Source organism: Muscardinus avellanarius (genome assembly GCF_963383645.1).
Source record: "Muscardinus avellanarius genome assembly, chromosome: 8".
NCBI lineage: Eukaryota > Metazoa > Chordata > Mammalia > Rodentia > Gliridae > Muscardinus > Muscardinus avellanarius.
The window spans coordinates 3,477,753-3,547,768 of record NC_137794.1 but is presented as its reverse complement, the minus strand read 5'-3'; the positions used below and the strand labels follow the sequence as shown (position 1 = coordinate 3,547,768).

The following is a 70,016-nucleotide window of genomic DNA, read 5'->3' as shown; positions in this document are numbered from 1 at the left end:
GGCTCCAGTGCTGTTTTTGCTTCTCCCTACCACCAAGTCACCTATAATGTCCAGGTGAACTTTGGTACCCATTGCTTTGGGGAAGGGTGAGCTGTGAGCCCTGCCCTCCAGAAACGGCCTCGGATCCAAACCTGGCCGGTCATTGTGCCCTCTCCCCCAGTAAACTAGAATACAGATTTGGTTTTCGTGCCCAGGACCCCTATCCTCTTCTGCTAATGTGCTGATTTCTTTTGGGCAATCCCCACACCCTCAGTAAAAGTTGCTTGGATTAGAGATGCCTCTAAGCCCCTATCTCCAGGGAGAGATGTGATTTAGGCCTGGCTACCCAAGCACCAAACCAAATGTCCTGGCCACGGTAACTGGTTCCGGAAGGATGTATGAGCAACCCAGCCAACCAGAGCCAACGCCAGGGTTTTCCCGGAGCCACAGAGGAGGATGGCTTTCCATGCTGGCCCTGCTCAACAGGTGTTGGGGGCTAGGAGCTCCCAGGCGCGCTGCCTGGGGCGATCAGATCTAAGGAGGAATTCCAGAGGAGCGCAGGGATCTAGTCTTGATGACATTATCTGGGCTCTGCCAAGAACCAATTCACCCTGAACTTTTCAGCGACAGAAGCCAATAAATTACTTTTGTTGTTGTTGTTGTTGTTCTTAAGCAAGTCTGAGCTCAGTTCCTGTCCTTTGAAACAAAGATCCATCGAAGCCTGCCCCTGCTGTTAATCATTGTTAACGGCTATGTCTCCTTCTTGCCTTTGTCTTCTCTGCTTATATAGACATACTGGACATTTTTTAAATAGAAATTGACACCACCGGCCGCTCCTTCCTTTAAGATCTACTCTTTTGCTTATGTTTGTGAGAGTTCCCTCTCATTCTTCCTGCTGCCCCTCTGGTGTTCTGTCCATCTCATTTCCCTTTGCTGGCTCACCTTTGTGTGAAAGAAATAGACACCAACTCTAGAACTTACACACCGAAGACAGGAGGGAGCCGGGGAGTGAGGGAGGGAAGGAGGGAGGAAAGAGGGAAAAGAAGAAAGAGAGAGAAAGAATGAAGGAAAGAAAAAAGAAAGGAAGAAAGGAACAAAGAAAGAAAGAGAAAGCAAGCAGGCAGGAAGGAAGGAAGGGAGGAAAGAGAGAGAAAAGAAGAAAGAAAGAATGAAGGAAGGAAAGAAAAAAGAAAGGAAGAAAGGAACAAAGACAGACAGAAAGAAAGAAAGAAAGAAAGAAAGCAAGCAAGCAGGAAGGAAGGGAGGAAGTTGAATAAAAAAGAAAGGAAAATAATTTATTGGAAAAATATTGAGAAACTAGCTCAGAGAATCAACTGGGAGGCTGGGGTAACTGACTTGGAAATGGGACAGAAATCACTTGGCTGAATTCCACAGCGCCTTCCATCCCAGGGCCAGGATGCTCAAGATGCCGGCCCCGGGAAAGAGGCTGGCCTGCTGTGGTCAGGTCACACCGCTGCCCCTGGGCTGCCCTGGAGGAGCGTGTCTCTCCCGACCCTCCCGACTCTGGCATGGGAGAGCAGCTCATGTGACTTTGCAGTCCATGAGATGGAGGAGAGGAAGTGCCCCGAGAGGGCAACCGAGGCCAGGAGCCCACAGAATACAGGTGGACAAGCCGGGCCTGGTGCTACACGCTTGTTATCCCAGTACTCCGGAGGCTGAGACAGGAGGATCGCAGGTTTGCAGCCAGCCCCAGCTACTTAGTGAGGTTCTCCAAACCTTAGTGAGACCCTGTTTCAAAATAAAGACTAAAAAAATAGGGCTGGGGGTGTAGCTCAGAGGTAGAATGTCCCTGGGTTCCACCCCCAGTACCACAAAAAAAAAAAAGGAAGGGGTAAGCCCTCCTCTGTCCCCTTTTTTCTTCCCCACTGACCGGACTGTAGGTTGAATGCATGGAGCTGGGAAGGTGATTCTGCGCCATGACGTAGAAACTTAAGTATTTGAGGATAGTAAAGTGACACCATCAGGTGGTGGGGCCTGGGTCCCTGACTAGTAGCTCTGGGCTTCACTTTTGTGGCAGGAATTGCATGTGTGTCTTGTCTGGGTTCTTGGGTGTTTGCAGCAGAACTGAGCCCTACCTCACTGATCTCTCTGAGCCTCAGCTTTGGTGTTGTCTTTGCCAGATGGAGTCTCACTGTGCTCTCCGGGCTGACCTGAAACTCCTGGGCTCAAAAGCTCCTCCTGCCTCAGACTGTGGAGAAGTTGGGACTGTAGGTGCCGCGCATGCCTGGCTGAGCCCCAGCCTTCCTGTCCCCTTCTCTGGGAAGTCTTCCCCTGGGTCGCACAGACTGGGACCAACTCCCGTGGCAGCTCAGCAGAGCACAGCATCCTGTACTTTCCTCTGGGACTTTCTGCATTTATATCAAGGTCATTTTTATGTTTAGTGTTTTTCTATTTAAACCAATGTCCAAGCAGGCAGGAACTGAATCTGTCGGGTTTTCTTTTTTCTTTCCTTTCCTTTTTTTTTTTTTTAAGTTTATTATCCTAAGTACTAGAGCCTGAACCCAGGGGCGTTCCACTATTGAGGTACATCCCTAGCCCTATTTTTTTTTTTGCTTTGTTTTGTTTTGTTGTGGTACTGGGTATTGAACCCAGAGGCATTCTATCTTCAAGATACAGCCCCAGCCTTATTTTATTTTTTATTTTGAAACAGGGTCTTGCTAAATTGATGAGAGTCTCACCACTTGCTGAGATTGCCCCTGAACCTTTGATCTTCCTGTCTCAGCCTCCCAAGTACTGGGATTTTAGGCATGCACCACCATGCCTGGTGTGTGTGTGTGTGTGTGTGTGTGTGTGTGTGTGTGTGTGTGTTACTGCATTATACCCCCAGCCTGATTTTATTTCTTATTTGGAAACAAGGTCTCACTAGGTTGATGGGAGTCTCACTACTTGTTGAGGCTGTCTTCAAACCTTTGATCCTCCAGTCACAACCTCCCAAGTACCGGGATTATAGGCATGCACCACCCCGCCCGGCCATGCCTGGCTTTATGTTGAGACAGGGTCTCACTAAGTTGCCCAGGCTGGCCTCGAACTTGTGATCCTCCTCTGTCAACCTCCTGAGTAGCAGGGATTACAGGTGTGTGCCACCACACCTGGCTTCATCGGTCTTTTCACTGCTGCCTCTTCAGGGCCTGGGTATAGTGGTCATTCAACAGATCTAGTTGGTGAGAGAGAATTAATACATTGACTTCACACAATGGGAGATTTCTGTCCTCGTCTCCCAGGCCAAGCCCCTGCAGTTGCTATCCAAATCAGATGGACCCCACCAGATCCCACCGCAAGCACACCGGCTTCTCCATCAGAGCCTCACCATGTCTCCGACTTCCACGTGGAAATCTGCACCCCACCTCTGTCCCAGACTCTGTGGCTTTCTGCTCCTCCTTTTCTTGAAATTCTGGAATGGTGGAGCCAGGCGTGGTGGCGCATGCCTGTGATCCCAGTACTTGGCATGCTGAGACAAGATGATTGCAGGTTCGAGGACAGACTCTGCCAAGTAGTGAGACTCATCAACGTAGTGAGACCCTGTTTCCAAATAAGAAATAAAATAGGGCTGGGGGTATAGCTCAGAGGTGGAACGCCCCTGGGTTCAAACACACACACACACACACACACACACACACTCCAGAATTATCCACTCAGTACAGTCAAGTCAGCTACAATAGGTCCCAGAATTTGAGCTCAGCAAACAGACTGTCATCCTGCTGGAGGAGAGGGTGCCGATCCTCCTCCCACCCAGGGAGCCACGGCAGCCATAGGTCGGGTGGCCCCTCCCCAGGCTTGCCTCCCCAGCTCTCGCTAGGGGCAGCTTGGGGCCTGCCCCAGGCCTCCTCTGACCTCTGCACGGAGGTCTAGACCCTCACCCTCCTCTGTCCTCCACCGCTGATGACCCCCCAAAGCGCTGAAGCATGCCGGGGAAGATGGAGGCCAGCTGGGTCGAGCTGCCAGCTGCGAGCACCTTAGGGCTGGAGTCAAGCTTTGCCCAAGCCGTGTCTCCCATGCCCAGCACGTGCCTGCCAGAGGAGGCTCAATGTCCACGGGCGAAAGACCGTCACAAGACAGTGTAAGGTGCTCACTGCCCGCTGGGAGTCCTGCGAGGCTGGAGGGAGAATGATATGTGGGGACAGCAGATCTGGCCCTCCTGACACCACCTTTGAGGGGCGGAGGCCCTGTCAGAAGAGGCCAGGGGAGTCCAAGTGTGCTGGGAACCAGATTCCAGCAGAACCATTCCTGCCCAGCCCTTGCACCTGGGGGAGACTGTGGTGGGTGGCCACGTTTAGTTATTGTCTCTGGACGGCACCATAGTGGCTCCTCTTTTTTTTTTTTTTTTTTTTTTTTTGGTACTGGGGATGGAACCCTGGGGCATTGTACCTCCAAGCTACACCCCCAGTCCTATTTTTTAGTCTTATTTATTTATTTATTTGCAGTGCCAGGGATAAAACCCAGGGGCATTCTACCTCTGAGCAATACCCCCAGCCCTATTTTTTTATTCTTTCTAATTTTGAAACAGGGTCTCGGTCAGTTGCCAAGGGCCTCCTTAGCAGCCAAGGATGTCCACGAACCACGATTCTCTGATCTCAGCCTTCCGAATGCTGGGATTACAAGCTTTCCAGCCCTATTATTTTGAAACAGGGTCTCAGTTGCAGAGGGCCTCACTAAGTAGCTGAGGCTGGCCATGAACTGTGATCCTCCTGTCTCAGCCTCCCAAATGCTGGGATTTGGGATTACAAGCTTGCGCCACCATGCCCTGCTTTTTTTTTTTTTTTTTTTTTTAAACAGGGTCTCACTGAGCTGCAAAGGGCCTCACTGAATAGCTGAGGCTGTTTCCAAACAGCAATCCTCCAGCCTCTGCCTCCTGAATGCTGGGATTACAAGCGTGAGCCACCACGCCCAGTTTATAGCAACTCCTCTAGATAACACCACAAAGAGGTGGCTGAGCTGGGCATGGTGTCTGACTCCTGTAATCCCAGTCCTTGGGAGACTGAAATAGGAGAATTGCAGGTTCAAGGCCAGTCTCAGCAATTTAGTGAGCCTCTCAGCAAGTTAGTGAGACCTCATTTCAAACTAAAAAATGATGTGGAAAGCTGGGCGTGTTAGCGCATTCTTGTAATCCCAACATTTGGGAGGCTGAGACAGGAGGATCCTGGCAGTTCTCGGACAGCCCCAGCTATTTAGTAAGGCCCTTTGCAACCCAGTGAGACCCTCTTTCAAAATAAAGAATTAAAAATAGGGCTGGGAGGGGGGTTTAGTTCGGAGGTAGAATGCCCCTGGGTTCCATCCTCAGTACCACAAAAAAATAAAAATTAAAAATGATATGGAAGTGTAGCTCAGAGGTAGAATTCTCCTGGGCTTAGCCTCCAGTACCAAAAGAAGAGGCAGCCAGCTGCCTGCGGGGACCACACAGGAGCTATCCGTAGCGCAGGAGTCTTCCCAAGCCCCCACAGCTACCCCAGCCATTCCCAGGCAGCTCCCGGGGAGGCGCCAAACACCTGAGTAGAGCAGTTCCGGGCGGGGGAGGCTCAATTCCAGATGTCGGGCTGGAAAGGCCTTCAAGACCTAGGGGCTCAGCTCAGTGTCTGCACAGGGCAGATGAGAAAACTGAGGCCAGAGAGGACAGAGCGGGCCCTCGGCCACAGACAAACCAGAGAAACAGGCCCCTGGCACCCGGCTCCCATTCCACGGCTCTTTGCCACACCAGGGAGGATCCCTAGGGAGGAAGAAAAAGGGGCTGCAGGTTTAGAATGGGGACTCGCAACCTCAGAGGGGGAAACCCACCGCCATTTCGTCTTGCAGTCAAGAACACAAGCCCGCTCTCCATTTCCACCCACAGCATAACCTTTAGCAAATATCCCGGTCTGTCTGCATCTGTTTCCTACACTGTAAACTACAGACACCGGGAATGACACTGACTGGTAACGGTGCTGGGGGCCTGAATGAGTGGAAACACAGAAAGTGCTTGGAGGGGCCTGACTCTGAAGCTGGTCTTCAGTGAACACCGCCAGCCACGGCTGTAACTCACGGAAGCTCTCCCGCATCCGTGAGGAGCCAGCAGGCCGCCTTCCCCCAAGAGTGATCTGCAGTGGCCAGGACGCTTCCCCAGGGTGTGGGTAGAAGCCCCGGCCCCCTGCCCAGGCTCCCAGTGACCCCACCCTCCCATCTCCTGTCTCCAGACTCAGTGGGCGCCCAGCTCCTCCAGCCGCCAGCCTGTCGGCCAGACTCTCATGCTTGATGCAGAGATAAGCCCATCCCTGATAGCCTTGTTCCTGCTTCCCAGCCGCAAGTGGTCCTAAGGGGTGGGATTAGCCCTGGCGGGCATTCAGGCGGCCCGGAGGTTTGGAAGGATAGGGAGAGGCTGGAGGCAGCTTGGGTTGCAGGGAAGGGGTGAGGGCTTCTGGAACATTCTGCCACACACCTCTCTCACATGTGAACAGTGGAGAGAGCCGGATCTGATAACCAAGGTCCTCCCTAACTCTGGGTCAGAGCGCCTGGTCCCTGGGCTGATCTGGAGAGAGAAGCCCAGAGGGCTCAGCAGAGAGCCCAGGGGCAGGCGGGAATGGGGTGCACTCCCTTCACCCCACTGGCATTGTAGAGTCAGGCAGGGGGGAGGCCTTCCCCCCGCCCCTCCCAGCCAGGGCGGGCCGCTGTTCCGTCCCAGCACTCCCAGTACAGCCATTCCCATTACCTCACTGTGTGACCAGGCCAGGCAGGTGGCCAGGAGCCAGGGACCCACCAACATCCACATCCCCCAGAGACCACCACGAGCCAGGCATGGCCAGGATGTGTTGCTCGAATAACCTCCACCCACTCGCACGCACACCCGCAAGACAGCCTGTCCCGGGAGTGTGCGCTCTAGCCAGGCAGGCCCTCTGCCTCCTGACAGGGCTGCCTGGCCTTCAGCCCTCGCTCCTCCACTGCCTGGCTCCCCAGCCCCCACTAACATCTGCTCAGCTGCCCCGCACGGGAACTCTTTCCTGGGCAACCTACCTGCTGCCAACCTCGCCATAATTTCCCGGTGGTATTGGGGGGCGGGGTTCCGTAGAGGAGTTGTGATGGACCTGTTCTAGAAGCTTGGGTGGTGGTTCTGGTGGTAATGGTGAAGGCGATTGTAGCAGCGGTTGTAGTCGTGGGGATGAGGTGAACAGAGGTGTCTCCTTTCTCTCTAAGCGCAAACAGACCATCAGGGATGACCCTGAGGACAGAAGGAACATCGCGTTGAGCGGATTGTCCAGGACAGCTGGGTGCAGTGATGCACGCCCATAAGCCCAGTACTTGGGAGGCTGAGACAGGAAGATCGCAGGTCCGGAGCCAGCCTCAGCAACTAAATGAGACCCTGTTTCAAATTTTAAAAGAGGCCTAGGAGTGTAGCTCAGAGGTAGAATGTCCATGGGTTCAGTCCCCAGTACAAAGACCGGGGGGTTGGGGCGGGGATTGTTCGGGCCTCCCCAGAGCAATATGGGTAACGACCCCTTCCCCAGTTCCCCAGCAAGGCCTAAGATGTTCCCCTCCAGGACTTCAGGAGACCATCCTGCCAACTCAAAGAGAGTACCAGCTGGCCAAGAGCCCACTGCGGCAGCCCCTGGAGGGAGGTGGACAGAGGCCAGGCTCAGGAGACAGAGGAGCCACAGTGGGGTCCCAGCTCAGTGAAGTAAACGTAGGTTTGTACTTCACTCTAAAATGAGAATCATAATTCTTACTGGTGGGGTTACTGTGTAAATGTCCTTAAAAGGGCTTGGCACAGAATCGTCTACGAGTGATAGATGGTTTTCATGCCGTGTTCCAAGACTTGCTTATCAAGCCCCACCTCCCCACTCCCCGCCGCACCCTCTTTGCCCCATGTCTCCCTACACTCTGGAGACTGTAACCCAATCACCACGTGTGGCTTGAGAGGACAGAAAGGCATCTGTCACGGCTTCGGAGACCAAGGTCCGAAGCCAAGGTGTCGGCAGGGCCAGGCTCTGCCAGCTCGGGCGGCTCCAGTCTCAGCCTGACTTCTCGTGGTCCTCACTGGCCTCCCCGTGTCTCTGCGAGCTCCTTTCTGTTTCTGGCAAGGATGCCCTCGCTGGGTTTAGGACTGACCCTCACGCAATCTGACCTGCAGTCAATCCTTACCTCCCTCCCATCTGCAAAGACCCTCTTTCCAAATAAGGCCATAATCTCAGGTTCCCGGTGGACGTAAATTTTGAAGGGACACTATTCAACCTACTACCTCCCCCAGCACAACCTCTGCACGAGCCACCGGCCTCCCACCTGGGGCCGCCGTGGCCCCCAGCCAAGCTGCTCTGGGGCCCCCACCCCCTGCAGCGCCCTAGCCCCACAGGGCCATGCCAGTGCCCACATGCGTGCCCAGATTCCCTATTCGCTTGGCGCCGAGAAAGGGGGATTCTAGGCTTCAGCTGGAGCCCACAGGGGCCTCTCTCTGCTCGGAAATGCTTCTTCCTCTCCCCCTGGCAGCTGTTTGGCTTGGCAGGGGTCCAGCTGGCAGGCTCAGCAGCCAAGGAGCCCTGGGGGGCAGGGGGAGGGAATGGCCAGGAGCAGGCAGCTCCCTCCTTGGCCCGGGCCCTGGGAGCGGGGCCAGTGGCGGGCCTCCTGCTGGCCGGCTCAAGCCCCCTCCCCCAGGCTCTCCTCCTCCTGTCCTCTCCCACAAAGGGGAATTCACAAGACCCTCCGCCATCCGCCCAGCCCAGGAGAAGACGTGCCAGAGAGGAGCAGCAGCTGGCAGAGCGCAGAACACACACCACACCAACCGGAGGAGCTGTCGGTGGCCCTGCGGATCCAGACCCGCTCATCCTGGCTCTGGATCCCCTTTGAGGGCACCCTAGGACACCCTGGGCTCCTTCCAATATCTGGATACCCCGTCCTCTGCTTCTCCCATGGTCCTGAACTCTCCTGTCCCTAATGTCCCCTCTAAAGTTTTCTCCTAGGTCAGGCGCAGTGGCACACGCCTGTAATCCCAGCATTCGGGAGGCTGAGACAGGAGTATCATGGTTCGAGGCCAGCCTCAGCTACTTTTCTTGTGTGTGTGTGTGTGTCTGGGGATGGCCAGAGCCATTTGACCTCCGAGCTACACCCCCTGCCCAAATTTTTATTCTTTATTTTGAAACAGTGTCTCACTGAGTTGCAGAGGGCCTCACTAAGTAACCGAGGCTATCGGCGAACCGCGATCCTCCTTCCAGTGTCAGCCTCCCAAATGCTGGGATGACAAGCGTGTGCCACCACGCCTGGCTTAGCCTCAGCTACTTAGTAAGGCCTTTGGCCTGCGCTGAAGTCAGACCCCTCCACTTAACACCTGTGCCCCCTGCACGGGGGGACTCGCATCTCTGAGTCTCAACATCATCTTATACATATGAGGAGACTTAGCCGGCCTTTGTGGCACACGCTTGTAACCCCAGTCAGGAGGCTGGGGCAGAAAGATGGCAAGGTCAAGGCCAGATGGGCGACGTAGTGAGAGCCCCTCTCAAAACAAAATAGCTGGTCGGGCATGGTGGCACACACCTGTAGTCTCAGTACTCGGAAGGCTGAGACGAGGATTGCAGATAGCCAGGCATGGTGTCGCACACTTGTAATCCCAGCATTTGGGAGGCTGAGACAGAGGGCTCACGGTTCAAGGTTACAGCCTCGGCTACTTAGTGAGGCCCTTTGCAGCTCAGTGAGACCCTGGTTCAAAATAAAGAATAAAAAATAGGGATGGGGAGTAAGTCAGAGGTAGAATGCCCCTGGATTCAATATCTAGTAAAATAAATAAATAGATAAATAAATAAGAAAGATCTGGGAGCTGGATATGGTGGCACACACCTGTAATCCCAGTATTTGGGAGACTGAAACATAAGGATCACAAATTGAGGCCAGCCTTGCAATTTAGCGAGAGCCTCAGAAACTTAGCAAGACCCTGTTTCAAATTAAGAAAATATAAAGGGTTAGGGGTACACTCTGAGGTAGAACCCATGGGTTCAATCCCCAGTACCAATAAATAAAATAAAATAGCTGGGGATTATAGTTCAGTGGTTGAGTGCTTGCCTAGCATGTGTGAGGCTCTGGATTTGCTCCTCGGCACTGCAAAAACAAATACAAAAACCTTATAGCTAACTTCCAGAGTTGCAAGGCCATTAGTCATACTGTCTCTAAAACAAGGTAGGTATCCTCTAAATGATAACTTTCCCCAAAGCACCGCAGTTAGTGCTTTGCATAGAGCATCTCACTCAATCATAACAATAACCTTATGCAACACAAACCATTTCCCAGCTAAGGGAGATAAGTAGTTTGAGTCCCAGGGCTGGGAAGTGGATGAGCAGGGATTTGTCTCCCAGCACCAAAATCCCAGACCCTGCCCTCTAAGCCACCCTACTCTGTATTAGTATTGGGACTGATTGTCCACATTGTTAGGGGATGTTTGGGCTGAGCCAGGGGTGTGGGGGGCTCTCCCAGGGGCCCCTGCAGGTGCTGTACGGAGGTCTCCCTCACCCCACACACAGGCATTTGAATGCAGTTTGCCAATGGGGTCAATGCCTTGGCAATTCTGAAGTCCCGGATGCTAGGATCAGCCCAGCCCAACCCCCAGCCCCCAGCCACAGGAGGAGACCCTAGAAACCCAGGCTCCAGAGGCGTCTGTGCCTTGGCACATCTGGAAGCTGTTAGCTTCCTCTGCTCCCCTCCTGGAGCCAGCTGTTCGCAGTGGCTCATTCTCAGTCAGTGGCTGCCTGTGGGGACAGGGTGGGGGTTCCTCACCACCAAGCCAGCGGGATGGGAGGGAGGCGCGCAGGCAGCAGAGGGTTAACCTGAGTAGCCATGGCCATCATCCAGAAGAACTGGCCTCCTCCCCCAGCCGCAGATCGCCATGGGGTTACTATGGGCTGAGTAACAAGAAGCAGAGAGGGGGAGGCAGCAGGGGGAGACCAAGGGGCAGAGACGGAGAGGCTGTTTCTGCAAAGGGTCATCTGATAACGTCCGTCCTCCTGCTGCCCGGGGGTCACGGTGACCCCGCGGCGTGGCAGCAAGGAGGGCAGCCTTTGTAGTTGAGCTGAGCTGGGTCAGGATCCCAACTCCATCACTGTTGGTCTGGGACCTCGAGCAAGGTCCTCAGCCTCTCTGTGTGCTGGGAGAACAGTACCTCCCTGGCGAGGCGGCCAAGAGGTTTCCAGGAGATGTGATCCAGCCCCCCACCAGCATTCTCTTCCTCTTCTCTAAGAGCAGCAGGAAGCTGTGAGAGGAATCCCCGGCTCCACCCCCCGGCCCACCTTCTGGGTCCCAGTCTCCAGATCCTGTGTGCAGCACCCCATCACACTCTGAACCCACCTTCCCGGCCCTGCCCTGCCCAGAGCATGGCCTGCCTTCCTCTCTGCCCAGCTCTGCACTCCTCACTTTATTTATTTATTTATTTATTTTTTGGTACAGCTGATGGAACCCAGGGGCGTTCTACCACCAAACTACACCTACAGCCCTATTTTTATTCTTTATTTTGAAACAGGATCTCATTGAGTTGCACAGGGCCTCACTAAGTAGCTGAGGCTGGCCGCGAACCTGTGGTCCTCCTGTCTCAGCCTCCCAAGCGCTGGGATTACAAGCGTGCGCCATCACGCCCGGCTTCACTCCTCACTTTTAAACTTGCTGAAGCCACCTCCATCCCAACACCCACAGCTCCCACTAGCTCCCCTAGCCCCAAATCTCCCTCCACCCCTTCTTGCTTGTGACCCCGGGGAGGTGCTTGGATACCTCTGAACTCAGTCATCCTGCAGGGTAAAGGCTACCACTACTGCAAAGGGGCCTCCTCCTGAGTGTCACATGCAATCTTCACCAACATTCTGGGCGAGGTTTAGTGAATATTGTATAGCTGTGGAGGGCGGGACAGATGCTAACACTCGTTAGACCTGGAATGTCCCCTAAGAAGATATGGCTTTAAAAATGAGGACTGAGGCTGGGCATGGTAGCACACGCTTGTAATCCCAGTACTTGCGTTGGGAGGCTGAGACAGGAGGATCCAGGTCCGTGGCCAGCCTCAGCTACTTAGGCCTTTTCAACTTAGTGAGACCCTGTTTTAAAATAAAGAATTAAAATAGAGAGCTGGGGGTGTAGCTCGGAGGAACCCCTGGATTCTATCCCAGCACTGCGAGAGAGAAAGAGAGAAAGAGAGAGAGAGAGAAATAGAGAGAGAGAGAGAGAGAGAGAGAGAGAGAGAGAGAGAGAGAGAGAGAGAGGAGACTGAGCCTGGCGTGGTGGCACACGCCTGTAGTCCCAGTATTTGGGAGGCTAAGACAGGAGGATTGCAGGTTCACAGACACCTTCAACAGTTTAGTGAGATCTTCCTCCAAGCTATACCTCCCAACCCTATTTTTTTTTTAAACAGGGTCTCACTAGGTTGATGAGAGTCTATTTGCTGAGGCTGTCCTCAAACTTGTGATTCTCCTGGCTCAGCCTCCCAAGGACTGGCATTACAAGTGTGCACCACCATACCTGGCTAATTCTTTTATTTTAATAACTGCATTTGCCAAGTGCCTACTTTGAGCCTGGAACCGTGCCTTCTCAGTGCTTCATGACTACTGTCTCTTTCAACAGCCCCCAACATGCGTAACAGTATGTCAGTTTTACCAATGAGGAAACCAAGCTTCAGAACAACACCCTCCATACACCACATGGTCCCATTCCGCAGGAACAGCTCTCGGGCGCCGGGAAGGCCCAGCAGCCCGCTGAGGCAGACAGGGGACACTGGGGCCCCCCCGCATCAAAGCAGCGCAGACCTGAGTATCATCTCCACCTGCATGCCCATCGGACGCCCCGAACTCAACAGGCCAACGTCAGACCTCTGGTCTTTCCCTCTGAAAGCGCTTCGCCGCAGCCCTCCGGTCTCCACTCGAGTGACTCCATCTGCCTACAGCTTTGGTCAGAAACCTCGGCACCGCCTTTGACACCGCTTGCCTTCAGTCCACAGGAAATCTTGCCGCCGCCGCCACCGTAACATACTTTCTACCACCTCCCCAGCTGGCGCCGCAAGGACAAGGGGGAGCTAAGGGCGATGCGGGGCAGCAAGGCCAGTGCCACCCACACTCAAGGTTCACCTTGAGAACGCCTCAGCGCACGTCTCCCGGGACCCACACCTCAGCCTGGACATCACTCCTTCCTCTCCCTTTCCTCTTTCCCTCCTTTCTTTCTTCTGGAACATACACTGGGCATCTGCTCCATTCCTCACCCAGGCAGGCGGGGGCCGCAGGGCAGCCCTGGGGCCCCAGGAGCCAGGGGATTGAGAACTGCACTCTCCATAGCAAGACAGAGCTGTTGGCGCAGGAGCAAAGGCAGCAGAGGCCTCTAGAGCTCGGGTTCAGGGAGCTCTCGCAGAGAAAGCAATCTGAGCACCATCCCTTGGGGGACAAAAAAGAACTTTCAGATTTTCAAAAGTAGAAAAGAGGAAAGAAAATAGAAGGGAGTGGGAGGGGACAGGCTACGTGAGTAACTCAATACACATTTATGCATGTATGCCTCTACCATCTTGCACCCCATGTAGATGTATGACTATAGCCGGGCGTGGTGGCGCACGCGTGTAATCCCAGCACTCGGGAGGCTGAGACCAGAGGATCGCGGTTCGCGGACAGCCTCAGCTACTTAGTGAGGCCCTCTGCAACTCAGTGAGACCTGGTTTCAAAATAAAGAATAAAAAATAGGGCTGGGGGTGTAGTTTGGAGGTAGAATGCCCGTGGGTTCCATCCCCAGTACTGAAAAATAAAATAAAATAGAAGGGGGAAAAACTCCCCAAGGGCTTGTAAGAATGAACTGAGACGATATATATGAAAACCTCTGGCATCATACCTCATAGACACTTTTTTAAATGTTTATTGAGTCTGAGAAATTGAAGCGGTGGGTGTGAAGCGCTCTTTCAAGTGGCTTAGTCATGGAAGGAGGAACGCAGATTGCACAAGGGCAGAGTGCAGAGCAGGGTCAGGGCGCAGTTTCTAAGCTGAGCGAGACCTGTGGGCGGGCGTTTGTGAGCCGAGGAGGGTGGGCGCTGCCAAAAAAGGGGCTGAAGCTCGGCGTGGTGGCGCACGCTTGTCATCCCAGCATTCGGGAGGCTGAGACAGGAGGATCATGGGTTCGAAGACAGCCTCAGCTATCTAGTGAGGCCCTTTGCAACTCAGTGAGATCCTGTTTCAAAATAAACAATTAAAAAATAGGGCTGGGGATGTAGCTTGGAGGTAGAATGCCCCTGGGTTCTATTCCCAATACCGCAAAGGAAGGAAGGAAGGAAGGAAGGAAGGAAGGAAGGAAGGATAAAAATAGGGCTCGGGGTGTAGCTCAGAAATAGAATGCCCCTGGGTTCCATCCCCAGTATTAAAAAAAAAAAAAAAGAACAGAAGCCCATCTTACCCATTGTTACAGCCCCGTCTCACAGGCTTCCATCTGCACGTGCCAGCCTCCCCAGAGGATGCAGCACCCAACCCGGGCCTCCAACTTACTCCTGCCTGGCCTCCTGCAGTGCCTGGCACAGTAGGGTCTGCCCAGAGGACTCCAGCACGTGTTTACCAGATGGAATTGGCTTGATGAGACAACAGTGTGGACGTGGAGAGACAGGCCTGAGCGTAGAACATGGGCCAGATCTGGGGTAGAAAAGGAGAGGAGCACAGCTGCCTCCTCCCCAGCCGCCCCTGGCCCCTCCCCAGGCACGGCTCCAAGCACCTGCCTTCCTGCCTTTTTTTTTTTTTTTTTTTTTTTTGAGTACTGGGGATGGAACCCAGGGACATTCTGCCTTCGAGCTATATCCCCGGCCTATTTTTTACTCTTTATTTTGAAACATGGTCTCATTGAGTTGCTGAGAGCCTCACTAAGTAGCTGAGGCTGGCTGTGAACCTGTGATCCTCCTGTCTCAGCCTCCCAAGTACCGGGATTACAAGCGTGCGCCACCACGCCCGGCCTTCACGCACCTCTCTTGGGTTAGCTCATGAAGCATGACCACCCTTCCAGGGAAGTTCTGTTCTTGTCCCTGTTGTGCAGATGGCACGGAGTCACTAAGGTGCTCACTCGCCCCATCACACTAACAGCGGCAGGGCTGGGGTTTGTCCCCAGTCTGAACCCAGAGCACATGCTTCCAACAACTGTACACACGTGTCCACAAAATAAAGTATACACCATCCAGAGTGAGGGAGGGGCACAGCCCAGCCAGAACCTGGGCTAAGAAAGGGCCTCACAGTCTGCCTCTACAAAGCTTTATCAGGCAAAGGACGGACCATACTCAGCCCAGGCCGGCTTGGAGGCTGGGTCTGGAGGAGACCACCTTCCCAGGACTTCACCACCTGAGCCGAGATCCCTGAAAGCAGAAGTCTATGTCCCAGGCCCCTCTTGGGCACAGCCTGGAGCAGTCACTGAGACCTGTGGTTAAAAACTAGAAGAGCCGGGCGTGGTGGTGCACGCTTGTAATCCCAGCATTTGGGAGGCTGAGACAGGAGGATTGCGGTTCGAGGACAGCCTCAGCTACATAGTAAGGCCCTTTGCAACTTAGTGAGACCCTGTTTCAAAAGAAAGAATAAAAAATAGGGCTGGAGGTGGTGCCCAGAGATAGAATGCCACAGGGAAGACCACGGGAGGCGGGCAGGAGGCCCGGGGCCACTCGGCTCCCACAAGGACCTGGACTGTCGTGGGAGGTGACAGGAGGCAGGGTAAGCGCGGGAACAGCATGGAGCCTAGACAGAACACTCTGGAAGGGAAGGATCAAGCGTGAACTCCAGGCCCTGTCAGTCACCTCGTGGTCTGCAGGCTCCTCCCGCCCTCCACCCTGTGCTGGCCCCTGCGGAGGGGCCTCCTGTTCACCCCACGATCTGTGATCTGCGCGAGTTCGCACAGGTATATTGGGGGGCCGGAGAAGAGGCTCTTCGTGGTGGAGCTGCTCTCCAGAACAGCGATTCTGGGCCAGTCCCAGTCCTCTGGAAGTCCTGATCCTAGCCACCACCGGTACCAAGCGAATCCACTCCTCTTGAGGACACGGTGCAGCCTAGGGTACTTCTTAAATCTTCTCAGACAACTCCAGCGTGTAGCTGAGCCTGCCACCCAGTCCCCTGGGCCAGATCCTTTAGGGATCAGATAGAAATGCTGAGACCCAGCTGGGCGTGGGGCGCACGCTCGTCATCCCAGCATTTGGGAGGCTGAGACCAGAGGATCTGGGTTCAAGAACAGCCTCGGCTACTTAGTGAAGCCCTTTGCATTTCAGTGAGACCCTGTTTCCAAATAAAGAATTAAAAATAGGGCTGGGGGTATAGCTCAGAGGTAGAATGCCCCTGGGTTCTATTCCCAGTACCACACAAAAAAGGAAAGAAAGAAAGAAAGAAAGAAAGAAAGAAAGAAAGAAAGAAAGAAAGAAAGAAGAAAAACAGGGCTGGGGATAGTAGCTCAGAGGTAAAATGCCCCTGGATTACATCCCCAGTGCCCAAAAAAATAAATAAATGAAGAAAGAAAGGAAGGAAGAAGAAAGAGGGAAAGAAAGAAAGAAAGAAAGAAAGAAAGAAAGAAAGAAAGAAAGAGAGAAAGAAAGAGAGAAAGAAAAGATAGATTAGAGCTGGGATGTAACTTGGAGGTAGAATGGCCCTGGGTTCCATTCCATTCCCAGTACCACAAAAAAAGAAAGAAAGAAGAAAGAAAGAAAGAAAGAAAGAAGGAAGGAAGGAAATGCTGAGACCCAGAGAGTGGCCCAGCAAGGCGGTGGTGCACCCCAGCGCCTCCCCTGCTGCCTGCCCACCCATCCTCCTTTGCCGTGGCCTGGCCTGGCCAACTGCTGGTCACAGGAGGACCCTAGAGTTCTTGGCTCTAAGGCTGGCTTGGAGGGAGGTGAGGTGAGGCTGTCAGTCCATCGCAGAAAGGAGGTTAGATGCCCTAGAGCAAAGCCCAGCCTGGAAATTCTCCTCATCCCAACACCTCTCCGTGTGTTTGAGTGTGTGTGTGTGTGTGTGTGTGTGTGTGTGTGTGTGTGTGTGTGTGGTACTGGGGATGGAACCCAGGGGCTTTCTACCTCCAGGCGACACTCTCAGACCTATTTCATATTTTATTTGGAAGCAGGGCCACACCAAGCTGCTCTAGGAGGCTGGAAAGCCAGGTGGGTGGGGCTCGCACTACACACAGCAAAGAGCTGGGACTGACCTGGAGCAAGATTCCCCGACCCCACCCCAGGGGCCCGGGACGCTGCTCCTCTGCCCTCCCCACCCTCGGCTGACGCACAGACCTTTGTCCTCCACCTCAATTTTCTCATTCCTGGGGGAGATGACGGAAGCCGCACAGCCTGCGGGCTGTCAGCAGCTTCTTTTCATTCTGGGGTCTGGCTGGTCTCAGTAAGTCTCTCCAGGGACCTCTAAGGCCTAGTGTCCTATGTGTGGGACACCAGAATCTGGAGGCCAGGATAGTGGTGCAGGGCTATAATCCTAGTACTTGGGGAGCTGAGACAGGAGGATCCCAGGTTTGAGGCCAGCCTCGGTAACATAGTGACACCCTGTTACCAAAATAATAAATAAAAAGGACAAGGGGGATAGCTCAGAGGTGAAATGCTCTTAGGTTTGATCCCCAATACAAAAACAAAACTCTGCAAGTATCTCAGGGATTCTGAGTGTTTAAATTTAGGACATTCAGTGTTCAAATGGTACCGTTGGAGAGGCTCATGAGGCATCTATTCTTTTACCATCTTTTTCCTCTACCTCCTAACCCAGCATGTCTTAATCCTAGTCATGTATGGAATTGCCCAGGGAACATTTTTAAAATGCTGAGAGCTGGGCGCGGTAGCACATGCTTGTAATCCCACTACTTGGCAGGCTAAGACAGGAGGATCACAGGTTTGACGACAGCCTCGGCAATTTAGCGAGGCCCTCCACAACTTAGCGAGACCCTGTTTCAAAATAAAAAAGAAATAGGGCTGGGGAGCCAGCGTGGTGGTACACACCTGTAATCCCAGTACTTGGGAGGCTGAGGCGGGAGAATAGGTTTGAGGACAGCCTCAGCCAGTAGTGAGACTCTCATCAACCTAGTGACCCTGTCTCAGATAAATAATAATAAAAGGCTGGGGGTGGAGCTTGGAGGTCGAATGCCCCTGGGTTCCATCTTAAGTACCACAAAAAAAGAAGGGGCAAAAAGAAAAAAACAGGGCTGGGGGTATAGCTCACAGATAGAACACTCCTGGGTTCAATCCCCAATAACACACATGCGCACACACACAAAGAGTTCAGACGGGGGTGGAGATTAACTCAGTGGTAGAGCACCTGCCTAACATATGAGAGGCGCTGGGCTCAATCCCTCAACACCGCAATATATATATATGTACCTATATATGTTTTAAAAAGTTCAGATGGTGATTTTTATGTGCACATATTTTACCACAATAAAAAATGCAGAGAAAAAAAAATCCCCAAATAAATAAAAGCCACAATTAGCTGTACAGCTGAGCTCCTCAAGTATGGCCACATGACCTTGCCTTCAGGTTTCCTTCGGAGACAGAGACAGGGGGACAGATGCAGAATGAATGAACTCGGGATTTATACTGATGATAAACAGGAAATCGTAGATGGCCCAAATATTTACACGGTACGCAGGCTTCAGGATAGGAGGGCAGAAGAGGGGCCGGGGACGCAGGGACGATGTAAATGTTAGTAGAAGCTGAGGCGGAAGCCAGGCAAACGTGAGCTTCCAGCACCCAGGGAAAGCGGGGTGACTAGAGGAGGGGACACCCCAGCCAGGCACAGGGAGCACGTGCCAGGGGCCTGGCCACCTCCTTCCTGCCTTCTACAGGAGACCCTTGTTTACCCTGTGAGGCTGAAAGAGAATATAATCAAATTATGGCTGGTTATTGGGAAGGACTGTCTCCCGTGGGGAAGGCAGCAGGGCGGCTGAGAAGGAAACCGACTCTTCCAGGACACTGTTTGTTTGCTCCTTCCCCGGCTCCCTCTGTCCCCAAGCCCTTTCCTCCCTTTCTGGCTTCCCCTGCCATGACATCTCCTTTGCAGAAACTCGGCTGGGGGAGCAGAGCTGCCGCTTCTCCGTGTCAGTTAGTGAATGTGGGTAGGACAACCAGGACCCCCCATCTGCAGGAGCTCCCCTTGCTGGTTACGACAGGATCCCCGAATAACGATCTCCCCAGCCCCCTACTCCACGTCCCAGCCGGACAGCAAATTCAATCTCTCTATGACCAGAAGTCAGGTCACTTGTTGGTTTTTTTTTTTTTTTTTTTTTTTTTTTTTGTGTGTGTGTGTGTGTGCGTGTGTGTGTGGCATTGAAGATTGAACCCAGGAACAATCTACCTCTAAGCTACACCCCCAGTCTTATTTTATTTTATTATTATGTGGTACTGGGGATGGAACCCAGGGGCATTTTATCCCAAGTTACACCCCTAGCCCTATTTTTTATTCTTTATTTTGAAACAGGGTCTCACTGAGTTGCAAAGGGCCTCACTAAGTAGCTGAGACGGTCCAGAACTGCGAGCCTCCTGTCTCAGCCTCCCGATTGCTCGGATTACCAGTGTGCGCCACCACACCTGGCTCCTATTATATTTTTCTTTGGAAACAGGGTCTCTCTAGGTTGATGAGAGCCTCCTACCTGTGCCACCACACCCGGCTACTTGATTGTTCACATCTTGGTCTTTAACTTGATGGGTCTTTTGCAGGAAATCACCTATTCTTTCTGGAGCTGGGAATGGAGTCCTGTCAGAAGGAAGACCTCCCTCTGCCTACCCCAGGTCTGTCTACCGTGAGACGGGGCCGGGGGGGGGGGGTCCACTCATCCAGGGCCCTCAAGTCTCACAGACCGAGACAGATGAAACACACGAAATATCAGCAACAGGGGCAGTGGCTGGGGGTGCGACACATCCCGTGTCCTGCACCCCCGAGACCCGGGAGAGGACCGACGGGACTGGGTGGCAGAGAGCTAAAAGCCTCCCTCTGGGTCATCTTATCCATCCCCCTGCCTCCATGCAAGCCACATGTCGTTTCTTAGGGAGGAGCACAGTGGGGCATAGGTCCCTCGGAAAGGCCGAATCGACCAAAACTGGGAAGGAAAGCAGTCGCCTCTCCCTCTGCCTTCCAAAGCCCCAGGAGGATCCGACAGAGACGCTGGCTCCGCTGCCTCCCCTGGGCTCTCCCGTTCCACGTCCTGGCAGCTCTTGGTAATAAATGCATCAGAAAACCTTCTCTGGGGTCAAAAGGAAACTGTGAGCAAAGGGAAAGGTGGTATCTTTCCAAACATGGAGTTCTGACGGCTCTCTCTCTCTCTCTCTCTCTCTCTCTCTCTCTCACACACACACACACACACACACACACACACACACACACACCACGCTATGCAGGAAACACATACCACGTGCACACGAGTACTCACAGCCAGAAAAATGTAGTTTACAATCTTTTATTACTATTGCTCTTCACTTTATTTATTTATTTATTTATTTATTTATTTATTTTTGCAGTACTGGGGATGGAATTCAGGGGCATTAGATCTCTGGGCTATACCCCCAAGCCCTATTTTTTATTCTTTATTTGGAAACAGGGTCTCACTGAGTTGCAAAAGGCCTCACTAAATAGCTGAGGCTGTCCGCGAACCACAATCCCCCAGTCTCAGCCTCCCAAATGCTGGGATGACAAGCGTACACCACCACGCCCGGCTCTTACTCTCCACTTTAATCGGGAAACTGTCAGGTCAGAGCTCAGCCAGTTTTGAGGAAGCCCGTGACTGTCCCTGCAGCCCCTCCCGCCTGAGCAAGTCTCGGGGCCACAATGGCAGACTGAGCACAGGAGAACAGAGCTCCGGCTTTCCCGCCTCTCTCCTCTGTGACTGGGGCACTTTATACTTTGGCTCAGAACGACGGAATCATAAAACTGGAGGCGACCTCAGAGGTTCCCTGCCCAGCATGTCACTGTCCGGATGAGGTCCTGGGAGTCTGGAGCACTCTGCTCCCTGCCTTCTAATCCCAGTGCTTCCAGCACCACACACACACACACACACGCACACACACGCACACACACACACGCACACACGCACACACGCACGCACACACACGCACAAGCACACACACGCACACACATGCACAAGTACACGCACACACACACGCACAAGCACACGCACACGCACAAGCACACACATGCACACACGCACACACACGCACAAGCACACACATGCACACACACACACACACACACACACACACACACACACACGGTATCCAGCCCCAGCCAGAGCTTGCTCAGGTCGGGAAGGAACCAGGCTGAGCGGGCCTCGCTGGCCCCAGCCACAGACTGGACCTCCTACTGGCTCCTGGCCTGTGCCGCAAGGGCAGCCGAAGGTGCGGTGGCCTTCTCCCCTCCTGCAGGGGGTTTAGCTGGGGCCTCCTGTCTCTGGCCTCCCATTACCAGAGGCTCCGGGATGCTGAAGGCCCCAGAACCTTCCTTCCACTGACTCCACCTGTTTTCGTGTTTTCTTTCCTTTTCCTTATTAGGACAGCAACATGCCCTAATATTCTAATTTGTTTAATTTACAATAAATCTGTTCTACGGCACATATAAGGTCTTTTGTACTTTTTCTGTTTTCCAGTTTTGTTTTTGTTTTGTGATGCTGAGAATTAAAGCCAGCGACATTCTAACTCCAAGCTGCACCCCCAGCCCAATATTTTTGGTTTTGAAGCAGTCTCGCTAGGTTGATGAGAGCTCACTATGTTGCTGAGACTGGCCTTGAACCTGTGATCCTCCTGTCTCAGCTTCCCAAGTATTGGGACGACAGGCATGCGCCACCACACCTGACTTTGTTATTTTTTCTAAATTGTGTCTTATTTCACAATAATTTTTTTTTTTTTTTTTTTTTTTTTTTGGTGGTTCTGAGGGTGGAACCCAGGGAGTTTCTACCTCTGGGCTATACTCCCAGATCTATTTTATATTTTATTTGGAAACAGGCTCTCACTAAGTTGCTGAGAGCCTCACTAAGTAGCTGAGGCTGGCTTCGAACCTGTGAGATCCTCCTGTCTCAGCCTCCTAAACGCGGGGATTACAAGTGTGGGCCACCACGCCCGGCTCAAAAAATGTTTAAAACATAGCCAGGCGTGGTGGTGCACGCTTGTAGTCTCAGCATTTGAGAGGCTGAGACAGGAGGCTCACAGTTTGCAGACAACATCAGCTACTCAGTGAGGCCCTCTGTAACTCAGTGAAAGCCTGTTTCAAAATAAAGAATAAAAAATAGGGCTGAGGAGGTAGCTCGGAGGTGTCCCACTGGGTTCCATCCCTGGTACCGCAAAAAAAAAAAAAAATCTGTTTTTAAAAATGTTTAAAACATTAGCACAACTTTAGTGAGACTCTGTTTGAAAATAAAAAATAAAATAGGAGCTGGGTGTGGTGGCGCACACCTGTGACTCCAGTACTCGGGAGGCCAGCAAGATCAAAGGTTCAGAGCCAGCCTCAGCAACTTAGCAAGACTCTGTTTCCAAATTCAAAAAAAAAAAAAAAAAAAAAAAAGGATAAAATAGAGCTAGGGATGTAGCTCAGAAGTAGTTGGGTTCAGTACCACACACAAAAAAAAGTTAAAAATGAAAACCAGCCCCCCCAAAAAAGGAGATGGCAAGTAAATTTTAGGACAATCATGAAGTTTATAAAGTGTTTATTTGTGAAACAAACATTTTCACCCCTGAAGAATGATCCCAAAGTGCTGGAGTCATTTGTTTGCAAAAAGAACACTGTGCCTGCTCAGTTCATACCCTTCAGTGAAATGAAGGGACAAACAAATCATCATAAAATGAACAAATTAGAAAGAGTAAGGGTCCTGGTGAGGAAGAGAAATAACACTCAGAGCTGAATGGGAAATGTCAAGTTAGAAAAGACTCTAGAGCCGGGCGTGGTGGGCACGCCTGTGATCCCAGTGCTTGGGAGATTGAGACAGGAGGATCGCAGGTTCACAGCCAGCCTCAGCTACTGAGTGAGGCCCTCCACCACTTAGTGAGACCCTGTTTCAAAATAAAGAATAAAGCCGGGCGTGGTGGCGCACGCTTGTAATCCCAGCATTTGGGAGGCTGAGACCAGAGGATCGCGGTTCGTGGACAGCCTCAGCTATTTAGTGAGGCCCTCCGCAACTCAGTGAGACCCTGTTTCAAACTAAAGAATAAAAAATAGGGCAGGGGATGTAGCCTGGAGGTCGAATGCCCCTGGGTTCCAACCCCAGACCCACACACAAAAAAGGAAAGAAAGAAAGAAAGAAAGAAAGAAAGAAAGAAAGAAAGAAAGAAAGAAAGAAAGAAAGAATAAAACCGGGCGTGGTGGTGCACGCTTGTAATCCCCGTGCTTGGGAGGCTGAAACAGGAGGATCGCACAGGTTCGAAGCCAGCCTCAGCTACTTAGTGAGGCTCTCAGCAACTTAGTGAGACCCTGTTTCCAAATAAAATATAAAAAATGGGTCTGGGAGTATAGCCCAGAAGTAGAAAGTCTCTGGGTTCCACCCCAGTACCACCAAAAAGAAAGAAAGAAAGAATAAAAAAACATAGGTGTAGCTTGGAGGTAGAGAGCCCCTGGGTTCAATCTCCAGTACTGGAAAAAAAAGACTCTAAAAGCTGCGTGTGATGGGTGTGATGGTGTGATGGTGGCACAGGCCTGTAATCCCAGTACTTGGGAGGCCAGCTTCAGCAACTTAATGAGACCCTGTTTCAAAAATAAAAAGCCAGTCGTGGTGATGCACACTTGTAATCCCAGTACTTAGGAGGCTAAGACAGGAGGACTGCACGTTCTGGGCCATCCTCAGCTACTTAGTGAGGCCGTCCGCAACTTAAGGAGACCCTGTTTCAAAATAAATTTAAAAAATAGGGCTGGAGGTGTAGCTTAACGGTAGAATGCCCCTGGGTTCCATCCCCAGTACCGGAAAAATAATTTTTTTAAATAAAATAAAAAGGTCTGGGGGTGTAATTAGGTGATCAAATGCCCCTGGGTTCAATTCCCAGTACCAAAAGAGAAAGGACTTTGTTCCCGACCCATGTATCAAGCAGGACACACTTGTAGAGGCCACCACCAAGCAAAGGGTCCCTTGTCCAAGATCTTCTCCCTAACCCCCAATCATACCTTTTTGGGGGTCACAGCCCAAACAGGAGGACACTGCCCCTTACAAGAGGTCGTGGGAAACGGAAGTGTGCGGCCAGGCGAGGCCGCAGCAGCCAGGACTGGCTTTCCTCCAGCCCAGCTGTCTCCACAGCTGGAGGTGCGTCCCTCCCCTCATCTGCATAGAACCCCGCGGGGAGGAGGGGCAGTGGCTGCAGATGAAACCAGACCCTTCTAGGGAGGCGCCAGCCTCAGTTCCTGGCTGGGCAGGGCTGGCCACACGTTGTTATGGTTGAGTTGAGCAGCTGAGAATCGGCAGGGGGGTTGTAAGGAAACCACACTGATGAAGAGAAAGCGAACAGGACTGATCCTGTCTGCGGCGCTTTCCTCCGTCCCCGCAGCCCCTCCCACGGTGATGTCTATCAGACCAGCTCCCTAGCCTTCCCACCCTTTCCTGGCCATGGCCCTTGAACAGATCGCAACTGGGCAGCTCTTGGCTCTAATCCACTTTCTGTGTGTGCATGCATGTGTATGTGCGTGTGCGTGTGCGTGTGCGTGTGTGTGTGTGTGATGCTGGAGTCTGAATCCTGGGTCACTATCCTTCCAAGCTACACGCCCAGCCCTATTTTTTTTTTTTTTTTTTTTTTTTTTTGAAACGGTCTAGCTAAGAGCCTCACAGGTACTGGGATTCCAGGCATGTGCCACCATGCCTGGCTTGATCCCACTTGCTGAGCAAGGTGGGAAGAGGGCTGGAAGAGTCCTCCATCCACTGCTGGGCCCCAAACTTCCCCCGAAGCCACAGGCAGGTTGACTCTCCCTCCGTGTCCCGGTTCTCACCTTTGCTCTGGCCCAAGCCTGCATCCCGCTGGTGGACAGCAAGTCGTTGGATCAGATTATTTCTGCTGGGAGGCCAAGTTTTCCTTGGCAAAATAAATATGTCTGGGTTCATCTCCTGTGGGCGTTTTGCTGGACATCTTCCTTGGGAAGGTTATTTGGGACTTACATTATCTCCAGAATTAAGAGAAAGTCCAGGGCCAGGTGTGGAAAGAAAAAGGAAAGGTGCCTTGGGAGTGGGGCAGAACTGGAGAGGGTGGGGCTCCCTGGCAGCGGGGGTGGCTAAGAGAGGACGGCAGGCCCTGGCCTCTCACAGATGGGCCCCTCGGGGTCACCGAGTGGGGTGGGGAGTTCTCTGGAAGCCTGACTTCCAGGCTTACCACTGTATCTGGAAACAGTGTGCTCTAGGCATGGCAGTGAGTCGGCCAAACACCTGAGACACTGCAGCACGGAAGGACCTTTGCCTGGCACCTGCCATCCCATAGTCCCCAGACAACGGTCCTCGCTCCCTTTTATTCCACAGCAGAATTGTACTTAAAAATATCCGTAAAGCCAGATGTGGTGATGTATACTCGTGATCCCAGTACTTGGCAGGCTGATAGGAGGATCACAGGTTTAAAGCCAGCCTCAGCAACTTAGGGAGACCCTGTCTCAAAATTAAAAATAAAATTTCAAAGGTGCTGGGCACGCAAATTAGAGGTACAGGCCCCTGGGTTGAATCCCTAGTACTTAGAAGTCGAGGAGGAGGAGGAGGAGGAGGAGGAGGAGGAGGAGGAGGAGGAGAAGAAGAAGAGGAAGAGGAAGGAGAAGGAGAAGGAGAAGGAGAAGAGGGGAAAGAGAAGGAGAAGAAGGAGGAGGAGAAGGAGGAGGAGGAGAAGAAAAAGAAAAAGAAGAGAAGAAAGAAGAGAAAATAGAGATTAATAGAAACCAAAGACGTTCCAGAAGACAGACTAGATAAATACAGTAGAGAAAGCGTTATATTTTCCATAAAGGGTGCTGGGTCAGTTAGATATTGCTATGGGAATATGATAGACATTGTTATGGGAAGTTAGATATTGCTATGGGAATTTTAGTTCCAATCTTAGATTACATGACAAAACTATTCCAGATAATTAAAGTCTTGTATGTGAGTCGGGATGGTGGCAATCGTCTTGCAGCCCAGTACTATGAGGCTGAGATGGGAGAATCACAGGTTTGAGGACAATCAGCCTTAGCAATTTAGTGAGACCCCGTTTCAAAAGAAAAAATGAAGCCAGGTGTGGGGGTACGCTTGTAATCCCAGCAAGTGGGAGGTGAGACAGGACGACTGCAGGTTTGAGGACAGCTCAGCAAGTGGTAGAACTCATCAGTCTAGCAAGGCTGTGTTTCAAATTTTTTTAAAAAAGGCCAGAGTATGGTAGTGTACGCTTCTACTCCCTGTACTTGGAAGGCTAGACAGGAGAATTACAGGTTCATGGCCATCCTCAGCTACCTAGTGAGGCCCTCCACAACTTAGTGAGGCTCTTTCAAAATAAAGAATGAAATAGGGCTGGGGGTGTACCTCAGAGGAGAATGCCCCTGGCTTCTACAACCAGTACCCCCCCACACACAAAGAGGATATCTAAATGTCTGTCTTCATAAACATATGAAAAATTAGTCATCTCCATTAGGCATCAGAGAAATGTAAAATCAATACACAATGAGATTCTACTATACCAACCAGAATGAGAAGAAAAAGAACAGAAATGTCAGATATTAATAAGGTTGTGGAGCAACCGTAACTCTCATACACAGCCGGTACCAGAAGACCCTGGTACGACCACTGTGGGAAACTGACAGGATCTACGTAAGCTGAGCATATGCATGCCCACAGCCTCAGAATTTCACTGCCAAAGACACGACTGAAAAAAGCTCGCTCTTGTGTTGGCCAAAATATATGTATTCCAAAACTATTTGCAATAGTTCAAAGTGGAAATGATCAACAGAACAAAGAACTTAAAACAAAATTTTTTTTCAGTACTGGGGGTGGAACCCTGTAGAAAGGTAGAAAGCCTCTGGGTTCCACCCCAGTACCAATAATAATAATAATAATAATAATAATAATAATAAATAATAATAATAATAATAATGTATATTCACATTAGAGTATTTCTGGTGTTAAACATCCTCATAATGATTATGCTGGGGGTAGTGTCTGAAAGGGGACACAAGCAGATGTTCAAGAGAGATGGTTATGTTCTTTTGTGTGTGTGTGATACTGGGGATGGAACCCAGAGGCTTTCTACCTTTCTACAGGGTTCTCAGCCTCCCAAGCGCTGGGATTACAAGCGTGCGCCACCACGCCCTGCCAGTACTTCCTTTTTATTTTATTGTTTCTTTTTTCTAATGTCATTGTAGAAAATATGGGCTTTTTTTGTTTGTTTGTTTTGCAGTACTGGGGATTGAACCCAGGGGCATTCTACCTCCAAGCTACACCCCCAAACCTATTTTTTTTTAAATTTTAAAACAGGGTCTCACTAAGTTGGAGAAAGCTTCACTAAGTAGCTGAGGCTGGCTGCATACCGCCATCCTCCGGTCTCAGTCTCCCAAGTACTGAGATTACAAGCGTGCGCCACCACGCCTGGCCTAGAAAATATGTGCTTTTAAAACCTGAAATTTGATTATAAGTCAGGATAAGATCATGAGGAGAGGGTTGGACTTGAAGGCTTTAGCTCACTTTATCCAAAACAAGTGCTGTGTGGAGCTTTGTTACTGCCCCAGTTTTTGCTGGTTCCCCAGAAACAGTTGAGGATGGATAAAAAATAAAAAATAAAAAAAAGCAGGACATGCTGTACAGTGGGTATGGTTCAAGGTCATCTAACAGAAAAAAAGTGGCATCTACAGGAAGAGTAAGAGTTTCCTGATCTTGACTGAGGCCCCTAAACCTACACCTGCACCCCTCTGTTCACTTCTAACCCACGTGTCTGTTCTCTCATCTTGATTGGCCTTTCAAGCTTCCCCTTCCCTGGTCGGCCTTGGCTGAATGTGGTGTTTTATGGTACCCCGAAGCCACATTTCTCCTGCTCTCCCTGCCCGTGGTGAGGCCACTGATGCTCCCCAAGCTGCAAGGGTGTTGGTCCCAACTAGACCATGAGCTCCTTTTCTCCCTTCTCAGAAAACATGCTATGCTGTGTATTGAGCCTGACTTTTCTCATCTGTGACTCAGAGTGAGATAACCAGAAAATACCCCTTTAGGTTATTATGGAGAATGAAAAGAATATCTTTACCACAGAGTGGAACAATTGAGTGGCAAGTGATTTTCCTTTCTTACAAAGCTCCAGGGAAATATCGTATGTGCCCTGTAAATCTAAAAAAGGGAGAGCCGGGCGTGGTGGCGCACACTTGTAATCCCAGTGCTTGGGAGGCTGAGACAGGAGGATCGCGCAGGTTCGAAGCCAGCCTCAGCTACTTAGTGAGGCTCTCAGCAACTTAGTGAGACCCTGTTTCCAAATAAAGTATAAAATAGGTCTGGGAGTGTAGCCCAAGAGTAGAAAAGCCCCTGGGTTCCATCCCCAGGACCACACACACACAAAAGAACATAATCATCTCTCTTGAACATCTGCTTGTGTCCCCTTTCAGACACCACCCCCAGCATAATCATTATGAGGACATTTAACACCAGAAATACTCTAATGTGAATATACATCATCATCATCATCATCATCATTATTATTATTATTATTATTGGTACTGGGGTGGAACCCAGAGGCTTTCTACCTTTCTACAGGGTTCCACCCCCAGTACTGAAAAAAAATTTGTTTTAAGTTCTTTGTTCTATTGATCATTTCAACTTTGAACTATTGCAAATAGTTTTGGAACACATATATTTTGGCCAACACAAGAGCGAGCTTTTTTCAGTCATGTCTTTGGCAGTGGAATTCTGGGGCTGTGGGCATGCATATGCTCAGCTTACGTAGATCCTGTCAGTTTCCCACAGTGGCCGTACCAGTGTCTTCTACTGAGTGAGGCTCTCAGCAACTTAGTGACACCCTGTTTCCAAATAAAGTATAAAATAGGTCTGGGAGTATAGCCCAGAGGTAGAAAGCCCCTGGGTTCCACCCCCAGTACCACAATGCATGCATGCATACATACATACATATATACATACATACATACATACTAGGCAGCTGTATTTTCTTTCTGGTATCATAAGCTTTCTGGTATCTTTACAAGGAAGGCAAATAAGACAAACTTGTGAAAAGAGCCATCTTCATAATTTTCCCTAGTAGCTAATTTATGTTTATTGGACACTGTGTTTTATCTAATTTAATATTCACAACAAACCTATACAATAGTTCTACTCATTCTTTCGACGCGTGTATGTTCCCCTGTTACAATTATTATGTCAGTTACTGTGCTAAGTGCTGGAGATACTAGGGTCAAGAAGAACCAGCGTCCTAGCCAAGTGTGGGGACACATGCCTGGAATCTCAGTATTTGGAAGGCTGAGACAAGAGGACGGCAGGTTCCAGGCCAGCCTCAGCCACTTAGCGAGACCCTGTTTGAAAATAAAAATAATAAGATGGGGGTGTAGCTCAGAGGTAGAATGCCCCTGAGTTCAATCCTCAGCGCCCAAACAAAACAAAACAGACAACAACAACAATCTCTAGAGAATTCAAGCTCAGTGAGAGACAGAGTGCTGTTGGAAATAAAGACAGGGTGATTCTATCCCAGGTCTGCCTGACCCCTGATGCTCCGGAGGCAGGGTCCCTAAGCATTTCAACCCGTCTGTGCAGGTCTATCCCGGTCACGGAAGCTCCAAAGACTGGGGATGATGTGTGTGATTTTACCAAAGACGACTTCCAGGGAATGAAAGCGATCATGGAGACTAAGGAATGGCAGACAAAAATGACAAGACCCTCAGAACGAAATGCAGAGGTGACTCCAAGGCCTCTCCCCTTAGCCCGATCCGCGACAAAAAGGAGAAGTGGGACTGTCAGGTGCACCTGAGCTGGGCTTCCGGCCTCACCACTGCGGCTGCGCACGCGCCGCTCCGGAAGCGGAAGTGCCCGAGAGGTCAGGGGCGGTTTTCAAGATGGCGGCCTTCAGGGCGCTGGTGTCCGGCTGCGGGCAGCTGATCAGAGGGCTCCTGGCCAGCCCCGTCGCGACCGGCTGCGCTCGCCTCCCAGCTCGCGGCCTCAGAGAAGGTGAGTCCGAAGCCCCAGCGACCTCCCATTATTGAGAAGAGCAACAGAGTACGTCCGCCAGCTCTGGCGCGCCCCTCCTCTCGGTTCTGCACTAGCAGAGATGCTTCCCGAGAGCTGCTCAAAAGCCTCTTCCGAGCCGGGCGTGGTGGCGCACGCTTGTAATCCCAGCATTTGGGACGCTGAAACAGGAGGATCGTGGTTCACAGACAGCCTCAGCTACCTAGTGAAGCCCTTTGCAAATCAGTGAGACCGTTTTTCAAAATAAAGAATAAAAAATAGAGCTGGGGGTGTAGCTCGGAGGTAGAATGCCCCTGGGTTCCATCCTCAGTAAAAAATAAAAATAAAAAAATAATAAAGCCTCTTCCAAGCCGGGCGTGATGGCGCACGCCTGTAATCCCAGTACTTGGGAGGCTGAAACAGGAGGATCGCAGGTTTGAGGACAGCCTCAGCAAGTAGTGAGACTTTCATCAACCTAGCAAGACACTGTTTCAGGATTTTTTTAAAAATAGGGTTGGGGTGTACTTTGGAGGTTCAATTTCCACACACACACACACAAAAGCCTCTTCCAGACCCTGGTGCTGTTGCTAGATCTCCTATCTCTTGGTCGTATCCTCGGCAGCGATCAGCCTAGTTAGTTAGCAGGGATGGAAGAGAAGCCTGTTGCAGGGTTCAGAACAGTTTTCAGTAAGAGGCTACTAACTGCCACCAAAGCATCCCTGGACAATGAAGGGAAAACATCTGGGTGTCTTCCCCAGAGCTTCCCTTTCCAGTTTCTCTTCTGAAAATGCTGAGATCTAATGGTGGATTTTTTCTGCTCGAGCAGCTAGTGTCCCTGAGAAGTGGAGGCCAAAGTGGAAAGGCCGTTGAAGAGCTGAGACAGACACGTGCTGGATAGGGTTTCTGCTTTTCATTGATATTGTCTGGGAAAGGAGCCCGATCCCAGCGTCATCTGAAAGGTTACTGAAAGCCAGGTTCTGTGCTTCAAGCTGTGAATGGATTCTGAAGTTCTTTTCCTGAGATGCTTAGGTTCTAATGAGATGATATGTATACACTGCAGTAAATAAAGTGGCAAAGTAAAAGGGGATTCCTGTTACCGGAAACAGCAAACCCAATTGGGAAGTTTTCTTGAAGGGGATGTTTCCTGAACAGCCTTATAAAAGAATGGAATCTGGCCGAGAGTGAAAAGGTCTTTTAGAACATGGCCTTCCTCTGTGTACTGTCAGAAGCAGGAAAGGATGAGTGATGTACCAAAGAAATTTTGTGATTTTTTTTAAAAAAAGATTCCAGCTTAGTGTTGTCCAGCAAGTATATCATTTCAAGTTGAGATGTCTCCAGTGGAAAAGAGTGATCATTGTTGTAAGAGGGAGCACAAAGGTTCAAAAAGAAGAGCCTAATGAAGTCTTTTTAGCTTCTGAAAAGCAATTTCAGCAGAGGGACAGACAGTCTAATTCAGGAAACTCAAGGAGATCATTGAAGAAGAAACAGCACTAGCAAGTATATAGCCAGGCATGGTGGTGCATGCTTGTAATCCCAGCACTTGGGAGGTTGAGACAGGAGGATTGAAACCAGGGGCATCTTACCTCTATGTAAGCTGTACTCCCAGCCCTATTTTATATTTATTTTGAAACAAGGTCTTGCCAGGTTAATGAGAGTCTCACTACTTGCCGGGGCTGTTCTAGATCTGCGATCCTCCTGTCTCAGCCTCCCAAGTACCGGGATTACAAGCATGAGCCACCACACCCAGCTTTTTTGGGGGTGTATGTGTGTATGTGTTTGGTACTATAGATTGGAACCTAGGGGCATTCAACCTCCAAGCTTTACCCCCCCCCAGCCCAATTTTATTTCTTATTTGGAAATAAGGTCTCACTAGGTTGCTGAGAGCCTTGCTAAGTTGCTAAGGCTGGCTTTGAACCTGTGAGCCTCCTGTCTCAGACTCCCAAGCACTGGGATTATAGGTGTGTGCCTCGGGCCCAGCTTGTTGTTTTTTTTTTTTAAAAAAAGTAATATTTAAGGTTAGATTTGGGGAATATTTTTAGTTGGGAGAGCTTATGAAATGATGGACTCTGAAGTCCATCTTCATAAATAGGTCGATCACTCTTAATCACAGTCAGAGCAATTAGATAAATATTAGATTGAATCGATGTGATCGTACAGGAAAGCACTAGCACATCCTGTATTTTAGAGAAACATGAGTTTCCAGAGCCTTTAAATGAAAAAAATGGAAAGAAAAAAAAACACCCTTTCAGCCAGGTAGGGTGGCTCATGCTTGTAATCCCAGTACTTAGGAGGCTGAAACAGGAGGATTGTAGGTTCAAAGCCAGCCTTAGCTACTTAGTGAGGCTCTCAGCAACTTCGTGAGGCCTTGTTTCCAAATAAATGTAAAAATAGGTCTGTGAGTGTATCCCAGAGGTAGAAAGCCCCTAGGTTCCATCCCCAGTACCAAAAAAATAAATAAAATAAAGAATAAAATAGGGCTGGGTGTGTATTTCAGAGGTAGAATACTCACTTGGTTCAATCCCTAGTGCAAAAAAAAAAAAAAAATTCCTAGTCCCCCCACACGCACACAAAACAACTTTTCTTTGATCTGTTTTTAAGGCATGAAGAATTTACATACAGGCGATTCTCTGTGGTCCCAGCTGGTGTATTTGATACACAAATAATATTGTACACATAGAGTTTAGAGTTGTGAGGAGGAAGCTGGGTCTCTTGCTGAAGATTCTCAAGCATCCTGTTTTTCAAAGTTAAAATGACATAATTTTAGTCAGATTTTATGAGGACTAAGCACCAATGATTCTGCCTGTGGAAACTTTCGGTCTGAATCAGTGATTCTCAGTCAAGGACAGCTTTATAAGCGGAGCTTGGTGACACATGCCTGTAATCCCAGTGCCTGTAATGCCAGTGCCTGGGCAGCTGAGGCAGGAGGAACATAGGTTTGAGGGTACCTGGGCAACTTAGTGAGGCCCTTAGCAATGTCACACCCTGTTTCAAAGTAAAATTTCCCAAGTACCGGGATTATAAGCGCGTACCACCGCACCCAGCTGAAATTAGGATTTTCTAAGTACCTGTCGGAAGTAACTGTGTTTGCTTTTTTTCTACATACATCTATTCAGCCTTTATAATAATAATTTTTTTTTTTTTCTGGATCTGGGGATGGAACCCAGAAGCATTTGACCTCCGAGCTACACTCCCTGCCCTATTTTGTATTCTTTATTTTGAAACAGAGTCTCACTAAGTTGCAGAGGGCCTCACTAAGTAGCTGAGGCTGGCCCCGAACCGCAGCCTCCCGAATGCTGGGATGACAAGCGTGCGCCACCACGCCCGGCTTTATAATAATTCATAAAAAGGATATTACCTGTCTTATTTTTACTGATGAGAAAACCCATTACCAGGGGTTGCCCATCATTAGCTTTTGCCCAAGAAAAGCTCCAAGCACTTTTCCCTCCACCAGTAACAGCACCTTGGTACCTGTGGCAGGACATCCCCGAAAGCTGTTGCCAGGTAACTTTCCAAAGACTAAACATTTAGTGCCTTTGCAGCCAGCACTGCCATATTTAGCAAAGACTGTGTTAGACCTTATTCCACTCCCAACTTCCTTACTTGTAGAACCCTTATAAAGGAAATATATATATATTTTAATTACTGTGTGATGTTGGAGATTGAACCCAAGGGAGCTATACCCGCAGCTGTGTGTGTTTGTGTGTGTAGTACTGGGGGTGGAACCCAGAGGCTTTCTACCTCCAAGCTATACTCCCAGACCTATTTTTTTTTTTAATATATATATTTTATTTGGAAACAGGGTCTCACTAAGTTGCTGAGAGCCTCACTAAGTAGCCGAGGCTGGCTTCGAACCTGCGTGATCCTCCTGTCTCAGCCTCCCGAGCGCGGGGATTACAAGCGTGCGCCACCACACTCAGCACTCTTTTTGTTTTGAAACAGGATCTTACTAGGTTGTTGAGAGTCTCACTGTGTTGCTGAGGCTGTCATTGAACCCGTGATCCTCTGTCCCACACATAGCCCAGCCCTATTTTATTTTTTGAGACGGGGGTCTCGCTAAGTTAGCACATGCTGACCTGAAACTCATTATCCTCCTATTTCAGTATTGGGGATTACAGGCATCCGCCACCTGTCAGATAGTAAATATATTTTGTTTTATTTTTTGTAGTACTAGGGATTGAAACCAAGGGCATTCTACCTCTGAGCTACACCTCCAACAGAATCTCACTAGGTGCTGAGGCTGGCCTTGAACCTATGATCCTCCTTTCTTGGCCTCTCAAGTACCAAGCCCATGCCCAGCTTATATTTTAAACAAGAAAACATAAATACATGATTAGATGAACTACTGATTATGGTGTCTCAGACATTTTGAGCAGAGCAGGTTGAAGTGAGGGAAGACCTCGGGGCGTGCTTGCCTCGCTCAGTGCGCTGAGGGCTTGCCGAGGACCCGCATTCTGGACGCGGAAGTGCGGATGTGCCTGGAGGGGGCAGTTTACAGTGGAGACCTACTCGGGAGGAGTGAGCAAGTTGGGGCTTTACAGAGTTCAAGAGACATCCCGGAGCAGCCTGCCTGTGGGAAGGGACTGAGCAAGAATAGTCGTTCTGAAGCAGTAGGGCGGAGGATGCTCCCTGGGAGAGCCAAGGGAAAAGAAGGGGCAGGTAGTGGAGGACCCAAAGGTGAGCTGCAGAAGCGCAGACACATCCCGGGTGACCCTTCCCCGCGACACCGCCTCCGCGGCTCCTTCCCTCTGCGGCTCCCTCCCTCTGCACTCTGCTCAGGACCTCGGTTCTGGCCCCTCGCTGCCGCAGTGCCCGTGCCCTGCCGTTCATCTGTCCTCGCATCCTCCCTCGTTAAGCAGTCCGGTCGGCACAGCCGCAGGCCGCTGCCTTTGTGTTGCCATGGCCCCCAGGGTCTTTTGCGTTCACTGCTGTCTCACCACAGTGCTGTGTGCTCCACATGTTATAATTTAGTCATCTTGGACTCCACCCTAGGCGAGTATTTACTGAAGGACCCCGAGGACCTCTGGGAGGCGGCGTTTGGTGGTGGAGCCAGGCTTGTTTTAGCTCCTCCTTCTCCGTGCAAAGCCGCCTCTCACTGTCCTAACTGCACAGCGGGTGGGGGCGCCATGTGCTCCTCCAGGTAGCGATGTGTCGCCGCACTTGGGACAGACTGTTTCACGTGTATGAGAAGTGCCTAGCTTGGAAGATTTGGGTCCTTAGTTCTAGTTTAGAAAACTGCTTCACTGAGTGGGATATGGTGGCCCACACTGGAGGATCTGGGTTCACGGCCAGCCTCAGCTACTTAGTGAGGCCCTGTTTCAAATTAAAGAATAGCCGGTCGTGGTGGCGCACGCTTGTAATCCCCGTACTTGGGAGGCGGAGACAGGAGGATCGCGCAGGTTTGAAGCCAGCCGCGCTGGCTTAGGAGACCCTGTTTCCACATTTAAAAAATATAAAAAATAGGTCTGGGAGTTTAGCTCGGAGGTAGAAGGGTTTCCAGGAACCCCAGTACCACACACACACACACACACACACACACACACACACACACACAAAATAATAATAATAATAATAAATAAAAATTAGGGCTGGAGGTGTAGCTAGGAGATAGAATGCCCCTGGGTTCCATCCATCCTCATTAAAAAAGAAGAAAAGAAAGAAAGAAAACTGCTTGATCTCTTTCCTTTGCTTACCTGACACTGGCACATCTCAGAACACAAGTGTGATCTCATCTCTTCCTAGACAAGTTTCCTGTTCGTTCCTAAGTCTTCGTTTGGCTTTTCTCAGCCACCCCTCTTGAATGGAGAGGCGGCCGGGGACGAAATGGGTTTCAGGTTTGTTTGGATTTGCCGTGTTTTTCTGTGCACACTGAAAAGCAATACTGTTTTGATTCCTATCTCTTCTTTCCAGGGCTTACGGTCTGCTGAGGGCTGCGCAGGCTCCAGCTGGGCCTTTTCCCTTCACTGAGACACCACCCTGATCAGTCTCTGCCTCGCGCGCTCTCAGGTCATTCTGGTTTGACAGATTGCCCCTCAGATAAGCATCTGCCTGTTGCTTTGCCCATCGGCTCCAGCAGGCCGCTCACTGGGCTCCCCGGCTCCCGCCTGCGAACAGTGCAGCTTGCCATGGGCTTTGATCTCTTCTCCAGGGCCAGTGGGATGACTTCAGGGTTTGGGTCTTTGCCTAGAGTGATGTGTGTTTTGTTAGACTTGTTTACCTCATGGTTAGGACCAAGTGCCTGCACCAAGAAGGGAACCACATGTTTATCCTCTGTTTGGGGCATTGTTCCTGCGGACTCCAGTGGTACTGGCATATGTTTTGTTTCTTGTGGGGCTTCTTAGAAACTTCCCCAACTACAAACTGATCAGATACAGTTGCCCTCGAGTCCGTGTGTGTGTGTGTGTGTGTGTGTGTGTGTGTGTGTGTGTGTGTGTGTGTTTCTTACTAGGGATGGAACCCAGGGACATTCTACCTCCAAGCTCCATCTCCAGCCCTATTTTATTCTTTATTTTGAAACAGGGTCTCTATGCTGCAGAGGGCCTCATTAAGTTGCTAAGGCTGCCACAAACCTGCGATCCTGTCTCAGCCTTCCAAGTACCAGGATTACAAGTGTGTGCCATCGTGCCTGGTTCAGTTGTGTATGTGGAGAGGGGGTGCTGGGAATTGAACCCAGGGGTGTTCTACCTCCAAGCTATACCCCTAGCCCTATTTTTGTTTTGTTTTTGTGATACTAGAGATTGAGCCCAGGGACAGTCTACCTCCAAGCTGCATCCTCAGCCCTTTTTTTATTTTCAAATGGTTCTCCCTAGGTTGGTGAGAGCACCATTACTTGCTAAGGCTGTCCTCAAACCTGCTATCCTCGTATCCCAGCCTCCCAGGTACAGGAGTTCCAAGCATGCACAACCACACCCGGACCCACCAGCCTTACTTATTTTTTATTTTGAAGTAGAGCCTAAGTTGCCACCAGCCTTACTCATTTTTTATTTTGAAGTAGAGCCTAAGTTGCTGAGGCTGGCTGAACCTGTGATCCTCCTGTCTCGGCCTCCTAAGTACTGGGATTGCAAGCATGAGCAACCATACCCGGCCTACATATTATTATTATTTTTTATTTTTTGCAGTTTCTGGGGTTACCTAGAGCTCCCCATTCTTTAAGTGTTCCCTTCCCCCTCTGCACCGCAGGTTGTGTCTGCAGATGGACGTCTGCACTGACCCGCGGCTGCGTTGGCTTCCTGAGGACCGGGTTGGGTCTCGCCCACATCCCGTTCTTGGGTTGGTCTCTGTTCTGTACAAGTGGAGCCGTGTGTGGGGTGACGCAGCTTCTTTTACGCGAGAAGCCTAGCTTGTCTTTGAGTTGATTAGTGACTGCAGTGTTCTCTGGAGAAAGCCTCGGGGCTCTTCTGGCCTTTGTGTGTCTGCAGCTGGACATTGAGGGGCTCTCAGGTTGGTTGTTTTGGAATAATGAGTCTTTCTGAATGTCTGGCCCAGAAAACAAATGAGGGACAATTCCAGGCAGTCTGTATCCAATTAGGTGTCGGTCACAGAACTCAGCAATCACAGATGCGGCCATGGCCCTCTGGCTGGGTTAGAATTGCCTTTTTGCCTTAGACATTTCCTTCTCTTTTTACTATTTATTTTTTATTGCAGAAGCAATATATGTTTATTTTAGAAATTGTAGAAAATACAGATGGGGGAGCAAAAGCACCTTTTTACCAGGAGGGATAACCAGGCTCGCCCTTGGGTCGCTACCACACACGCAGGCCGTGGTCAGCTGTGTCTGTGCGGGTGGGCGTGTGCCTAGGGAGTGATCCCGAGCTCTCACTGGGTTCTCAGAGGTAAAGGCCTTCGGCTTTTCTAATGTGTACTAATTCTTGCTTTGGCCAGAACTGAATAGAACGAAGCTGTGGTAGCCAAGCTGCTGTTGAAATAAGGTTTTAGGTGTGTGTGTATGTGTTACTGGGGATCGAACCCAGGGGCATTCTACCTCAGAGGTACACTCCCAGCCCCGTTTTTTGTTTTTTTTTTTTTTAAACAGGGTCTCAGTTGCTGAGGCTAGCCTCAAACCTGTGATCTTCCTGTCTTAGCCTCCAAGTACTGGGATTGCAGGCATGCTCCCCCACATCCAGCAGGACTTTTTTTTTTTTTTTTTTTTTTTTTTTTGGTGATACTGGGGTTGGAAACCAGAGGCATTCTACCTCTGAGCTATACTCCCAGTCCTATTTTTTAGTCTTTACTTTTTGAAACAGTATCTCACTGAGTTGTGAAGGGCCTCACTAAGTAGCTGAGGCTGTGTGCAAACTGCAGTCCTTCGGTCTCCACCTGAATGCTGGGATTACAAGCGTGCCCACCACGCCCGGCCAGGACATGTTTAAGAGTGAATTGAGCCGGGTGTGGTGGGCACGCTTGTAACCCCAGCATTTGGAAGGCTAAAACAAGAGGATCATGGTTTATGGAGAACCTCGGCTACTTAGCAAAGCCATTTACAACCCAGTGAGACCCTGTTTCAAATAAAGAATAAAAATAGGGCTGCGGGTGTAACTCTGAGGTAGAATGTCCCTGGGTTCCATCCCCAGCACCGCAAAAAAAGAGAGAGAATTTGTCTCATTGATGAGCCACCATGGACTGCTGGAATGCTGCTAGTTCAGTGCTGTAATTGATTAATTAATTCATTTATTTATTTTGTGGTACTGGGGATTGAACCCAAGTGTGTGCCCCACACACTGCTAATGGTCTTTTTGTAATTTACATTGCAAACGCTCGTGGCAAATGCCTGTAATCGCAGTACTTGGGAGGCTGAGACAGGAGGATTGAAGGTTTGAAGCTAGGCTCAGTAATTTAGTGAAACCCTCAGAAACTTAGCAAAGCATTCTTTGACGATATAAAGGGCTGAGGGGGTAGGTGCGGCTCAGGTAGAACGCCCCTGGGTTCAGTCCCCAGCACCCTCTCCCCAGTCAAACACCATACTGGCTAATCCCTATGAAGAGACTTGGGCCAGGGGGCTTGTCTCCAACACTGCTGCCCACCAACTTCCAGGTCACTTTGCTACTCTCGGGGGTCAGGACCTCGCCAGTTCTTTTGAATAGCAGCAAGATGATGATTCTCAGACCCCCACCCAGAGAGGGCGCTCTGCCCGGGTGTCGAGCCTGGCACCGGGGTGGACCTGTGTGCCTGTCCCAGGTGGGGGCCGTGGGAGAGTGCAAACACGGCTCCTCCTTTCTGTCTGTGTAGAGTGTGAGCTGTTATTTGAAACTCCCTGTTCCTTATTAAGTGGCTGACCTAATTTTCCCTCTATCTCTGCAGTGGTGGAGATCCAAGAAGGGAAGACAACTATAGTGAGTATCCTCGAGCTGGCCACTCCGACCTCTGCAGTCCCTCTGAGGGCGGGGAGCGGTCGGCCCACACTGCATTCTGGCTCCAGGAGCAGCTCCCTCAGTGACCGTAAACCCCACAGCCTACTATTTTTCAAGCTGTGCAGTGTAGTGTAGTTAATCAGGAGCAGTTGCCGTGCCTGGGCCGAGATATCTGTTATTTGATTAAAGTAACCTTTTGTATGACAAGGTCTCCGAGGCCTTTCCTAATACATTCTTTGGCAGGTGATAAATCACTTTCCCAAAGGGGAAACTAAGGCCTGCTGCAGGCCTAGGGGCCAGAGCAAGCGACCCAGAGCCAGGACCTCCACTCCTTCTTTTTCCTCCCTGGAATGGGCGGCTAAGCCACTCTTTGAGTGGTGCCTCTGAAAGGTGGCGTTCTCCAGGCCTCCCGGGCCGGCTCCCTGGCTTCCGTCCCCGCTGCTCACTCCCCATTGGGCACGTCTCCCCCCCTTCCTTGGGAAGTCATGGGGCCTAGATTAGCCCATAATCCTTAAAAGACAATGTTGTTTTCACGTGACCTTCCATGCCTCCAAGGAATCCCGAGCGCTCCTCGGAGCTCCCAGAAGTGTACCTTGTGTCGATCGGGATTTAACTCTCCTGGCAGCCAGCCAGGCTCAGTTTTCCCCAGGCAGCCTTATCCCCAGGATGCGCCCTCTGAGTCTTTCCCCAGAAAATCCCTTTCCACTAATTAGCTCAACACTATTCTGACCTTTTAGAGGACTCCAACTCTTTTGGGGGGTTCCCTGGTTAAACACCCAAACAGGCAAGCATTCGTGCTGAAGGAGAGAGGTACATCTGAAGTTTTGTTTTGTTTGGGTTTTATGGTACTTGAGACTGTACCCAGGGACATCCTGCCTCTGAGCTGCACCCCCAGTCCTATTTTATTTTTTATTTTGAAACAGGGCCTCACTAAGTTGCAGAGGGCCTCACTCAGTTGCTGAGGCTGACTGAGAACCTGCGATCCTCCTGTCTCAGCCTCCCAAGTGCTGAGGTTATAAGTACGCAGCACAACATGCCTGGAGAAAGTTTTTATGTTTTCTTTTGTTTTGCAGTACTGGGGATGGAACCCAGGGGCATCTACCTCCAAGCTATACCCCCAGCCCTATTTTTTATTCTTTATTTTGAAACAGGGTCTCACTGAGTTGCAAAGGGTCTCACTAAGTAGCTGAGGCTGGCCATGAACCGCGATCCTCCTGTCTCAGCCTCCCTCAGGCTGGGATTACACACCGGGCCTCAAGTACATTTTTCACGTGAGGCATGCCTCTGCTGTGAGTAGAGAGAACCCAGAGCCTTGGTGGCTCTGGGACAGCCCGTCCATGCCTGGAGAGTAGTAGTCTCAGTAGTACTCTCTCCTCTATGAAATACAATCAGATAGCCTGCCCCACTGGATTGTGGGGCTAAGTGAAATCCTATATGTGACCCCTTCTTAGCCCAGGGCCAGGCATGCAGTGGGGAGTCAGTAAGTGCAAGCCCTCCTCCCAGGACCACCACGACCCCTCTCCCAAGGCCTGCCATGCACCGCGCGTTTTCTCCACCGCGCGGCTTCTATTCGTGGCGTGGCTGTTACGGCAGAGGTGGGTAGGGGTGCCTGGCATGACCAGGTAGGGTTTGCAGCACTTTCCCTTTCGCTAGACCCCTACCCCGGGAGACAGTGTTGCTTCCCCCCCAAGGTCTCTCAGACTTGATCACGGACTCGGCCGCCAGGCTGTCCTAAGCCCCTTGAAGTCAGCACTCACGCCCAGATCATTGGTTTATTGGACTTAGTAATTTCCAGGCTGTGTCACAGGATACAGCTGTGATAGGGAGGTCATTTCACATGTGACCTCAGCAGGGCTGGAAAGGTGGCATCCAAAATGATAAAGCCAAGAGGCGGGCCAAGGACACTGCTGCCTGTCTGGGGTTTTGTTTGATTACAGGAGCGGCAGAGCAGACACCTCCAGTGGGGGCAGCAGGGTTCTCAACTTGGGCTCCACTGGCATTTGGGCATGGATAATTCTTTGTTATGGGGGCTGTCCTGTCCAGTGTAGGGTGGTTACTGCTCCCCCGCCAAATGTCAGTAGCACCCTTTCTGCTGATTGTGACAATCAAAGTGTCCCCAACCAGGCGTGGTGGTGCACAAGTGTAATCCCAGCATTCGGGAGGCGGAGACTGGAGGATCGCGGTTCTCAAACAGCCTCAGCTACTTAGGCCCTTTGCAGCTCAGTGAGACCTTGTTTCAAAAAATAATTAAAAAATAGGGCTGGGGTGTAGCTTGGAGATACAGTGCCCTTGAGTTCCATCCCTGGTGCTGCAAAAAAAAAAAAAAGAAGAAGTGGTGTTCCTAGACATTGGCAGATGTCTCCTGGCGTAGATAGCGCTCTGCGAGCTGAAGCCGGACGCCTGGTCCTGAGCATGTGGGCACGTGGGCCTCCTGGACGCTGCGTCCCTCTGCCATTTGGAACTTGCCACCATGTGCTGCGTACTGCTTCCCAGAAGCAGAGAGGAAGCTTAATGTTTGGGTGTTCTGTGTTTGAGGAAAGGGTAGCATTCCAGTTGATACAGAAACCTCTCCCTCTCCTGCCACCACCACATTAAGCTCATATGGCTTCTGCTCCCCTGCAACCCACCAAACCGAACCCCTGTGGCCACCCCGAGGCCCAGGATACAGCAGCTGCCTCCAGCCACCACAGTGCAGGCGGGAAGGCCTGCCGCTGCTCCCACCAGACCTCCAGAGACGAGCCTTGATGGCGTCTTCATCATCGGGGCTTGCTCAGAGATGTGGCTGCCAGCCCAGCCCTCAGCCTGGCCCTCTCTGCCTCCAGATTGAAGGCCGCATTACAGAGTCTCCCAAGGAGAGTCCGCACCCCCCTAACCCCTCCGGCCAGTGCCCCATCTGCCGTTGGAACCTGAAGCACAAGTACACCTACGAGGTGAGTCCTGCGGCCCGGCCGGCTTCCTAGTAACTGGGTGTCCTCCGTGGCTGCTGCTCCAGCACACACCACCACACCGTGGCATCGCCCAGTGCTAGCTGCAACCTAGAATCCCCTGAACAGCTTTAAGGACCCGCTGGGATCCCAGCGTTCGGGAGGCTGAGACGGGAGGATTGCGGGTTCACGGCCAGCCTCAGCAGCTTTGTGAGGCCCTCCCCAACTTGGTGAGACCCTGTATCCAAGTAAAATAGGGCTGGTGGTATAGCTCAGGGATAGAATGCCCCTGGGTTCCACCCCAGTGCCACACACACAGAGCGTGGCTGTGGGTCTCTGATCTGGGAACGCATGGCCGTCTCTTTCCATGTTGGAGCTAAAGATGCTGACGGTTCCGCCATTCTGGGCAGCTGCTCTGGGGAGAGAACGGTCAGTGACAAGGCGGGCGGCGGTGTGCGAGCTCTGCGGCGGGCTGTCATAAGCACTCGTGTGGCTTAGTTCACTTCGTTTCCATGCCAACTCTACCGAGTAGGGACTTTTTAATCCTTGTTTTATAGATGAGGAAATTTAAGTCATGGAGAAGCTAATGAAGTCGCCTCACGTTACCCAGCTAGGAAGTCTCAGAGCTGGGACGGCAGCCCAGATGCTGCCACCGTGGGACGGGAGGGCGGGGATGGGCACCGCCAGACCCTCTTGCCCCGCGCCGTGTCGAGGTTCCTGGTGATTCCGGCGCGGGGCCAGCTTGACCTGGAGTGGTGCCCGTGCCCATGTACAGCGGGTGACTAAGGGCAGAGATGCTGGTCAGGTGATGAGAGCAGGAGGCCGCGTGCTGCAGCCTGGACAGAGTGACCCGGCTAATCTCCTGGGCCCTCGGTGGGGGCTCCTTGCCCCGCCTTTCTGCCAGGGGTGTCCTAAGTAGTAGAAAGCGCAGGCAGGCGGAGGGGCAGCGTCCAGAGCCTGTGACAGGAGGTGGGCATGCCTGCGTCCCTGCTGCTGTTGATGGGGAAGAACCCCGCATCTGCCCAGCCAACGTGGGCACTTCCTGCCAGCAGCTTCCAGGAGTACACTTGGGGTTGTTATCCAGCAGAAGAAATCTAATTCCCTCTGAGGTGAAGGCTAAGGTGGTTTCCCCTCTTACCCTTTGCACTCTGCGCCATTAGCTGCAGCCGCACCAGGCTGTCGGCTTGCTTTGCAGCCTGCCTGGGGAGCCGGCCCGAGCCCGGTTTGATTAGCCCCGGATTCATCCAACCCAAGCTACTTGCATCTGATTCTGAAGAGTCCATGGCTAGGAGTTGGGGCCTGGGGCCCTCAGAAACCGTCCAGTGCCTAACAGGTCGGTGGCCACTCAGTGGGCACCTCCCAGGCAGCAGGGTGCAGGTGGACATGGCCGCCTATGCCAGAGCCCGGCTGCTAGGCCTGGGGCTTAGCCCCTTCCGTCATTCCAGGGGGAGGGGACTTGTGTCACTTCTGGCTGTTTATCCTTCTCCCTTGACCCATCCCAAGCAGCCTGTTGAGCATGTGATTGCCCAAAGGGAGCTCAGGAATCCAGGCCCGTCTGGTCACAGGGGTTTAGCACACGAGATCAACCTCACAGCCCGCCTTCCTCAGCTCATATGCTGCCTGGCACTTCAGAGGGAGCGGTGGAAGGTGGAGGGGCTGTCTGCAAGAACTTGGCCTTTGTGTGTGTGTGGAACTAGGGACCAGACCCTGGGGCGTCCAAGCTGCACCCCAGCCCTATTTTATTATTTTGAAACAGGGTTTTGCTAAGTTGCTAAGGCTGGCCTCAATCCTGTGATCCTCCTGTCTCAGCCTCCCAAGTGCTGGGATTACAAGTGTGCGCCACTGCGCCCAGCTAAGATTGGTGCTCCTTGGACTGTTTCTAGTCTTTGGCCTGATCTAGCAGAAGACTGTCTCACGGAGGTGAAGGGAGCTTTGGGGTTGGTAATGGGGTACAGAAAACCCTACTGAATTGGTATTAACCTCTGTTAGAGAAAGGGGGCTGAGCAGTGGGCTACGGCTATGTGTAGAGGGGACGGTCTCAGGGACAGCTCCGCCATGGCATGCTGGGGCCCCCGGCCGGTCCTTGAGACCCTTGGCCCCGACTCTGGCATCAAAAGCGCGTCCTCCTGACCTGCTCCATCGCCTTCGGTTCCTCTAGGATGTTCTGCTGCTCAGCCAGTTCATCCGGCCCCACGGAGGCATGCTGCCCCGAAAGGTCACGGGCCTCTGCCAGGAGGAACACCGCAAGATCGAGGAATGTGTGAAGATGGCCCACCGTGCAGGTAGCGGGCACCCCTCGGCGTCCGCTGGCTGCGGGGCTGCTCTGACCCCTAACGCTCTTCCCTTCACACAGGTCTGTTCCCGAATCACAGGCCTCGACTTCCTGAAGGATTCGTTCCGAAGAGCAAGCCCCACTTCAACCGGTAAGAAGCCAACGGAGTGCCAGCAGTGCAGCACCTGCCGGCCCCGAGCTCTGCCATGGCTCTTGGGGAAGCCGTGGCTGAGCTCTGCCCCCTGGCTGTTCCAGCCTCCACCTTTCGCGGCCTCGGGCACTGGCTCAGGGCAAACAGGGTAGGAGGCCGCTGATGGGCATTGAAGGTTGCTGTGGAGACATCGAACGTGCCCACAAACTGAGTGATCAGGGCAGAGCGAGGCCTCAGACATGAGGCTCTGGGCAGCACCGCCGGGCGCCATGCCCTTTGCAGCTTCAGGCCAGCATGCGCGTAGCCTGGGCCGCCGGGCGCTCCCGGGCCGGCGCAGTGGTTAACCACCAGCACGGCTTGTGCCACAGCTGAGGGCCGAGGTGCTGGAGAGGAGCGCAAGGGCCGACCCCGTAGATGAGGAGATTCTGGTCTAACAGCCCGGCCGCGTCCTGTTTTAAGGTCCTTCTTCCTCTACCCATCTCTGCCGCCCAGGGCTCGCGTGCTGTTAGACCCGTAACCTGCCCTTGGAGAGGAGCAGGGCCTGGGGTTCTTGGCTCTGTCAGGGCTGCCCTCCCTCTCCAGCCTGCCCCAGCTCTCACTAGTGTTTCCAGACTGGAATGTGAAAATGGGGGCTCTCGGTAGGAAACCAAAGATGATTGCGGCAAACCTCCTGGGCTGACCCTGCTGTGAAGGACGGGAGCCAGGTTGCTGGGCTGAGGCTGCAAGACGGGGCCGCTGGGCTGACCAAGGCTGGGCCCTCACTCACGCGTGGCAGCACCCTGGCTGTGCCCGCTCCACCCGCACCTCCCGTCCTGTGAGGAGGGGCGTCTGCCAGAGCCTCAGGAGGGCAGGGCACGCCTGTGTCTTCCCACCCTGCGACCATTTGGGGGCTGAGCCTACCCCGGACACCACAGAAGCAGGCCCAGCCAGGCCTTTGAAGCCTGGCCAGGCGCCCTCCCCTATATCCGGTCCTTTAACGTGACACAGGATTGATGATCTGTGGGGGCTCTGGGGTTGCGAAGGCCACCCGGGGGGAGGGAGAGCCCTGGCTACAAAGGAAATTGGTTCCCTTTCAAGGGACTGATTCCACCAGGGTCCTCAGCTGCCGCACTGGCCAGCTCTGCAGGCCTCTCAGCCACGCTTTATCCTCCTGCCCTTTCCTCCCCGCCCTCCCGGGAGAGGCAGGAGCACCGTGTTAGAAAAGAGCCTCGGTTCTTCCTTGGGCCACCCAGCCTTGCCCTGCTCCCTGAGGCTGGCTGAGCCCACTTCCCTCGGCTCCAGGCCCCAGGAGGAAGGACAGCTGAAGAAGGCACCTCACCCGAGCGGCGAGCCTAGGAGCCTCGTGTCCTTGCGTGCCAGAATGCTCCCACCCTCCAGAGCACAGCCCAGGCCGCCCAGGGCGCCGGGTGGCCCTCCCTTCACCCTGCTCTTCTGTTATCCCGGGATGACTACCTGGGACCCTGTCCGGGCATGACACCCCCAGACTCCGGCAAGGCCCCGGCCCCCATGCTTGGTTCCCGGCGTGCAGGCCCCACAGGCCACACCTCCTCTCCCCCACCTCACCCCTCACAGGGTGCTTGTCTGAAATGCAATTGTGTTTTCACCTAAAAATTTCAGCGAAGGTTACTTTTTAAGTTAAAAAGCCTTGCATCTGAGGGCCTCTAGAGGGGCTGGGATGGGCCAAGCCTCACGTAGAGGCAGGGAGGATCCCTTCCCTTGTCATGGCTGAGCTTGCAGGGCGAAGGATGGGCCTTTCTGGGCAGGACCCAGCTTTTATTCTGGACAGGGTACAGCCCAGGCCCAGCTGGTCTGAGCCACTTTTCCAGGAACTGTCAGCCCTGGCCATCCCCAGAGGGGTCAGAGGACCATGGGTGGCCACCATCTTCCCCCTCCTGCTTACAGGAACCCCCCCCTGGCCAAGGCTGCACCACAGACCCTCACCCCTCGGTTCCCGACATAGGCTGGGTGAGGAACGGAGAGCTGGCCAGCTGTGGTCCCTGGGGAGTTCCCTGGGGCTGGGGTGCAGGGTGAGCCAAGTGGGGAAGAGTGCAGGCTCCGGAGCCTACAGCACATCAGCCCCAGCGGAGGCCACAGGAGTATTCCGCCCGCAGCCCCTCCATTGCCCCTCCCACAGCACACATGAGCCCTGAGATCGGGGAGCCAGGCCACACACCAGCAGGAGCCCAGCCCATCTGATTGCAGGACACACAGTTACTCCCAGAAAAATCCCTGCCCTTTGAGAAAGGGGTTGCTTGGCCCGCAGCGGCCTCCCCTGTTCCCCAGGCCCCGGCACTCAGCCTCCTCCCTCCTGTGCTTCCTCCACAGCTACCTGACCCGTTGGTCCTCCCGCTCAGTCAAGCCCATCTACAAAAAGGGCCCTCGCTGGAACAAGGTGCGCATGGCTGTGGGGTCACCGCTCCTGAAAGACAACGTTTGCTACTCAAAAACGCCTTTGAAGCTGTATCACTGACTAGGCACCTGTGGATCACCTCCTGCCTTGCTGGGATTGGAGCCCTGGCCTGAGCTGCACCCGCCCCGCCCACCAGGGATGGCCTGGCCCTCCACATGGGGCGTGGGGACAGCAGGGTAGCTCAAGTGCTGTGGCTGGCCGGCAGTGGTGCTGGGAGCCAGGGCAGGCAGGGACGCTGGGTCCCGGGAGCTGCTGTGATCTCGTGACTGGCTAGGTCACAGCAGTGTGGGTGATGTTTTTGCCTGAAGGAGTGTCATAAACCAGGTCCAAAGCTTGGGCGTGGCGGTGGCGCACACTTGTAATCCCAGCACTCGGGAGGCTGAGTCGGAGGATCGCGGCTCGTGGCCAGTCTCGGCTACTACTTAGGCCCTCTGCAACTCAGTGAGACCCTGTTTCAAAATAAAGAATAAAAAATAAGAGCTGAGGGTGTAGCATGGAAGTAGAATGCCCCTGGGTTCCATCCCCAGTGCCCCCCAAAATAAAGCCAGGTCCATGCACTGTCCACCAGCTATGCTCACTGGCCGTGGGGAGCCTGGGCACGTCTCCAGCCAGTCCCTGAGGGCGGGCACGTGATGTGGTTACAGGGAGTTCCTGTGCCCAGCAGGTTAGCAGTGGCCAGAAGTACCTCGCCCACCTGCTGAGCTGGCCGTCTCCACCCATCATCTGTCCCCTTCCTTGGCACTTTCCGGTCCATGCCATTCGCTGCAGAACTAGAGTGCCTGGAATCCTAGTGCCTGGGAGGCTGAGATGGGCCGGTGTGAGGCCAGCCTCAGCAGCTTAGTGAGACCCTCTTCAGAACACGTGAGAGGTGAGGGTGCAGCTCAGAAGTAGAACACTCCTGGCCCGGTGTGGTGGCGCATGCCTGAAAACCCCATACTCGGGAGGCTGAGACAGGAAGATTGCAGGTTCAAGACTAGTCTCAGCAACCTAGTGAGACCCTGTTTCAAAGCAATAAAGACCGGGGGTGAAGCTCACAGGTAGACTGTCCCCAGGCTCAGTCCCTAGTACTGAGTACCACACACACAAAAGGCTACCGGCAGCAGTGTTGCTGTCCAGCGCCTGGACACCAGGGCGAGGTAGAAATGAGGGCGAGCAGGACAGAACAGACCGCGTTTACAAAAATAACGTTTAGCTGCTACACGAGGTGCCGACCAGCCGCGGCCTACAGCATGAAGGGCAGGTCTAGGTTCTTCTCGCCGGTGCCCACGTAGATGTAGCCATAGTTCTTGGAGTTGGGAGCGTGGTAGAAGGTGAGGCCGGGCCAGAGCAGGCTGCGCAGCACCACCAGGGCATTGCCCCGCTCCATCTGGATGCTCCAGGACCCTGGGAGGGGATGCAGGAGTGAGGCCTGGGAGCCAGGTGCCACAGACCCTGCTGGGTGGCAGCCCAGCCTCGCTCGGCCCTGTTGGGGGCACCTACCTGCTGTCCACCCAGCCTTGTTCAGGCCCCGGTGAAGAGCGCCCATCGTTGCCCACCTGCCCGCTCAGGCCCTCTGTGGGGGCGCCACCCAGGCTCTGTCCTGGTCGCGCTTTGCCATTTCACTTCTCAAACCACATCCAGAGGATGGGAAGAGGTGAAGCCTCAGCTAGTGGGTGGGAGTCCCCCGAGAGCCGAGCGGGGGTCCGCCCCGGTGTGGGGAAGCACCCTCCCCTCCCCGCGCCCTGTGCTGGATAATGGCTGCCAACCTCGGGCCTGGCACTCTTGGCCCCTACTTAAGTTTGCTCCTGTTCAGTCCTGGAAACCTGCTCAGAGGGCTTAGACCAGACCAGGGTCCAAGGAGAAGTCCAGCCACCTCTGCCTCAAGGCCCCTCCCAGCAACTGGCAGCCGTGGTGGCTGGAGGGGACTTGGGCTGCGCTGAGGAGTCCAGCTCGCCTGCGTTTTGCCTCTCCAGACAGGAGCAGCCCTGCCCAGGGCTAAGCTGTGAGCGAGGACTTGGCGGGAGGGGCCTGCCGTGGCTCCAGGTCTGAGGGCGGGAGTGTGTGTGGGAGGACGGAGCCTGGGAAAGTCGCCTCTGGATGCAGATCTAGGGCTTGTATTCCCCTGCGCACGAGGCCTCTCCTGAACCAGGCCCTGCCAGAAAGGCAAATGCTTGGGCCGGCCAGCCAGGCACAGCGCTGCCGAGGCCTTCATCAGCTGCCAGCCGAGCGCGGCTGCTTGGCTCCCGCTGTCCCGCTTCCCACAGCCACCTCCAACCACAGCCCACCCTGGTCACTCCACACCCAGCAGCCTCACAGCTCAGTCCCCACCCACTGGGGCCACCCTGCATCCGAAGACCTCGCTGCCAGGAGCCGTCGAGCCTGCCGGAGCCAGGCCACAGGCAGAGGTTCCCGAGAGGTCTGCTGCCCTGGACCTCAGCGCAGTGGCTGGTACCAGGCATCGCACCCACACCTGACAGCCAGGCAGAGGCACCGCTCCTGCCAGACCTAAAGAGCCAGCTGCCTGCTGGCTGTAACCCAGTCTGGAAGGCTGAGACAGGAGGATCGCAGCTCTGAGGCCAGCCTCAGCAACTGAATGAGACCCTGTTTCAAAATAAAAATAAAATAGGACCAGGCGTGGTGGCACATGCTTGTAAGCCCAGCATTTGGGGGGCTGAGACAGGAGAATCTTGGTTTGCGGACAGCCTCAGCTACTTAGGCCCTTTACAACTCAGTGAGACCGTTTCAAAATAAATACAAAATAGGGCTGGGGGTATAGTTTGGAGGTAGAATGCTCCTGAGTTCCATTCCCAGTACCGCAAATAAATAATTAAAATAGGGCTTGAGGGTGTAACTCAGAACGCCCCCAGGCTCGATCCCCAGCACTACACAGAAAAAGTGGCTGATGCCTCATGTGGCCAGGTCTCTGGCTAGGACTCGCCCTCGGAAGGGGCATTTCTCCCCAGTCTGAGTACCTGAGCGCCTTGCCTCCAGGCCCGCTCTCCTCCGAGTGGAGGAAGACCTGTAGCTTGCCAGGTCACAGGTCTCCAGAGGGCATTGTCCCTGTAGAGACACAAGCTCTGGCAGGTGGCTCACTTTTTTCTGAAGGTCTAGCAGGAGCTGTGGGCCTCTGCCCTTGAACTAGGATGGGTCACACTGTCCATTCCTCTTGCCCTCCTAGGGAGGGTGGCTGCAGCCTCCCTGGGCCAATGCTGAGCTAAAGAAAATGGAGTCCCAGAGTCTCCCTGCACACACACCTAGAGCCTCTCAGGTCAATGTTACCAGCACATTGGCAGCTCAGGCACAGACTGGGCCACCTCGTGCCTCCCTGGCCCATGAGGAGGTCTTCCACCTGAGAGCCAGGGCCGGCTGGGAAGCTGGAGAAGCACAGAGCCCCCCAGGGCAGGGGCAGGCTGGCAGCCACAGCCCTCCCGCGCCCGCCCTCCCTCCCTCGTCCCTGTTACTCAGTCCTCTCCTTTCCTGGCTCAGCTGGTCACCCAGGAAACAGACCCAACGTGCCAGGAGTCACGCAGCATCTAGTCTACTTGAAGAGCCGGAATGGCTGTCACCTTCACCCACCTCCTGCAAACGCTGAGCAGGCAGAGGGCGTGGTGGTGCACACTTGCAACCCCAGTACTTGGGAGGCTGAGACAGGAGGATCACGGTTCGTGGCCAGCCTCAGCTACTTAAGTGAGGCCCTTTGCAACTTAGTGAGACCCTGCTTCAAAATAAAGAATAAAAAACAGGGCTGGGGGTGTAGCTTGGAGGTAGAATGCCCTTGGGTTCAATCCCCAGTACCCCCCCCCCAAAAAAAGAACCTAATGCCACCAGGCATGGTGGTGCACACTTGTAATCCCAGCATTCGGGAGGCTGAGACAGGAGGATCGCGGTTTGAGGCCAGCCTCAGCTACTTAGTGAGGTCCTTCGCAACTCAGTGAGACCCTGTTTTGAAATAAAGAACAAAAACAAAAAGAGGGCTGGGGGTGTAGCTCGGAGGTAGAATGCCCCTGGGTTCCATCCTAAGTACTGCCAAAAAAAAAAAAAAAAAAAAAAAGGCTGAGCAGCCTGGCACTTGGGTCGCAGCCCCAGCCTCTCCCCTCCCTTCTCCAGGCCTGTGTCTTGAGCCATGGATGGGCCCAGGGTAGATCAGGTGCAGGCCTCTTGTAGCAGGCAGGAAGGCCTCCTGGGTTCCCTGGCTCCAGGGGTCTCATGGCCTCATTAGAGGGCTAGGTTATACTTGAGGTTATTTTCCTGCCAATCAGAAAGGCAGCAACTCTGAGATCAAGATTGAGGGGGAGAGCCAGGCTGGGGCTCAGATCAGCCCCTCCCCCAGATTTTGTCACAGGCTCCCTGTGGGAGGCCCCAACCCCCCTGTGGCACACGGTGGTCCACCCCCTGCCCCCAAGAGGCCAGGGGACAGGAGGAAGGTGGAAAATGGGCCAGCCTCTGGCCTACTTGCTAGGGGCAAGGTCAGGGCCCCTGGACACACTCCTCAGGCTCCCAAGGTGACAAGAGCCATCCACACACACCCAGAGGACCTGGCGGGCATCCTGGCCCCATCCTCCCGCATCCCCCAACACCACCACAGCTTTCCAAGGTGGAAAGCTGCCCCCTTGCTGCCCCCTGCTGCCCACACTGGGCATTGCTGCGGAGAGTCCACTTGCGAGGGCTCCTCCGCCTGTAGCAGGCCAGAGCGCAGCTAGGACGCCCCTGACCCCGATGACCCCGTTTGCAAGGCACCTTCTGCTCTAAGCTGCTGGGCTCCTGACCCACCTCTGGGCGTGGACAGCGGCGTCCCAGGTGCCAGCCCCAGCCACACCTGCCCAGAAGTGACACGAGGTTGCCTAGTGGACCTGCTTCAGCTGCTCTCCCCAAGCTCGGAGGCGAGGGAAGCGTCTAGCTTGTTCTGAGGACACCAGGTGGACTGACGTGGGGCGGCTGCCCTGCAGGGTTCACTCAGGTGCAGCGAGTGTCACAATGCCACCTAGAAATCTGACCTAACCCAGTGCTCCAGCCCAAGGTCAATCAATCTCAGCCATTGCTCTGCGTCTGCCAGAAGGCTGGCACTGCCAACCCAGAACTAGCGGTGGTCCCCAAAACCACCAAACCGCAGATCCCAAGGCTCAGCCCAGCAGCTCATGAACACCTAGTAGCCTGGGCATCTCCCAGATCCTCTCTACCCACGCCTGGCCCAGGGACAAGCTGCTGAGACCCTCCACGGGCACGGAGAGCAGGCTTCCCGGGGACAGCGCCGACCTCAGCCACATCTGCCCAGAGGGGACATAGGCTGCCTGAACCCTGGCCTCAGATCAGACCCAGGAAAGAAACGATCCTACCTGGGCAGAAGAAAGCTGGCCAACCCCATCCCTCCTGCCCGTACTTATGTCCCAGGGGACTCCTTCCAGGGGTTTTGGCCCCAGTGAGCAGCCTCGCCCCTCCCAGCTGCTTGTGTGCCGGTCTCCAGCAGCTCCTGCTCTTGGCTGGCTGGCGTGGCCACCACTAAGCCATTGAGGGGGAACCTGACCTCCTGCTGGTGGCTCTCTGAGGAAGTGGACAGCGGAGGCCAGAGGCTGTGAGCAGCTTCCCAAGAGAAGGCCATGCACATCCTTCCTCCCTCTCGAGCCCACCTGTGCCGAAGCCAGGAGCCTCAGCTCCCACGGCGCCAGCACCACAGACACAGCAACAGACTGGGGTGAGCAGCGATCAGACCCGCGGCCCACGCAGAACCCCTGGGGCCCAAGGGCAGGCAGGACGCCGAGGGCTCGGCCACTACAGTTTGCCCGGGGCCTGCTCCTTCCAGAAGCCAGATGGATTCGCTTGGCAGCTGGATGCACCAGGGCGGCCTCAGCAGCCTTAAGAACCTCACCCTGCTGCAGGGGTGACTGAGGCCTCCTGTGCCGTGGCAGGGCAGAGCCTTTGATCCCGGTTCTTGGGAGACTGAGCTGGGAGGATCACAGATTCACAGCCAGCCTCAGCAACTTTGTGAGGCCTTCTACAATAATGAGACCCTGTTTCAAAATAAAATAATAAAATAGGGCTGGGGTGTAGCTCAGAGGCAGAATGCCCCCCGGGTTCCATTCCCAGCACCACAAAAACACAAACAAAAAACCTCCTACCCCAGGAAGCCTTCTGGACTAACCTTTCCCCCTTTTTTTAGTGGCACTGGGGACTGAACCCAGAGGAATTCTACCTTCAAGCTACATCCCCAACCAGATTTTATTTATTTGAAAATAGGGTCTCACTACTCGCTGAGGCTGTCCTTGAATTTGCAATTCTCCTGTCTCAGCCTCCCAAGTACCGAGATTACAGGTGTGCTATCAAATCTGGCTGGTAATGCAGTTTTTAATATAACTAGGTTGAACATTCACAATGCATATATATTTTAAACATCATGTTATAGATGATGAATGCATATAATTTTATCTGTCAATTTAAAGAAAATAAAAATAGGGTTTTTGTGGTGTGTGTGTGTGTGTGTGTGTGTGTGTGTGTGTGTGTGTTACTAAGGATTAAATCCAAGGGCAGCCTACTTCTGAGCTATACCCCCCGCTCTATTTTATTTTTTATTTTAAATCAGGGTCTCATGTGCCTGGTGTGGTGGCTCATGCTTGTAATATCAGTTTGAGGCCAGCTTCAGCAATTTGAGGCCCTCTGCCACGTAATGAGACCCTGTTTCAAAATAAAAATAGGGCTGGGGGTGTAGCTCGAAGGTAGAATATCCCTGGCACCAGAAAGAAATAAACTAAATAAATAAATTAGGATCTCATTAAGTCGCTGAGGGCCTTGCTAATATGCTGAGGCTGGCTGCCTTAGCTTTCCAAGTACTGGGATTACAAGCGTGCGTCACCACACCTGGCTTAAAAAAAAAAAAAAAAAAAAACAAGGTTTTAAGTTTCTTTTAAATGGTTGCACTGAAAATCAAGAGAGGCCGAGGCAGCTCTCAGCGCCGCAGCACATGGGGCGCCCTCCCGCTTCTTGCGTGGAGGGGCGCCCGCCCTCAGGAGCCCAGCGAGCCGCCGGCCGAGGCCGCGCTTCACCTTTGGGGACGTCGTGCTCCAAGGAGTCCATGAAGTCCAGGGAGGGGTCCAGGTTGGCCTTCTCAAGCAGAGTCTTGTTCTTCAGGTCCACAGCCTCCCTGAAGTGGAAGTAGGAGCCGAGCTTCTTGGCCTCGGACAGGGACAGTCCTAGGAAGAAGAGCAGAGCGCGGAGGTCAGCCCGCCGCCCCGGCCTCTGTGCACTGGGGCCAAAGGGAGGCCTGCGACCGACTCACTGCACACAGTGCTCCCTCAGCCCGAGCTCCGATCCTGCAGCGAGGAGGCCAAGGAGGGCGGGGAGGCAGCCGCCCAGGCCCATGACCAGCCCTGGGCCCGGGGGACCGGAGGCACCCCGCCCGACAAGAGGCCCAGGGTCCAGTGCTTGGGTAGCTATGCCAGCCAGCAGGACCAGACGGTGAGGCACGGCCTTCTGGGTGTGGTGGCCGCAGCCACTTCCCTGGCACGCCACGATCGCCCTGCTCTCCCGGACATGTTCAGCCGAGTTTGCAAAGAGATGCCCACATGCTCTTGAGAGGGGCCCAGAGAGCTCACCTTCAAAGGTCCGATTGACATGGGTGGGCCCAAAGGGGGTCTTGAAGAGGGCACCCCGGGGGATGACAGCCACGGCCTTATCGATCTGGTCGATGATGGAGATCAAGCGGGTCTCTTCCTTGATCTGAACCTGGGGAGACGGTGAAGGAGCCATCAGGCCAGGCTGAACTCACTCGCCCCCATGCAAGGCCCCCTTGCACAGCCGTCTCGCCTGAGTCACTGCGCTGCAGGCTGCAGGTGCTGGCTGGGACCACCAAGGATCAAGCTGGGAAGCCTTTGCCTTCCCACCAAGACAGGAGACTTTACTCTATGCCTTTTTATACCTTTGAGTCTGGGACCATACGGTACATGGTCTAATAAAATAAAAACTGATTCAAAAATATAAGAAGGCCGGGCACGGTGGCACACGCTTGTAATTCCAGCATTTGGGAGGCTGGGACAGGAGGATTGCAGTTCAAGGACAGCCTCAGCTACTTAGTGAGGCCCTCTGCAACTCAGTGAGACCCTGTTTCCAAATAAAGAATAAAAAATAGGGCTGGGGGTATAGTTTGGAGGTAGAATGCCCCTGGGTTCCACCCCCAGTACAATAAATAAATAAATAAATAAATAAATAAATAAATAAATAGGAAAGCAGCCAGATGTGGTGGCGCACAGTTGTGATCCCACTACTTGAGAGGCTGAGACAGGAGGATCGCACAGGTTCGAAGCCAGCCTCAGCTACTTAGTGAGGCTCTCAGCTACTTAGTGAGACCCTATTTCCAAATAAAATATAAAAATATAGGTCTGGGTAGAAAGCCCCTGGGTTCCATCTCCAGTACCACAAAAACAAAAAAACACTCATAATTCTATCTCCTAATCACTAATGTATTACTATCCTTCCTTCCTTCTTTTTTCTACGCATGTATTCAGTGGAGTCACAAGTTATACGTCTCATGTCCTGCTCTCTGGATTAACTCTACTTCCTAAGCATTTCCCCATAACATTTGGTTACAGTTAACATCAAGGGTAACCTGGAACAAAAACACTTCACAGCAGAGTTGGGCAGCGAGACCACGTGGGCAGAGGAAGCCATGGAGCCATCAACTTCCAGGGGCTGCCAACTCGCGTGGTTGACAAAGGGGAAACGGAGACCAGCATTCAGCAAGTGTGAGGCCTGGGATCTAGGGCGTGCGTGCGTGTGTGCGTGCGTGCGTGCGTGCGTGCATGCGTGTGTGCGTGTGTGTGTGTGCGTGCGTGTGTGTAACTGGGGATTGAACCTTTGAATATGTCACCTCATTAAATCTGCGCAAGCATGTGAAGTAAATATATTTGTCCCAATTTTACAGAAAAGGAAACTGAGGCCCAGAAGACCAAGTCCCCCGGGTGGGAGGAGTGGTGGTGGCTGAGGCCTTGGCGTCACCTGGGCTGGAGTTCAAGGATGGATTCTGATTTCTGGCTCTGTCAGCTTCAAAACTTGGGCTCCTTACTCAGGGACCTGGCGGTTGCATTTCTAGGAATTGGTCCTTAGATAAAGCACGTTCTTTGGAAATGACGTAGGCACGAGGTCGCTTTTGTGGCGCTACTTGACACACTGAAACCTGGAAGCTGACGTTTTCGTGAACAGACCCTGGCTAGACCCTGGTGCCTCCTCTCCCTGGCTCAGAGGATGGGGCGGCTCTGTGAGCCACTGGCAAAGGAAGTTCTCCAAAAGGCGTTGTTAAAAGAGCAAGGGAGCCGGGCGTGGTACACATGCCTGTAATCCCGGTACTGGAGAGGCTGGGACAGGAGGCTCACACGTTTAAGGACGGCCTCGGCAAGTAGTGAGACTCTCATCAATCTACTGAGACCCTGTTTCAAAATAAAATAGAGAATAGAACCAGGTGTGGTGGCACACGCTTGTAATCCCAGCTGAGACGAGAGGATCACAGTTTGAGAACAGCCTTAGTTAATACTTAGTGAGGCCCTTTACAACTTAGAGAGAGACTGTTTCAAAATAAAGAAAAAAATAGGGCTGAGGGTGCAGCTCGGAGGTAGAAAGCCCTTAGGAGGAGGAGGACGAGGATGAGGAGGACAAGGAAGAGGAGGACGAGGAACAGAGGAGGAGGAGGGCTGGGGGTGTAGCTCAGAGGTAGAATGTCCCTGGGTTCCATCCCCAGTGCCCCAGTACCAAAACAATAAAAAAAATAAGAGAGGTAAACCAGGCCTGGTGGCGCACACTGTGATCCCGGTACCTGGGAGGTTGAGACAGGAGGATAGCAGGTTTGAGGCTCAGCAGTTTAACAAGACCTTCAGTATCTTACTAAGACCCTGTTTAAAAAAAAAATTGGGAGCCGGGCGTGGTGGCGCAAGCTTGTAATCCCAGCATTCGGGAGGCTGAGACCGGAGGATCGCGGTTCGTGGCCAGCCTCAGCTACTTAGTGAGGCCCTCTGCAACTCAGTGAGACCCGGTTTCAAAATAAAGAATAAAAAATAGGACAGCGGGTGTAGCTCAGAGGTCGAATGCCCCTGGGTTCCATCCCCAGACCCGAAAAAAAAAAAAAATTGGAAGCCGGGTATGGTGGCACACGCTTATAATCCCCCCGCCCCCAGGGAATATTAGAAAATGTAGATTCTGATGCTATGGCCCAAGATTCTGAATTTCTCACTCATAGGACATGGGGAGACTTCTGACCCAGACTGCACGCTAAGCAGAACGCTTTGGACACACACACAAGTGTGTGTGCACGTGCATAGGCAAACCAGCTCTATCATGTCCCACAGAGAGAGGACCTCAGTGACTGTTACGGTTTTTGTTTCTGTTTTGCAGTACTGGGGATGGAACCCAGGGGCATTCTACCTCCGAGCTATACCCTCAGCCCTATTTTTTATTCATTCTTTTGAAACCGGGTCTCACTGCGTTGCAGAGGGCCTCACTAAGTAGCTGAGGCTGTCTGCAAACCGCGATTCTCCTGTCTCAGCCTCCCAAAGGCTGGAATTACAAGTGTGAGCCACCACGCCTGGCTTTTGTTCTTTATTTTGAAATAGGGAAGGCCTCACAAAATTGAAGAGAGCCTCACAAGTTACTGAGGCTGGGCGTGAACCTGCAATCCTCCTGTCTCAGCCTCCCAAGTACCAAGATGACACACGTGCACCACCACACCCGGCATGGTTTGAATCAGAATGTCTCCCATACCTCATGTAGACAAGGCAGACATGTTGGAGGCAGGTCTTGGTCACTCTTGAGGCCCGGGGGTGGGGGTGGCCTGGGGTTAGCTAGACCCCCCTCCCCTTGCTCACTCTTGGTTGTCCCGGGGTTGGCCTGGGGGTTAGATAGACCCCCTCCCCTTGCCCGTTACTTCTGGCCTCCAGGATTGAGAGCAGAAACCTTGCTCTCTCCCTATCCCTGCCTCCCACAGCCACTCCGAGCTCCACTCCTATGACCTGGCCTGACATGGACTGAAGCTCTGAAATCTCTGGAACTGTGAGCAGATGAATCTTCCTCTAAGTTGGCGAGGTGTGTTGGATTACTGCAGCAAGCATTCTGACTGACTGGTGGGCAGGAAAGGGAAGGAGCTTTACTGTATTTCTTTGTGTACCTTCTCATGTGTCAGTGTGTACAGTACTGGGGATTGAACCCAGGGACATTTTAGCTCTGAGCTATACCCCCTCCCCTTTTATTTTTTGTTTTGAAACAGGGTCTTGCTAGGTTTCTGGGAGTCTAAATTGCTGAGACTGGTCTTGAACCTGTAATCCTCCTGCCTCAGAGACTCCCAAGTATTGGAAATCATAGGCACTCACCACCATGCCCAGCTCTTTTCTTAGCTGCCGACATGTGGCATATTACCTAGTAAGATTAGAACTGATACAAAAACATGAAAAGCCTGGGGGTGTAGCTCAGCGGCAGAGCACTTGCCTAGCACACCTCTTGACCTCAAAATGCAGCATGTAGCCGGGCGTGGCGGGCACGCTTGTTATCCCTGCGCTTGGGAGGCGGAGACAGGAGGATCGCACAGGTTCGAAGCCAGCCTTGCTGGCTTAAGAGACCCTGTTTCCAAATAAAAATATAAAATAGGTCTGGGAGTGTAGCCCGGAGGTAGAAGGGCTTCCAGGAACCCCAGTACAACAAAAAGAAAAAAAAACGCAGCATGTACCCTACCCCCTGTCACCAGCCCCCACCCGACCGAGCCAGGCTTTACAAGAGCTGCCTGCGCTCGCCCCTCACCCTGCCCCTCAGGAGCTGAGTGTCCCTGGGCAAGTCTCTTGACTTCTTTAGGCTTCAGTGTCCTCCCCCTGCTACCTGGAAAGTAATGTCCCGTCTTCACAGAGCTGTAAGGACTGCAAGTAGCCAAGTGGACAGAGGAGAAGGTCATCATAACGGGCTGCTGCCCGGTGTCTATTGGGCTGGCGTGTGTGCCAGTGCGTGTCAGTGTTGGTCTGGTTGGTGCTGGGGATGGAACGCAGGGCCTCTCACCCGCAGGCGAGCGCTCTTCCCCAGCCACACCCACTCCAGGCTGGCCTTCGGCTGGCTCAGGCCCTCCTCACCCTCTCCTCCTCCTCTCCCTCTCCTCCTCCTCTCCCTCTCCTCCTCTCCACTCACCACTACTTCTTCTTCGAAGACCTTCTCGCCCTCGTTCACTTTCTGGACTTCGGTGTGCTCGTACTCATGGGACGGGTCCCCCATGAAGCGGCCCTTCACCACAGACGTCTGCGTCTCCATCTCCTCTGTGGCGGGGGGCAGGAGGCTCCACTCGGTGCAGTTCAGGCTGCCGAGGACACCGCGTGGCTTCTGCATCCAACTCCCCCCCAGTCTTCCCCCCACCTTCGTCCCTAGTGAGCCAGGCCCCCAGGAGCCGAGCTCACTGGGCCTTCCTTCCCTCCGACACTCAAGACACCTCAGTGCCCACCACACAGCCTGCCTTTTCTTCTGCAGTGTGTGTGTGTGTGTGTGTGTGTGTGTGTGTGTTACTAGGGATGGAACCCAGGGGCATTCTACCTCCGAGCTACACCCCCTGCCCTATTTTTTATTGTTTTTAATTTGAAACAGGGTCTCACTAAGTTGTGGAGAGCCTCATTAAGTAGCTAAGGCTGTCTGCAAACAACGATCCTCCTCCGGTCTCAGCCTCCCAAATGCCGGGATTACAAGCATGCGCCGCCTTCTAATGTGATGCAAATTCAGTTTGATTTTTGTAAAATCATCACAAAAGTTTGTTTGTGCCGCACTAGGCACGGAACCCAGGGGAATTCTGCCTCTAAGCTACACTCCCAGCCCTATTTTATTTTATTTATTTATTTTTTGGTGGTACTGGGGTTCCTGGAAACCCTTCTACCTTCGGGCTACACTTCCAGACACCTATTTTTTTTATATTTATTTGGAAACAGGGTCTCTTAAGCCAGTGAGGCTGGCTTTGAACCTGCGTGATCCTCCAGTCTCCGCCTCCCACCACGCCCGGCTCTTATTATTTTTTTGAAACAGCGTCTTGCTAGGTTGCTGCAAGTCTTGCTGCTTGCTGAGACTGTCCTCACCTGACCGTCCTGTCTCAGCCTGGCAAGCACTGGGATCCCATGCCCAGCTGGCTTTGTCTCACTTAGCACTAGATCCCTTACTCTCTGTTGTGTGTGTGTGTGTGTGTGTGTGTGTGTGTGTGTGTGTGTGTGTGTGTGTGTTTTACCAGGGATGGAACTCAGGGCCACTCTCTCTCCAAGCTACACCCCCAGTCTGAGTTTTTATTCTGGGATTACAAGCGTGTGCCACTGCGCTCCGCTTTCCCTTGCTCTCTTCAGTTTACTGCAAAAGTGATTTCTGAGTCTGACGTGGTGGCGCATGCTTGTAATCCCCGCGCTTGGGAGGCTGAGACAGAAGGATCGCAGGTTCAAAACCAGCCTCAGCTACTTAGTGAGGCTCTCAGCAACTTAGTGAGACCCTGTTTCCAAATAAAGTATAAAATAGGTCTGGGAGTGTAGCCCGGAGGTAGAAAGCCCCTGGGTTCCACCCCTGGCACCACACACACACACACACACACACACACACACACACATAAGTGATTTCTGCCTCTGCCACTCAAAGAACCTGCTTGGGAGAAGGCCATCTGCTTCGCATAGCAGTCCACAAACCGCCTCCACCTCATTTCCTCTGGTATGCCAGTACTCTGTTCTCAGCCCTCTTTTCCTCTCTGCCTGCCCTCCAGCAGCCCAGCGAGGCCCAGTTCGTGCATTATTTGCCTGAGTATTACAGTAGATGCCTAACCTGTGTCCCCACTCCCACATCCACCGCCCCCAAATCATACCCACCCACTGTCCATATAAAGCAAGCCATGTGGATCCTCTGTGTGGAACCTTCTAGAGGCCTCCCATTGGGCCGAGCCTTTGCATGTCCCACAAGGCCCTGCATGACTGTGTCCTCCCCTATCAAGTCCCACAACACTCCCCTGGCTTCTCTAATCTCTGGGCGTCCACAAAAACACTAGGTGCCCACCGGCCTCAGGGCCTTCCACCTGTCTGGAATTCTCTTTACTCTGACATCCACAAAGCCCCCTCCCCAGTCACTTCAGGTCTCTTCTCAAATGTCACCGCATCTAAGAGGTCATCCCTGCCAGGAGTGGTGGCGCACGCTTCTAATCCCAGTACTTGGGAGGCTGAGACAGGAAGATCCGGGTTGGTGACCAGCCTCAGCTATTTAGTGAGGTTCTCCGCAACTTAGTGAGACCCTGTTTCAAAATAAAGAATTAAAAAATAGGGCTGGGGGTTATCTTGAAGGTAGAACACCCCTGAGTTCAATCCTCAACACCACAAAAAGAGGTCATCCTTGACCACCCTATTTAATATAGTACCCCTAAAACATAGGCATGATCCTCCTGTCTCAGCCTCCCAAGTCCTGAGATTACAGGCATTTGCCACTGTACCCAACAGATCTGTACTTGAATATGCTTTCTTAAACCCTGCCCTCACACCAAATTCACTGCTTGCAAGCAGGCCCTGCTGCTGGGTTCTCTCCCAGTGAGTGTTGGAGCGCTTTACAGAGTGCTTCAGCTGGGAGGAGAGCTCAAACCAAAGGCTCCTCACTATCACTCCCACCCAGCAGGTCCTGCCGCTCTCCCGCTGAAACCTCTCCAGCCCGCGCCACTCCAGGCTGCCGCTGTTAGGTTTCCGTACCTGCTCTCCAATTCCCCGAAACCTTCTCCAGCCAGAGTGCCGACCGTCCCTACAACTAGCAAGCCTTTCCCCACACCTACCTGGAGAGCTGCTCATCTTCCAAAATGCTTTGCAAGTTACACCCAGAGTGCTCTGATTTGTTCTCTAGAAGACCAGGGCTCTTGGACCTTTATGCACACCTCTGCTCCCCTCCCCAGGATGTGCAGCAGGGCAGAGGTGCGTCTTGGCCTCCTTTGCAACCCCAGGCCAAGCGCAGGATGCATCCGGCCAATGGTGGATGGGAGCATAGGTTAGGTAAAAGAAGTCTCAAACATGTGCGGCTTGATTACGTGGTAAACATCCCTAGAGGTGGTAAAAAAAATAAGGCTTGGCAGCCCGGCGTGGTGGCGCACGCCTGTAATCCCAGCGTTTGGGACAGCCAGCTTCGGTTACTACTTAGTGAGGCCCTTTGCAACTCAGTGAGATCCTTTAAAAAAAAAAAAAAAAATACGGCTGGGGGTGTAGCTCGGAGATAGAAAGCCCCTGGGTTCCTTCCCCATACCTCAAAAAAAAAAAAAAAAAAATAAGTAAAGTAAGGCTCGGCAGTCCTGTACGTAGAGTTCAGGGGATTTTCCCACTCAGCACTCCTCCACTCTCATTCCACATATTCATATTTCCGAGGGCGCCTCCCGAGCGGACACCCCATCGAAGACGCTTTGAAAGGGCCTCCCCGCGCCCCGGCGCCTAACCCTCTCCCAGCTAAAGCCTCGGGAACTGCAGGCCCGGCTCCCCCGGAGCCAGCCTCTCCTGCGAGGCCTCACCTGTACAGGGTCTTGCGCGGCGCCAGCTGGTCGTGGTTCAGGCCCTGCGCGATGTAGTAATCCGCAACAATGCCGAGGATGCGGCCCCAGAAGAGGACCCGATCGTAGCGATAATCGCGCTTGACCAGCATGAGCGAGGTGAGCAGCAGGGCCCGCCGGTCGGGGCTCAGGCCCTGCCCGCTGCCGGACGCCAGCTCCAGCGACAGCAGCAGGCTCTCGGCGTCCATCGTCCCGGCTCGGGGCCGCGGTTGCTAGGAGGCGTCTCCAAGGAGCCGGAGCCCCGCCCCCGGCCGCAGCCCCGCCCCCCAGCCCCTTCCCGAGGGCGGGCCACGGACCTCCTCCCGGGAGGTCCCGGCGCGGCCTCCTCCACGGGAGGGGGGGGCACCACCCGGCCCACCGCCAGGGACATTCTGGTGGCCACGTTTAGTCTTCACCGTGTGCAGCAGGGACTTGGGAGAAAAGCAGTCAAGTGCCCCAAACCCAACGGAGCTGTATTATTTCAGCCACTTGTTCGCCTCAGAATTATGTGAAAATAATCTGAAATATTCCTGGTTCTAACTTAATTATGACTACCTTCCCCCAAGCCAGCCCTTACAAAATGGGTCCATCCATTGTGCAGTGCCGTTTACTTCTTCCTAGGACAGGTCTGTTAAATGAAGACGAGGCCATGGGATGAGGAATAGGGCCAGACTACACTTGCCACCCACTTCCGCTCACACGAACCCAGCGCGCACGCCCAGCTGTTGCTCGTAGACCCAGTGACGGCAACAGATGAAGGCCAGAGCCCCGCTGCAGCCGCCTCCGCACTCCTGGACTGGTGCTCTAACCTCACACCACCCCTCAGCCCCTGGTCAAAGCCAACAGGCTCCTCAACAAGCTTGCTGCCGGGAAAGGAGATGGGCTTCACAGTAAGTGGCTCAGAAAAGACGCAAGAAATCAGAGCGAACTGGGCCCCACTGAAGTCAATAGAGAAGTATGTGTCTAAATCGCCCACACAATTAGTTTGGTCTGGGCACGGTTTACAGAGACTTAAAATAAGCATCTGAAACCCAGCGCAGTGGTAATCGCAGCACTTGGGAGGCTGAGACAGGAGGATCGCAGGTCAGCGGTCAGCCTCAGCTCGAGACGCCCTCCACAACTTAGTAAGACCTTGTTTCAAGATAAAGAACAAAATCGGTGTGGGGGTGCAGCTCGGAGGTAGAATGTCCACAAGACCACACACACACACAAAGTCCCAGTGTTTTCTTCTTACTGATTCTATATTTACCTATTAATGACAGGAATACAAATCTGAAACGAAATCCTGGCTATTTCGGAGTAAACCCACACATTGAGCCTCCGAAGCCAGGTACACCAGATTCAAATCCATTTTCTATCAGTACTTAATGTTCCCAAGCCCCACTATAAAATGGGCAAGAATACAGACATTGTATAGTTGTTTGGATTAGATGATGCATGAAAGTGCTTAAAACACAGTATAGCTGGGTGTAGTGGTGCATGCCTGTAATCCCAGTATTTGGAGGCTGAGACTCGAAGGTCTTAAGATCGCAGGTTCAAGGCCAGCCTTAGCTACTTAGTCCTTCCACAACTTACTGAGACCCTGTTTCAACATAAGGAATAAAAAGTAGGGCTGGGGATGTATCTCGGAGGTAGAATGCCCCTGAGTGCAATCCTGAGCACCACCACCACAACAACAAAACCCCACAGTATAAAGGCACTGGAAGCTGGGTTTCAGGCTTGGAGGTAGGTGGCCTGGTGTTGCAGGCGCTGGACTGTGTAGATGGAGAGGCCTCCCATGAGGGGTACTGAAGCGATGCAGAACTGAAATTCCATGAAGTCTGGAGGCTGAAGTCAAATGCTTAAAAAAAAAAAAAAAGCCAGGCATGATGGTGTACATTTGTATTTCAGCACTGGGGAATCTGAGACAGGATGGCTTAAGCCCCATTTGAGACCAGCAACATAGCGATACCTGTTCAAAAACAAATAAAAAGCTGCTGAGCATGATGGTGTATGCCTGCAGTCCCAGTATTTGGGAGGCCTAGATGGGAGGGCTGCATTTTTGAGGTCAGACTTGCAACTTAGTGAGACCCTATTTCTTTCTGGGCACGGTGGTGCATGCCTGTACTCTCAGTACTTGGGAGACTGAGCTAGGAGATCACAGGTTTGAGGGAAGCCTCAGGAACATAATGGGACTCTCAGCAACCTAAGGAGATCCTGTTTCAAAAAACAAAGTATAACACCGGGCGTGGTAGCACACACTTGTAATCCCTGCTCTTGGGAGGCTGAGACAGGAGGACTGTAGGTTTGAGGACAGTCTCACTAATTCAGTGAGACCTATTTCAAAATAAAAGTAAAAGCCAGGCATGGTGGCACACACCTATAACCCTAGTATCTGGGAGGCTGAGACACGAGGATCAAAGGTTCAAGGACAGCCTCAGCAAGTAATGAGACTCTCATCACACTAGCCAGATCATTTAAAAAAATAAAAGGGCTGGGAATGTAACTTGGAGATAAAATGTCCCTGGGTTCACCCCCTAGCACCACAAAAATAAATAAAATCAAATTGGTCTGGGATGTAGCTCAGAGGGAGAATGCTCCTGAATTCAATCCCCTATATCACAAAAAGTTAAAAAAAAAAATTAAAAAGGCCAGACACGGTGGCATACACTTCTAATCCCAGTACTTGGGAGGCTGAGACAGGAGGATCACAGGTTCACAACCAGCCTCCACAACTTATGGAGGCGCTATACAACTTAGTAAAACCCTGTTTCAAACTAAAAAACAAAATAGGGGTGGGGTATAGTTCAGAGGTAGAACATCCCTAGGTTCAATACCCAGGACACCCCTGCAAACAATTAACAACCACAATAATAATTGGTATCTGGCAAGGAAAGAATGTTGGGCTGAATTAGCCAATGAGGACTCCAGTCCCAACTCTGCTACTAAACTAGTTAAGAGAACGCTGGCCAAGTCACTTAACTTCCCAAGTGTCTGGAGCTGATGAAAAGAAAAAAGAAAATAGTCTAAAGGTGGAAGTTCCTTTAAGTCAATAATTTCAGGAAAATTTAATGATTCTAATCACTTTATATTTAAATTCATGAGTCACACCCACATAAAAATGACCCTGATAAAAATTCTGAAAGGACTCAAAAGCAGAAAAGGGCCATCTCCATAGGAGAGTCTGTCTTTGGACCCGTCTTTGCTTTCTGGACCTAAAGAGAGGCACCTGACCCAGCACCTGGGAAAATCCACCTCTGATTCAGAGATTGGCTCTATGGTGATCATTAGTCACAGCCCCATCCCATCAGCCCACGAGGAAGCCCGAGGAGGGCAGGCAGGAAGGCCGGAGGACGGAGCCGCCTTCTCTGTGTCACAGGAAAGCGAATGGAGCTCAAGGAGATGGGGCCGAGGTGCACGGGATGCTTTAGCCGCTGTGTCCCAAGCAAGCAGCACTGTCGCTCAGTCGTGGAAGCCCTTGAGCGTCACTGGTGCCTGGAACCAAACATAATCCTCCGAGGCCACGGCTGGGACGGGTGTGCCACAAGACAGGGTCACAGTGAGTCTGTGGCCCCGGCTGGGCACTCGGTAGTTGAGCTTGGGTCGAAACCAATCTTCTCCGCAGTCGCGGTGCCCCTGGGCCATGACGATGGTGCCCATGAGCGGAGGGGCCTGCAGCTCACTGAAGGCGTCAGCCATGAAGACGGCTCGGAAGAGGCGGCGCAGGCAGGCCGCTGTGCTCAGGGTCTGCTCCACGCTGCAGGGCTCCAGCCTGGACAGGTCGAGTTCATAGAACTCCTTGGGGCTTAGGGCGCTGCCCCCGAGGAGGATCAGCACCCGCGGCACCAGTGTGCGGGCAAAGAGCTCCTCCAGGTGGCCGAGGACGCTGTCCAGCTCCGCCAGCGCTTGCTGGCATCTCCTGCTGCTGGCCTCGGTGCTGACCCGAGGTTTCTTCCTCACCACGTCCTCTGCCTGTGTGGAGAGAGGACAGGGGAGAGGAGGACAAGGCGGGGGAGCTAATGCCCCTTCTAGAGCCCTGCTGGGCCGTGGGCAGATTTACAGGACTGGAGTTCTAGCTCAATGAATCACTGGGGCTGTACAGTGGGTTTTATCAGAAAGCATTATTTATTTATTTATATTTTGGTGGTACTGGGGTTCCTGAAAGCTCTTCTACCTCCGGGCTACACTCCCAGACCTATATTATATTTTTATTTGGAAACAGGGTCTGTTAAGCCAGCACGGCTGGCTTCAAACCTGCGCAATCCTCCTGTCTCGGCCTCCCAAGCATGGGAATTCCAGGCATGCGCCACCACGCTCGGCTATCAGAAAGCATTATGTTGAAAATATAATCCCAGCGTTTGGGAGGCTGAGACAGGAGGATCGCAGTTCAAGGACAACCTCACTACTACTTTGCAACTCAGTGAGACCCTGTTTCAAAATTTAAAAAAATTGGGCTGGGGGTGTAGCTCAGAGGTAGAATGCCCCAGTACCACACCAAAAAAAAAAAAAAAACAAACAACAAAAAAAAACTGGGCATGGTGGTGAACGTTTGTAATCTCAGTACTTGGGAGGCTGAGACAGGAGGATCACAGGTTCATGGCCAGCCTCAGCTACTTAGTAAGACTGTTTCAAAAATAAAGAATAAGCCAAGTGTGATGGTATAGCACAGAGGCAGAATACCCCTGGGTTCAATCCTCAGTAGTGCAAAAAAAAAAAAAAAAATAGTTTGTACAAAACCATAATTTTCCTACACTCAGAAGAGCAAAGACAGTACTCTGAAGCTGAAGGGTATTCAGATGCAAACAAAACAGCCAAGGAGATGTGGGGGCGTGGCTAAAGGTGGCAAGTTGGTGTTGTACAGGAAGTGTCTAGGAATGAGGATTATCTGGTCTAATAAGACAACTCTGGAATAGGTCTTCCTGTTAACCATGGCAAATTAAACACATGATTATTATGCCCTGCTTGTCCTTAGAATAATGAGAGAAGAGACAGTAAAGGAAGGAGAGAGTGCAAGGCACTTCTCAAGAGTGAGTAGAGAACTAACGAAGCGGTGGCGGTGCTCAAAATCAACCGCGACATTCCCAGTGAGAAAGGAGAGGAAACCAGCAACTGCCCACAAAGGGGACCCCGACAGCGCAGATCCACTGCAGGACCCCAGAAAGGTCGAGAACTGGCGACACAGCCACTTCACACTCTCACACACACACACACACACACAAACACTTTGAGGACTAAGGGTACAGCTCAGTGGTAAAGCACATAGCACAGTAATGCCCTGGAAGCCGGGCGTGGGGGCGCACACTTGTAATTCCAGCACTTGGGAGGCTGAGACAGGAGGATCACAGCTTTGTTGCCAGCTTCAGCTACTTAGTGAGGTCCTCTGCAACTCAGTGAGACCCTATTTCAAAATAAAGAATAAAAAACAGGGCTTGGGGTGTAGCTCGGAGGTAGAATGCCCCTGGGTTCCATCCCCAGTACTGCAAAAAAAAAAAAAAAAAAAAAAAAAAAAGCAGCCATGGATCCCAACATCCATCTCTCTCTCTCTTACACACACACATGCACGCACGCGCGCGCGCCAGTTTATGAAATCCAAATGCAAAGCATAAGAGAAACCTCATGAAGAACAAGACAGCACGAGGAGATTCATACGCTCAAAGCACAGGGCGGTGAGAAAGGGCCTGAAGCCCTTGCAGCGGCACTGGTTGACCCAGGCCCCCAAGGTCTCTTAGACCCTGTCTGCCTACCATCTAAGAGTCAGCATGCCCACCAATTTTCTCCAAAGCTGTGCCTACCTGGGGAGAAGGCTTCCGGTAGAAGTGCTTGAGCTGCTCGTAAGGCAGAGGGAGCTGCTGCCGCTGGTACATGATGTGCTTTAGAAGTTCACAAGTAAACCGACAGCAGCCTTCCTGGCTCACAGGCCCAGGAAACACCACCGGTACCAAGCAGTCTCTTGGGCAAAGGGATTCTGACGGGTTGGAAGGTTCTTCGACAGAGGTGGGCTCAAGTAGATTCATCTCCGGTCCGGAAGTTTCTTCCGACTTCTCGTACCACTCCAAGTCTAATAGAACAGAAGAATAAGGTGGGGAAAATAAGAAAAAGAAGTCAGTCTCCTCGTCCCTGAGGTCACCACATTAGTCACCTCTGAGAAGCCACACCCGGAGGCCCGCAGGCCCGTGTGTGAGCTATGGCAGGAGATTCTGATCCCCCCTAAGGTGACTGTGTGTGTGGTGCTGGGGATGAATCCTGGGGCATTCTACCTCCGAGACACACCCCCAGTCCTATTTTATTTTGAAACAGGGTCTCTCTAAGTTGCGGACGGCCTCACTGAATAGCTGAGGCTGGCCTTGAACCTGTGATCCTCCTGCCTCAGCCTCCCACGTACTGGGATTACAAGCGTGCGCCACCGCGCCCGGCTCTCAAGTGACTTACGTGGCAGCCAGGCAGTAGGGGATTTAGGAGGCAGAGACGAGGGATCCGCTTGAAAGCGCGGGCCTCGGCTTGGGAAAATGAGTCGAAAGTCTAGGCAAGAAAGGACCTGACACCGAAAGGGAGACGAGGGCGAACCAGCTCCAACCAGGGTGACGAGCAGTGGGCAGAGCCAGAGTGGGACGGGACGCCGGGAACTGGGGAACAGGGGGTAAGGGACGGCGAAAGGGCCAGCCGCCAAATGGCGGAAGGGGGAAGGAAAGACACAGGTCCTGAAGGCGCCCCAAGCTCCGGACCCCACGCCTTACCAGGGGCTGCGGCTGGGCACGGCACTTCCGGCTCCGGCGCCGCCATCGCGACCTCCTCCCTCTCCTCTCTGCGGTTGGAATAGGCGCCCCGCGGTGCATCATGGGAAATCGCACCTCCACTTCCGGCCCGGCTGCACCGGAAGAGGGCGTGGCCGAGGCCGGGCACAGACGAGTGCTGCGCTCGCTCCGGCCGCGATTGGTCCAAAAGGAAATCGCTCTCAGCCAATGGGCGCTGCCCTCCCGAGGCCCCGGCGCCCAGCGGCCCTTCAGTCGGGCGCTTACTATTCACTGTGCATCTACTGTGCGCCAGGCCCTGTCCTAGGTGCTGGAGACTGGGCCCGGGACAAGCCAGCGCAGGCCCTGTCCTCAGGATTCACTGCGGATAGATTGTGCGAAGTGATGGAGTTTACGGTGGGAGTGTGCAAGGCCTAGGTCAGGGACAGCGGCGCCTCCCCAGAACAGGTTGGGGCGGGAAAGCGGGAGGCAGAAAGGGGTGAAGGTGTCTGAGCTCTAGGAAAAGTTAGGAAAGTAAAGATGAGGACCTACTGTTCCTGAAGACCTTGAGAGAAGGGCATCCTCTGCTCAAGGATGAAAAAAAAACTAATTATACAGAGTTAAGCATGGAGCCGGGCGTGGTGGCGCACGCTTGTAATCCCAGTACTTGGGAGGCTGAGACAGGAGGCTCGCAGTTCCAGAACATCCTCAACTGCTTAGTGAATCCCTCTGC

General features: G+C 52.7%; 3 protein-coding genes across 4 annotated transcripts; 1 reads left to right on the top strand and 2 right to left on the bottom strand.

The window, feature by feature from the left end:
- Positions 1 to 29,879: 29,879 nt before the first annotated feature.
- MRPS18A (mitochondrial ribosomal protein S18A) lies at positions 29,880 to 47,149 on the top strand (the record flags this gene model as incomplete). Its single annotated transcript, XM_080699789.1, has 6 exons — positions 29,880 to 29,991; positions 39,283 to 39,314; positions 42,155 to 42,262; positions 44,415 to 44,538; positions 44,610 to 44,679; positions 47,005 to 47,149. The coding sequence occupies 6 exons, from the start codon at positions 29,880 to 29,882 to the stop codon at positions 47,147 to 47,149; spliced, it is 591 nt and encodes a 196-aa protein (XP_080555915.1).
- A 1,162-nt stretch (positions 47,150 to 48,311) lies between these two features.
- Positions 48,312 to 62,785, bottom strand: RSPH9 (radial spoke head component 9; the record flags this gene model as incomplete). 2 transcript variants are annotated; one of them, XM_080699972.1, is made up of 5 exons in its annotated part: positions 48,312 to 48,472; positions 54,103 to 54,249; positions 54,652 to 54,781; positions 59,207 to 59,372; positions 62,559 to 62,785. In XM_080699972.1, 5 exons carry the CDS (start codon positions 62,783 to 62,785, stop codon positions 48,312 to 48,314), a joined length of 831 nt encoding a protein of 276 aa, XP_080556098.1. The 2 variants fall into 2 exon arrangements, with proteins under 2 accessions (XP_080556098.1, XP_080556099.1); XM_080699973.1 differs by having other exon boundaries at positions 54,652 to 54,736.
- A 3,232-nt stretch (positions 62,786 to 66,017) lies between these two features.
- Positions 66,018 to 69,377, bottom strand: MAD2L1BP (MAD2L1 binding protein; the record flags this gene model as incomplete). The annotated part of the gene is made up of 3 exons (XM_080699841.1): positions 69,290 to 69,377; positions 68,348 to 68,613; positions 66,018 to 66,527 (listed from the first exon to the last, which is right to left on the bottom strand). Exons 1-3 carry the CDS (start codon positions 69,333 to 69,335, stop codon positions 66,018 to 66,020), a joined length of 822 nt encoding a protein of 273 aa, XP_080555967.1. The 5' UTR covers positions 69,336 to 69,377.
- Positions 69,378 to 70,016: the final 639 nt, after the last annotated feature.